This window comes from Dermacentor variabilis, chromosome 3, assembly GCF_050947875.1.
Source record: "Dermacentor variabilis isolate Ectoservices chromosome 3, ASM5094787v1, whole genome shotgun sequence".
Lineage (NCBI taxonomy): Eukaryota > Metazoa > Arthropoda > Arachnida > Ixodida > Ixodidae > Dermacentor > Dermacentor variabilis.
This window is the reverse complement of record NC_134570.1, coordinates 32,944,630-33,016,718: the sequence shown is the minus strand read 5'-3', so window position 1 is coordinate 33,016,718 and position 72,089 is coordinate 32,944,630. Positions and strand designations below refer to the sequence as shown.

General features: G+C 45.6%; 2 protein-coding genes across 2 annotated transcripts in view; both read right to left on the bottom strand.

Moving 5' to 3' along the window:
- Window positions 1-19,663, bottom strand: part of LOC142575372 (uncharacterized) — a 44,430-nt gene extending 24,767 nt beyond the window's left edge. The window contains exon 1 of the mRNA XM_075684703.1: window positions 18,353-19,663. The gene's annotated coding sequence lies outside the window, so the exon portion shown is untranslated. The remainder of the gene's footprint in view (window positions 1-18,352) is intronic.
- A 12,832-nt stretch (window positions 19,664-32,495) lies between these two features.
- On the bottom strand, window positions 32,496-69,207 carry ksr (kinase suppressor of ras). The gene is made up of 19 exons (XM_075684698.1): window positions 68,875-69,207; window positions 66,936-67,076; window positions 64,954-65,098; window positions 63,029-63,392; window positions 62,331-62,479; window positions 60,479-60,533; window positions 58,676-58,756; window positions 57,501-57,598; window positions 53,395-53,649; window positions 48,939-49,069; window positions 48,348-48,449; window positions 46,398-46,483; window positions 46,164-46,251; window positions 45,958-46,046; window positions 45,297-45,393; window positions 42,197-42,330; window positions 41,125-41,262; window positions 38,977-39,106; window positions 32,496-34,196 (listed from the first exon to the last, which is right to left on the bottom strand). Exons 1-19 carry the CDS (start codon window positions 69,031-69,033, stop codon window positions 34,044-34,046), a joined length of 2,595 nt encoding a protein of 864 aa, XP_075540813.1. The 5' UTR covers window positions 69,034-69,207; the 3' UTR covers window positions 32,496-34,043.
- Between the last annotated feature and the right edge of the window lie 2,882 nt (window positions 69,208-72,089).

Sequence of the window (72,089 nt, the reverse complement as noted above, 5' to 3'; positions counted from 1 at the left end):
CGCACGTAACATTCTGGTGGAGGTCGGCAATCCCCGTCCTCACCACGGAACTCCGGAGTGGTCGGTACATCGAGCTTGTCACCATGCCTTCCGGTGACGAGACCGCCTCTGCAACAGCTTCGGCCTGTCCGACTGCTCCAATCATCACGGTTGCCCAACATCGCGACCCTGGTGTGTTCTCTGGCCTAGAGGGAGAGGACGTTGACGAATGGATCAAGCTCTATGAACACGCCTGTGCTAATAACAGGTGGGACCCAACGATCATGCTCGCCAATGTCATCTTTTATCTAGGCGGCACCCCACGCATATGTGGCACCAAACGCATGACAAAGAGATAACCAGTTGGGACATATTCAAAGAGAAGCTCAGGGAGCTGTTCGGCGACCCCATTGGGCGCAAGGCTGCCGCGAGAAAGGCTCTTGCGTCTCGTGTTCAGACATCTAGAGAGCCATACGTTTCGTACATCCTCGACGTCTTGGCTCTATGCCGCAAAGCTGGCGATACTATGTCTGAAGTAGATAAGGTGTCGCATGTGCTAAAAGGCATCGCCGACGATGCTTTCAATTTGCTTGTTTTCGGCCATGTCTCGACTATCGACGCCATCATCAAAGAATGCCGTTGCCTTGAACAAGCTAAGAGCCGCCGTATCACTCATCACATCACGCGGCTACCCAACACTGCTGCTACGTCGACATGTGAGGGTCGACCGCGTCAGACCACGCCCTGTGACGACGTAACCCGTATTGTTCTCCGCGAGCTCGAAGCCGCCTGTTCTCCAGCTTTCTCCGCGAAGCCTCCCGGTCCACCAGAAACAACGATTGCGATGATTCAGGCCGTCGTCAGACATATATACATGATTATTGAGTGATTATTCATTCTAAATATACTGAAAACACAATAAGACCCCCGATTACTGGATACTTTCGTATGATACCCGCGTGATCTCGAAAAAAGTCACCAGTTGTCCTGGTTAACTCCTCCAAACTCCTGGACAACGCTAAGAAGGTCCTTCGTTATCAGAAGAAGCCTGACACATGCATTCAGCAACAGACGCGTGCAAAAAATGTGCAGCAACATCGACGATGATTCTCAATGTAAGCAAGTGGCCGAAGTCTTCTAGTGAGCTATTGACTTTATCAAGTGCATGGTGAGCTTGAATACGCTTTTCTTTCTTTTTTTTTTGTAGAGAGGCTATTTAGGTAGTAACATAGCCGTTAAACAGCACAGCTGTAGCGGAATAGCATAGGTGCGCGAGCAGCTGCGTCTCAAGGAGCAACTCTCCTCCTTTGCATCGGTGCCATTGTATCGGCGGTAAAAGTCCGATTACCATCTACCACGACAAAGAATGGGCAAAAGAGAAAAAGAGAAGAAAATGGCGTTGAGGCAGCCTAGCCCCGGGCACCAACATCAACAACCGTTGGACAAATAAAGTTTATTCCTATCCTAAGAAAGATCATGAGGCTTGAGAGTCGGCAATGTCATCTATTTGAAAACGGGATATGCCAGAGCCCGGTAGTCGAACCCGCCATCGCTGCCTTTTTCATCACTTTTTCGACTCAGCAATTGCCATTTCGGTGTAGCCGAACTAAGGTTCACTATAGTGCATCCACCTCAAACGTAAGCTCCAGCTACATTGTAACAGTGAAACTGCCCAGTGAACCACCGATATCCTATCAAGATCTAAGTACGATCACTTCATCCACGTCTTGTCCTAACATCTTATGGAGGTCTACAAACATGTATTTTGATATATCAAATAGCCGACGCCAAACTGCCGGGAGGAGGGGGGGGATTAAACTTTTATTGTAGAACCAGCACTCTATGATGGCCAGGCCTAAGCCTCCCATGAGGGGACGTCGAGGGCTTGCCTCGCCGCCACCTCACGGGCGCGCTGGGTCGACAAGGCTTGGTCGTCGAGGGCGGAGCTCCGCAGAGCCTCATGCAACCTTGACGAGAGCGTCGGGGTGTTAATGTGTGTGTACTGTGCTGGGCACTCCCACAGCATATGGGGAAGCGTAGCCGGTTTAATGCCACAGCACCGGAAGTTGGGGGTAGTGCAAACGTCTGGGAATATAAGGTGGAGGCGGGCGAGTGAAGGGTACGTGTTTGTAGCAGACGCAGGATAGTAGCCTGCGCCCGGCTGAACTTGGGGTGAGGTGGGGGGGGGAGGTTCGGCGACTGAGGTAAAAGGCCTTATTTAATTAACGAGATCGTTTTAAGTGGTCAGATTGTCCCTAGTGTCCAACTCGTTTTCAGTGACTCCGACGCGGTTGACTAGCCATCGCGCAATGGAGTGGGTGACCTCGTTGAGATTGGGGAGGTGTGGATGGACAGGGCGCGCATGGGCCGGGATCCATGTGAGGGAGATCATGCTGTCTTTAGAGTATGGTGCTTGGCAGGGGATGCGAAGAACTTGGGGAGAAATACGGCCTTTGCTGAAGTTAGTGATGGCTGAGCGAGAGTCACACACGATGGTGTGACAGGTGGGATCAAGAGTGGCCAGGGCGATGGCTACTTCTTCAGCCGTCTCGGCAGTGGGGGTAGTGACGCTGGAGGCGTGGTGTAGGACTCCATCGCGTGTGGCGACGGCCACAAATCGTGTGCCATGTGAATATTGGGCTGCATGAACAAATGTGACGCCAGGTACGTGAGCAAGGGCTTTTATGATAGATCCGGCCCGACCATGGCGCCGGGCTCCGTTATATTCAGGGTGCATGTTTTTAGGGATAGGGTCTGTGTAGATCCAGCTACGGATGCCAGTCGGGATGGGTTGTTTGGGGCCCTGTTGCTGATGGTAGGTGAAGCCAAGCGTGGATAGAACAAAGCGTCCCGTTTCAGTAAGGGTGAGCCGTTCAGGCTGAGAGCGTCGTTGGGCTTCAATGAGTTCGGCAAGGGTGTTGTGAACCCCCAGTTGGTTGAAGAGTTCAGTGCTGGTGTAATGCGGGAGGCCAAGTGCTTGCTTGTAGACCTCTCGTATGAGCCTGTCGAGCTTGTTTTGCTAAGCCCAGTGCCACTTGAGGTACGCAGCAACATAGGTAATATGACATACGACAAAGGACTGCACGAGGCAGAGAAGGCTTTCTTCTTTGAGTCCCCCTCGTCGGTTAGAGATACGTTTAAGAAGGCGTAGGGTGTTTTGAGATTAGGCACAGATCTTGTTGAGAGCGAAGACGTTGGATCCGTTGGTAGAGATGGTGAGACCGAGGACCCGGATACTAGGGACGTGTGGGATAGGAGTGCCATCTTGAAGGAGTAGGGTGATGTCGTCATAGGGTCGGTGATCGATTGGTGTTTGGGAGGGCGACCCCGCTGAATGGGCTAGTAGAGAAGAAGCTCCGATTTAGCCGGCGAACAGCGCAGTCCAGTCCCTTGGAGATAGGCTTCAACCGTGTCAATCGCCGTTTGGAGGGCTGACTCCACTTGACCATCAGTGCCTCGGTACGCCGAGATGGTGATGCCATCGGCGTAGATGGTATGGTTAATATTGTTACGAAGAGTTGCGAAGAAATGGTTTTATTTACAGGCGATGGATGATGATCGTAGCGTGGTCGTAGCGCAGCCTGGCCTCTCAAACTCTTCGTTCTCTCCGTCTTCTCTTCTCTCTTTCGCCTTTCGTATCCGTTACATTTCCCCGCAAGCAGACGAAGCCCATGGGGCGAGTCAGGATGCACAAGCAGGGTAGAAAGGCTTCAGGCGAGCAATATGAGTCAGCTGAGTTCTGCTTGATCGCCGACCATTGCACAGGAGGCGAGCTATTACGTGAGTTCGCTCAGGCTGTCTACGACTACAAATGGGCCTGAATATTGTGACAAGAACTTTTGGCACAATCCACGCTTGCGTTGCGGTGTCCAAAGAAGAACCAAGTCACCTTTTTCCAACGATACTTGTACGTGACGGTCGTCGTATCGCTCTTTCGAACGACTTTGCGAGGCCAGAGTACGAAGACGAGCTATTCGACGGGCTTCTTCGGCGAGACCCAAAGTCTTCGATACAGAGTCCTCACTGCGCAGTACGAAGGGTAAGAAAGTGTCCAGAGGGCTTCGCGGTAACCTTACATACAGGAGATGAAATGGGCTGTAGTTCGTGGTTTCGTGTTTCACCGTGTTGTATGCGTAAGTGATGAATGGAAGCACGTCGTCCCAGTTCTTATGATTGGAGGAGACGTACATGGCAAGCATGTTGGTCAGCGTTCTGTTCGTCCTTTCAACGAGGCCATTGGTCTGTGGATGATACGGTGTGGAATGACGGAACTGTGAAGTGCACAAACGAAGTAACTCTTCAATGGCATCAGCAGTAAACTGGCGACCACGGTCGCTGATGATGACACGTGGTGGGCCATGACGAAGGACCACGGAACACAGCAGGAAGACCGCCACGCAAGCAGCGGTAGAAGACGGTATGGCTGCGGTTTCTGCATTCCGTGTAAGATGGTCTACGCAGACAATTATCAAACGGTTCTTGTTGTTAGATAACGGGAATGGACCCAAAAGGTCAATGCCTACTTGCTCGAACGGCGTACTGGGCGGTGTCAATGGCCGAAGAGGACCCGGGGCTGCGGTGGTCGGTCGCTTGTGACGTTGGCACGTTTCGCAACTAGCGACATAACGCTTGGTGGTTTCGTACATCTTGGGCCAGTAAAAGCGCTCCTGGGTGCGGTGCAGCGTTCGTACGAAGCCGAAATGGCCGGATGTCACGTCGTCATGCATGCATGGCGCGTAGAATGTCGGAGCGAAGACTCTTGGGGACAACAAGCAGAAAAGGCGCTCCATGCCCGGAGTAATTAGTTTTGTACAGCAATTTATCACGGACAGTAAAGCGACCGCTGCCTTTACAAGTACGGGCGGCGACAAAAAGCGGATAAAGGGTAACATCATCCCGTTGTTGTCGCTGAAAGTCTGTCGCGTCAGGGAACGTAGGAGTAACAGCAGCGAGACAGTCGTAAAAATTCTCAGCATCGCAGTCGGTAGTCGCAAGAGGAATCCGAGAGAGGCAGTCTGCGTCAGCGTGACGACGGCCACTCTTGTACGATACCACAAAGTCGTATTCCTGGAGGCGCAGCGCCCAACGTGCGAGGCAACCAGAGGGATCACGCAAACCGACCAGCCAGCATAAAGAATGATGGTCGGTGATAATCTTGAATGGTTTACCGTAAAGATAACATCGAAACTTTTGTACGGCGAAAACGGCTGCCAGGCATTCCTGTTCCGTAACCGTATAATTGCGTTCAGATTTGCTCAGACAACGGCTGGCATATGCGACATGTTCTGCGCCACTGTGACGTTGTACAAGCACCGCTCCTATCCCGATTCCACTAGCATCAGTGTGAACTTCAGTCGGGCAAGATGGATCGAAGTGACGCAAGAGGGGTGCTGACGTTAGTATAAACTTCAGTTGAGAGAATGATGCGTCACACTCTGGTGTCCAATTGAAGGATGCATTTTGTCGCAAAATACTTGTCAACGGGTAAACGATGTCGGCAAACCGGGTAACAAAACGACGAAAATACGAACATAGGCCAATGAATGAGCGGAGTTCTCGTGCTGACTGCGGTCGCTTGAAGGAGCTCACCGCTTCAATCTTACGAGGATCGGGTCTGACGCCACCCTTGTCGACTAAGTGTCCCAGGACCAGTGTTTGACGTTCGCCGAACCGACACTTTATTTTAGAACCAGTCCAGCTTTCTCAATGCAATCGAGAACGAGGCTGAGGCGTTCGTTATGTTCTTCAAATGTGCGACCAAAGATTACAAGATCATCGAGGTAACACATGCATATCTCCCACTTTAGACCACGTAGTACTCTGTCCATGAATCTTTCAAAGGTGGCAGGAGCATTGCAAAGGCCAAAAGGCATAACATTAAATTCGGATAGGCCATCTGGAGTCACGAAAGCGGTCTTTTCCTTGTCGGCAGGGTCCATAGGTATTTGCCAGTATCCCGATCGCAAATCAAGTGTTGAGAAGTAAGAAGCAGCGTGTAAGCAATCAATTAAGTCATTGATTCGCGGTAGTGGATATACATCCTTCTTCGTCACTGCGTTTAGATGTCTGTAGTCCACGCAGAATCTCCAGGAGCCATCTTTTTTTTTGCACCAGGATTACTGGGGCTGCCCATGGACTACACGACTCGACTCTTGAACGACACCTTTGTTCATCATCTCCTTGACTTGCTCTGCAATAACTTTGCGCTCGGACGATGACACTCGGTAGGGCTTCCGGCGGATGGGGTGTGCTGAGCCGGTATCTATTCTGTGACGAGCGTGGGACGGTAAATGAAGGGGTGCATCTCCATGCGTGAAGTCGAATGCAGCCTCATGTCTGGCAAGGACATGTACCAGTGCTTGCCGTTCCGATGTGACGAGAGCCTTGCTGATCATGCCGAGCATTAACTCTTCAGAATGGCGATTATCGCAAGGAAAGCAAGCTGTAGAAACGTACGTAGTTAGTGCCGCTATTGAGCTACATGCGGTTTTATCGAAGAGAGCGATTTTCATACCGCGAGGAAGGACAACCGGCGTGGCGGAACAGTTCAGCGCTCACAATGTGGCGACTCCCTTCGTCATGCACACGACACAGCAGGGCACAAGTATATCTTTTTTAGCACAGTTTATGCGGAGAGGCCTAACTACAAGGTCAACACAATGAGCATCCACAGTAGTTGCAGAAACACGAACGGGCGTCAGGCACCACGATGGTGCAATCACTTCATCGAGAACACTGAGAGTGTCTGCGTCCCTGTCCTCACCACCCGAGCTTTGTTCGGACTGTGCTGATATAAATAACTTGTTGAATGATATTTCGCACAACCACAGTCCACGCAAGCGCCGCACTGTTCAAGAAAATCTATACCAAGAATAACATATCGTGCGAACAACGAGCAAGAACAAGGAATTCCGACACAAACACTTTCCCAGCCAACAAAACACTCACAGCACAAACACCAAGGGGTTGAAGCCACTCGCCGCCTACTCCACGAAAGGTAATACCGTCGTTCCAAGAAAACATAACTTTGTGGCCTAGACGGTTTTTGAAAGCGAGGCTCATCACAGACACAGTCGCCCCACTATCAACTAACGCCATGGTCGGTATTCCGTCAATCGAGACATTCACTTTGTTTTTGAACATCACAACAGGCAGAGGTATTTCTTGCAAAGACCGTCCGGCGACCACACCTCCATTGGCCGCAGATGCTAGTTCCCCGGCGGCGGTGACGAAGAACGGCGCCGAGGGGACGGAGAGCGACGGGGACGGTTACTTGGTGGCGTCAAACTCCGCTCAGAAGCTGGCGAATCGCTGCGTCTGGTCGCGTGTGAGAAGTGGTCCATTGATTGATATGAAGTACGGGTTCTGGGTGGCGAGAACATCGGTGGTGTCCTTCGTGATTGACGGCCGTGGCGACAATACCGAGCTATATGGCCTGTGGAACCGCAGTTGTAGCACACGGGAGGGTCGCGGTTCACAGCATCTTCCTCGAAACGAATGCTAGGCTGCTGCCGGCGGCGAGAAAGTTCGTTGTCATGTGGATAACGTGTCTCTGATGCTCGCTGAAATCCGTTATATCGTTCGTAAGTCGCGTCGTGGTAGAAGGGTCGGTGCTGTTCTTGTCGCGGCCTGACAGAAGTCACAGGGCCTCGGGGGTAAAAACGCGGCTGCTCTCGTTGTGGCCAAGCGTCGTAAGTAGGACCTCTGTCGTAGAGACGTGGCTGCTATCGGAGCGCGAGTTCATAATCCTCAGTGTCCCTCGCCGCAGGATACGGGGAGAAGGATGCCACGTTTGGCTCGAAATCTGGTGGTAGGCGGAAGCTATGAGTGCCTGGATGTGTCACTTGCGCGTGCAGGCTGAGCTCTTCCCGAACTATTTGTCGTATCGTTGATGCTAGATCGAGGGGCTGGTTGCTGTCCACGCTTGCAAATGTGGTCACATTGGCTAGCCTGCCAAACTTCGGCGTGATGCGCCTCGTCTTCAGTTGCTTGAAAGTACGACAGTGCCGAATGATGTCAGCGACGGAAGCCAGGTTGTCCTTTGCGATTAGGAAATTGTAAACAATTCCTTTCAGGATGTGCCCGACTTTGTCTTCCTCAGACATTCCAGAGTCTACCATCCTACACAGTTTTATTACCGCCTCAATGTAGGTCGTGCAGGTTTCGCCTGGCACTTGCGCACGTTGCAGTAGCGTCTGTTCTGCCCTTTTCTTTTTCGTCGCGGAGTCGCCGAATCGCTCTTTGATTTCTGAAACAAATCTTCCCCATGTTGTGAACGTTTCCTCGTGGTTGTCGAACCACAACAACGCCGTATCCGTTAGAAAGAACACGACGTTCGAAAGCCGAGAAGCGCTGTTCCACTTGTTGGCGGCACTCACCCTTTGATAATGGATGAGCCATTCCTCGACATCTTCGTCCGATCTTCCGGCGAAGGGATGCGCATCTCTCAGTTGTAGAACGGAACTTGGCGCAGCTGTTGGAATGGGCCGTTGTTCATCTGCGTCGTGGGACATATTCGACTCCGGTAGATTCGGTGGGAGTCCAGCAAGGCGACGGCTCCGTCGAAGAACTTCTGCTTCAGCCTCCGTTTTCGGGTGTCGATCACCCCGCACCTTCCACCACAACTGTTACGAAGAGTTGCGAAGAAATGGTTTTATTTACAGGCGATGGATGATGATCGTAGCGTGGTCGTAGCGCAGCCCGGCCTCTCAAACTCTTCGTTCTCTTCGTCTTCTCTTCTCTCTTCTTGTCCGCGCCTTTCGTATCCGTTACAATATTTTCGACTCGTTGTAGTTGCTGGGCAAGGCCAATCATGACTAAGTTAAAGAGCATGGGAGAGATAACTGAACCTTGCGGGGTGCCTTTGCTGCCAAGGGGAAGCTGGTCTGATCGTAAATCCCCGATCGAGAGGGTGGCCGTGCGATTGCATATGAAGTCACGGATGTAATTGTAGGCTCGGTCTCCCATGTGGAGGTGGGAGACCTGGTCAGGGATAGCTGCATGGGAAATGCTGTGAAAGGCCAATTGAGTGAGGTCGAGTCCGAGGATGGCTTTCATGTTACGGGAACGGTCGTTTAGCACTTGATGTTTAAGCTGCAACACAGCGTCTTGAGTAGAAAGGTGAGGGCGAAATCCAGTGATGGTGTGGGGATAGAGAGAGTTAATTGTCTTCGAGGTGAGTGTTGATGCGTGCTCAGAAGGCGTGTTCCAGCGCCTTGCCTACGCATGAAGTGAGGGAGATGGGCCTTAGGTTATTGAGGCTAGATGGTTTGCCAGGCTTTGGGATTAGGATAACGTTGGCAGTCTTCCAGGCAGTTGGGAGGGCGCAACTGCGCCAGCAATTGTTGATATAGTCAGTCAGATGGGACACGGACTCGTCATCGAGATTGCGAAGGGTTTTGTTAGTGGCCCCGTCTGGGCCTGGAACAGAACGACAGTTAAGCTTGCGAAGGGCAGTTTTTTTTTCTTTTTCGTTAACTTCATCCGGTTGCGCTGCGATTTCCTTTTTTGATTGTAATATCAATTATACGGACAGTCCAACCGCACTCGCGGCGTTGGGATCATGCCCGGACTTCGGGCGGCGAAGAGGATAAATAAATTGATGGCAGAACCCATACGATGACTATTTAAGTTGATGCGAAGCATTTCTGTATACCACGAGGCGCCGGGCGCGAGCTGAACAAGTCCAGCAAAAGGCGCGGGCTTGGCGTGCCCGCAGATTCCAAAAGAAGGAGACGCGGGAAATGAACAGTGTTAATAGTACATTACCAAATTGCTTGAAATAATAAAGATTGTGCATTTCATTACAGTGCCTTGCCATCTTTCTTAATGGCACTTGACACTTTATAAAAATAAGAAAACTGACATAGAACATACAAAATAAAAAATAAGCCTCGAAAGAACCGCCACATTTACACACAATCAAATTTTTTTTATAACATTCGACGCGCAATGCACAAAAAGGAATAGCACCCATATGCTCGCGCATAAGTCGCGTTCACGTAGTGGAACGTCACTGTCTTTATTTCTGCGTGAGTGGGCAAACAAGTGCTTCGCATTTAAAACAACAACGCGTTCGCACCGAGCAGATAGACTCGCCACCCTAAGGTATACTCTCGGCTTACGACGTCCTTCAACATACAACTTGGGCCTCTTGGTATATGCCATAGTAAAGTGTGCCACAGTAGTCATAGTGAAGCCCACACTCTTGCGCTATTCAGAACATTGACAGTGCAGATATAACTCAGCCTATAGCGCAACGCTCCGGAGGGCAGTTGCAGCGGAACGCTTGTTGCGCGTTCAGCGAATGCTGCAGTTCAGCCTCGGAGGCTGAACTGGCCCTCGCTGTGATAGACTTGCTATTCGGGCGAAACTGCAATGTTTATTATTTCACTATGTTCACATAGTCGTGCTGTTATGTTATCGACGACGCATGTGAGGCCGACGCGTGGCTGGTTAGACTGTCTCCCGAGGCACGCAGTGCGTTTGGTTGCAAGAGCGACAAGCCAAGTGGACGCGCCATCCCGCTCCGTTCATTCAGCTCTGCTGGAGTCATGCAGGACAGCGTTCTTGGTTGTGGAACATGTTTTTAACGCGATAGAATTATGTGCCCCATTAAGCGAAAATCCGTCGGCGTGACCGAAAGGTGGTACCAAAAATGGCCGATGGCGCAGAGTCAAAACACGCAGAAAAATGCTCGGATTGACGTCAAATTTCTCAGGGAGGTTCCTGTAAACAAAGTAAATTAATGGCTTTGAAAAGAAAACTTGATAAATTTAAGTCTGGGTGGGAATAGAGGCCGGGCCTCCCAGGTGCGAGACGAGCACGCTTCCTCGACGCCGCGTCGGCTCCACGGTTCCCGTTGACTAAAGGTGTGCCTATAGTGCGTGCGTCATTGCACACATTTTTGTAGGAAACTCTATGATTGCACACATAGAGTTTCCTACAAAAATGTATGATTGCACACGTCACTTTGCAGCTGTTGCGTTTCGCCTGCGACACGTGGTTTTGCCGGCGCGACTGCGGCGGGGCGGCAGACATTTTGGCCCGATCGTCGTCGCCGCAACACTCATCGCCAGGTGTTTCCAGGCGCGACTGCGGCGATGCGACCGCCTAGGGATCATCATCTCATTCCAGTTATTGGGCCCGAAACAGGCGATGCCAAAGCAGGGATCTCGTTCCAGTCATTATGCCCGAAACAGGCGATGCCAAAGCAGGGACCACCCTCTCATTACAGTCATTGTGTCCGACCGGCAGCGCCACGACAGGGTGCTACGAGATCGTGCTCAACATGGTGCTACGGCAGCGCTACGACAGTGTGCGTCACCATTAGCCCATTGTACATTCACGTGCTCGTCTTTTGAGGGGTTCCTTCTTGCCCTCAACTGCGAGAGTATAAAAACAGCTGCCCCCGGACGCCAAAAGGAGGGCTCCGATTTCTTCTGTTGAGTGAAGTGCTCTCCCGTCTCTCTACTTCGGTCAACCTGACCGCCAACTCTTTGCGATGTTAAAATAAACAAGTTGTTTTGTTGTTACCAGTCGACTCATGCTTTGCCGGGACCTTCGGATGCTTCCAGTTGTACCCCAGGCCGCCAGGCCAACGCTACCCTTGGGGCTTGCGACCCAGGTACAACCACGGGCGTCAGCGCCGAGTTCCCAACAGATCGTACCAGCAGTCCGATCCCAAACATCTGGTTGGCAGCGGTGAGATCGCCTCCGACTTCAAACAACTGTCTGCCTGCGGTGAGATCGCGACAACGGAGGCCAGCAGCGAAGAGATGCAGTTGACTGTATGCTGAGCAGCTCAACGACGATCCGGGAGCAGTGCAACGAGCCCTGTGTGACGACTGGTTGCCTGCAGCGGAACGACTGCGCGGAATTCCTGCCTGCGAGGTTTGGTGAGTGCGGGACTTTCTTCTTCTGAGCTTTGCCAGGCTTTTTGTTAGTGTTAGAAACAGAGCTGGTAATTGTGGTTGTCGTTGCTGCCGGGTTAGTTTGCGGCAAGACAATAGTAAGCAGTAGAGAAAGCAGCATTCAGAGCAGCCATGGATTTGAAGTCGTTGCGCAAACCGAAATTTTTGGAGCTTGCAAGAGAGTTGGGTCTGGATGTCTCAGACAAACTAAGAAAACCTGAACTGCTAAAGGCTATTCTTGAGTTAGAGGCTGAGGATGACGAGCTGTCGGAATGCCTTGAGACTATTGAGGAGAGGTCAAAAAGACAGGAGCGCGAACTTAAAGAGCAAAAAGAAAAAGAAGAGCGTGAACGTAAAGAACAGAAAGAAAAAGAAGAGCGTGAACGTAAAGAACAGAAAGAAAAAGAAGAGCGTGAACGTAAAGAACAGAAAGAGCGAGAGCAACAAGAGAAAAAAGAAGAGCGCGAACACGCTTTGGAAATGAAGCGTCTTGAGGTAGAGATGGAACGCGCTCGTAATGGAAGTCAGGCACACGGTGCAGGAGAACGCGTATTGTTCAAAATGACTGACCTGATGCGGCCGTTTAAGCTTGGAGAGGACATTGGTTTGTTCCTGGTTAACTTTGAGCGAACGTGCGAGAAGCAGGGGTTCTCTCGGGAAACGTGGCCACAGCGCTTGCTCACTTTGTTACCCGGCGAGGCGGCCGACGTAGTCGCTCGCTTGGATAGAGAGGAAGCAGAGGATTTCGACAAAGTAAAATCGAGTCTGCTAAAAAAGTACCGGCTGTCTGCGGAGGCGTTCCGTCGGAAGTTTCGGGAAAATGAGAAAGGCAGAAGTGAGTCATATACAGAGTTTGCGTATAGGCTTATGTCGAACATGGAGGAGTGGCTCAAAGAAGAGAAAGCGTTTGGTGACCACGATAAAGTTCTGCAGTGTTTCGGGCTAGAACAGTTTTATAGTCGGTTACCGGAGAACGTGCGATACTGGGTCTTGGATAGGCCAGACGTGAGTACGGTGGCTAGAGCCGCTGAGCTAGCCGAGGAGTTTGTGACGCGTCGAGCTCGCGGAGCTAAGGACGGTCAAAAGGGTGAATTTGGCTCGAAGTTTGAGAGGCCGAAGTTCACACCCATGAGAGCAAAGGGGAACACGCGTAGTGCGGATGCGAGTGGAAGCAGTGCGACCGAACCTAAGGAGACGGCGGCAGCCGAAGCCGAACGCAGAAAGCGGTTCGAGATGAGGCGAGCGGGCGTTGGTTATACGTGCCAGAAGCCGGGTCACTTTTCGGCGCAGTGTCCGGAAACAACACCAAAAGTTGTGTTTTTTTCAATAGGCAGCACTGACGAGAACATGAAGCTTCTCGAGCCTTACATGCGAGACCTCCTCGTGAACGGGAAAGAGTGCCGAGTGCTTCGCGATTCCGCAGCTACGATGGATGTAGTTCACCCGTCTTACGTAGAACCCCATATGTTCACGGGCGAGTGCGCATGGATCAAGCAAGCCGTGGAAGCTCATAGCGTGTGTCTGCCGGTAGCAAAAGTGCTTATTGAAGGACCTTTCGGAGCGCTTGAGACAGAGGCGGCAGTGTCATCTATGCTGCCACCCCAGTACCCGTACCTATTTTCAAACAGGTCCGATCACCTCCTGCGCGAGAAGGGGCTTTTGTTTGGTGAAGCTAGTGTTCAGGCCTTAACCAGATCGAAGGTTCGGGAGCTCGCTGCAAAGGCGGTAGTTGCGGGGCCGACGTTATCAAACAACGAAAAAGGGTCAGAGGCGCAGCAAGCTGATATTCCGAGCACGCCCGAACTGAATAAACTTGAGTCTGTAACGTTAAAGGCGCCAGATACTGGAGAGGAAAATCCCGATGCGGGAAAGTTAGAAGAGCTATCTACTGATTTGCTCATCGCGCCTACGTCAGACGGACTTGATAGGTTGCTAAAAGTCAGCCGGTCGGCTTTGATAGCCGAGCAAAAAAAGGATGGCAGCCTGGAAAACGTGCGCTGCAATGTCAAAGAAGGTATCGCCAGGAAAACTGCGCGTTTTGTGGAAAGAGGTGGAGTCCTGTACCGGAAGTATCTAGACCGCCGAGGAGTGGAGTTCGATCAGCTGGTCGTGCCTCAATGCTATCGTCAGGATCTGTTGCGCTTGTCACATGGGGGTTCGTGGTCCGGACACCTAGGAGTTAAGAAAACTAAGGACCGTCTCTTGCAAGAGTACTATTGGCCAGGGTGTTTTCGGGACGCAGACCATTTCGTGAGGACATGTGACACTTGTCAGCGGGTGGGCAAACCAGGGGACAAATCAAGGGCGCCGTTGAAATTGGTACCTATCATTACGGAGCCTTTTAGACGGCTCGTTATTGATACTGTGGGACCTCTGCCGGTAACAGCCACGGGGTACAGACACATTTTGACTGTGATCTGCCCAGCGACAAAGTTCCCTGAAGCAGTGCCGCTTAAAGAACTCAGCTCAGTTGAGATAGTTAATGCACTACTGTCCATATTTGCGCGAGTTGGTTTTCCTGCAGAAATTCAATCAGATCAGGGCACAGTGTTTACTAGCGCTTTGACGACAACTTTTCTCGAAAGGTGTGGGGTAAAGCTGTTACACAGCTCAGTGTACCACCCACAGTCGAATTCCGTTGAGAAGCTCCACTCCGTCATGAAGCGCGTGTTGAGAGCCTTGTGTTTTGAACATCAAACTGACTGGGAGCTGTGTCTGCCTGGGGTGATGTTTGCGTTAAGAACCGCGCCGCATGCAGCTACGGGGTTTTCGCCAGCTGAACTGGTGTACGGTCGCTCGCTTCGATCTCCGCTTCGCATGCTTCGAGAATCGTGGGAAGGTAGGGGCGACGACCCAGTCGTGGTGGAGTACGTACTTAAGCTCCTCGAACGCTTAAGAAGGGCACAGGAGTTGTCAGGTGAAGCAATGACAAAGGCCCAGCAGAGGGCCAAGGTTTATTATGATCGGACAGCCAGGGCCCGTCGTTTTGAGGTTGGCGATGAGGTCATGATATTGCGCACATCGCTAAACAACAAACTAGACGTGCAGTGGGAGGGCCCAGCACGAATTGTTCAGAAACTGTCGGACGTTAACTACGTGGTAAGTCTGCCAGGAAAGCGGAAAGCACAGCAAGTTTACCACTGTAATCTGCTCAAACCTTATAGACAAAGGGAAGCAGTGGTGTGCATGATGGTAAACGTTCCTGAAGAGCTTCCAGTCGAGCTTCCGGGACTAGGCTCAGTGACGAACAGGGAAGACACCGGTCAAGTCATTGGTGACCTTATCAGTAAAGCACCGCTGTCGCCTGAGCAGAAAACCGAACTACACCAGCTATTACAAGAGTTTCAAGGTCTGTTCTCTGAGAGGCCTGGTAGGACTTCTGTACTTACTCATGATATTGAACTTACCTCCCCAGAGCCAGTACGATCCAAGGCGTATCGGGTGTCACCCCGCCAGAGCGATATTATGGAGGCTGAGGTAAAGAAAATGCTACAGCTCGGTGTTATTGAGGCAGGTGAGAGTGATTATACCTCCCCTTTGATTTTAGTTGAGGTACCGGGCAAGGAACCTCGTCCTTGCGTCGACTACCGCAGGCTTAATTCCATCACTAAGGATCAAATTTATCCGATCCCTAACATCGAGGAGCGCCTTGAGAAAGTTAGTAGCGCTCAGTTTATTTCCACCCTAGATCTTGTCAGGGGTTATTGGCAGGTTCCACTTACAGAAGAGGCTAGTAGGTATGCGGCGTTCATTTCACCAATGGGAACATTCCGTCCTAAAGTGTTGAGTTTTGGTTTGAAGAACGCGCCATACTGTTTTTCAAGCCTCATGGATAAAGTGTTGCGGGGACAGCAAGAATTCGCTTTACCGTATCTAGACGACGTAGCGATATTCTCCGCATCCTGGTCTGAGCATATGACACACTTGCGGGCAGTGCTAACCCGCCTGCGCGAAGCGGGCTTGACAGTAAAGGCTCCTAAGTGCCAGTTAGCACAGGCCGAGGTTGTCTACCTCGGTCACGTGATTGGTCAGGGTCGTCGCCGCCCCTCTGAAATAAAAGTGGCCGCTGTGCGAGACTTTCCGCAACCGCGCACCAAGACCGATATTCGGTCGTTCTTAGGTGTCGCCGGCTACTATCAGAGGTACATCCCTAGGTACTCTGATATCGCGGCTCCCCTGACGGATGCTCTAAGAAAGACAGAGCCTCAAACAGTCGTCTGGGACGAGACCAAGGAAAGAGCTTTTAGCGCCCTAAAGAGTGCCCTAACAAGCCAGCCTGTGCTACGATCGCCAGACTATACAAAAGGGTTCATTGTTCAGTGCGATGCTAGTGAGCGAGGCATGGGCGTTGTACTGTGCCAACGGGAAAATGGAGAAGTAGAACACCCCGTCCTGTATGCTAGTCGTAAGCTGACCAGTCGTGAGCAGGCGTATAGCGCCACCGAGAAAGAGTGTGCATGTCTCGTGTGGGCCGTTCAGAAATTGTCATGCTATCTAGCCGGCTCGAGGTTTATCATTGAGACGGATCACTGCCCTCTCCAATGGCTGCAGACCATCTCTCCCAAAAATGGCCGCCTCCTGCGCTGGAGCCTCGCTTTACAACAATATTCCTTTGAGGTGCGTTACAAAAAGGGGAGTCTCAACGGTAACGCCGATGGCTTAAGTCGAAGCCCCTAACGTAGGAATCAGCCTCAAAATTGTTTGTTACTGATGTTTTTCTTCCTGAGGCAGGATTTTTTTTAACATATTGCTTTTGTTTAGTGTTTTAAAGTGATGATATGCTTTCTAGTGCAATTTTTCAATTTGTGGACGCGTTCTGAGTGATGCTAGACTACTGTAAGGAACTAGGCAGTGGTATAAAAAGGGGAAAGAGCCTGGCAGGGCTTAGTGAGGGTTGTGCCGTGCTTGCTGACTGAGCGGTTGAGTTTCAGCGTAGTTCTAACGCTTGCCGGGAACGAGAACAAAAATGTGAACTCTCCCGAAGTCACTTTGCAGTGTCCCGTGCGAACCTGAACAAGAGAACGAGGCCTTCTCTGTGCGCTGCGCTCAAGAAACGTCAAGGGACGCCCGACTTCGGTTATGAGCATCATCGAGCGACATCCCTCCGGACAGCGGATGCAGTCCCCTGTCCATCGGGATCTCCTTCCCCCGGCGGGGCGGTCTGTTGCGTTTCGCCTGCGACACGTGGTTTTGCCGGCGCGACTGCGGCGGGGCGGCAGACATTTTGGCCCGATCGTCGTCGCCGCAACACTCATCGCCAGGTGTTTCCAGGCGCGACTGCGGCGATGCGACCGCCTAGGGATCATCATCTCATTCCAGTTATTGGGCCCGAAACAGGCGATGCCAAAGCAGGGATCTCGTTCCAGTCATTATGCCCGAAACAGGCGATGCCAAAGCAGGGACCACCCTCTCATTACAGTCATTGTGTCCGACCGGCAGCGCCACGACAGGGTGCTACGAGATCGTGCTCAACATGGTGCTACGGCAGCGCTACGACAGTGTGCGTCACCATTAGCCCATTGTACATTCACGTGCTCGTCTTTTGAGGGGTTCCTTCTTGCCCTCAACTGCGAGAGTATAAAAACAGCTGCCCCCGGACGCCAAAAGGAGGGCTCCGATTTCTTCTGTTGAGTGAAGTGCTCTCCCGTCTCTCTACTTCGGTCAACCTGACCGCCAACTCTTTGCGATGTTAAAATAAACAAGTTGTTTTGTTGTTACCAGTCGACTCATGCTTTGCCGGGACCTTCGGATGCTTCCAGTTGTACCCCAGGCCGCCAGGCCAACGCTACCCTTGGGGCTTGCGACCCAGGTACAACCACGGGCGTCAGCGCCGAGTTCCCAACAGATCGTACCAGCAGTCCGATCCCAAACACAGCCGACTGGCTGACTAAAGGTGTGGCCTAGTGCGTGATTCATTGGCCACGTGAAAGCGCAGCCTTTGGGGAAGAGATGGCGCCACATCATGAGTGTATAACATGAGCGTGTTCATGGTCTACAAACGGTAGACCTTGGAACATTAGTTCCACACGTAAGCAGTCTTAAGTGCCTCTACCGTACTTTTTTTTCTCTCTCGCTCTTTCGATACGATCCACACTTTGTATTGACCACCCGCGGCGGTAGCCCAAGGTCGCGCGTTTAATCCCTGCCGTGACAGCCGCATTCCGATGGGAACGCAAAACAAGAACGCTCGTGTACTGGGTATTGAGCAAACGTTAAAGTGCCCCACTAAGTCAAAATTGATCCGGGGCCCCGCCCAATAAGGCGTGCCTCATAATCAGATCGTGGTTTTGGCTCGCAAAACCGCAGAATTTAAGTTGGCATTGACCACATGGATGACAGGGAAAGGGGTGGGTTCTTTCTAAGGATTAGGGTTTTTAAGAGAACGCGACCTAAGTTGTTCAGCCGTACATAGCCTCGCTCTCAATGAATCCAGGCTGCCATGGCAAAGGTTGGTTACCTACCTGGGGTTGCCGATCAACCACCTACTCAAGTGGACTCTGGCGGTCAAGTCCCTCGGTGGCGTCACGGACCGAACAAAGTCCAGCGGGTCGTGGGTCGAATCCTCTTGCAGTACCAGGGCTCCTCATCAAAGAGAGCGCTCCGCCTGTACGGGCGGCAGGGACTTTCCGGCTCCCGGTATGCTGTACGCACTGCGACCTGTATCCCTTGCTCCACCACAGCTGCGCCGGCTGGAACGCCAACATCAGTTGCGACACAATCCGGATGTGTCTTAACCTTTGTCGGTACTCCCAGGTGGCCACGACGCCTCGCAGAGTCTGGATGATGGCCCATATTCTTCCATATCACTACCACTCCTGCAGCACGGCCTCACTCACATAGACCGGCTGGCCCATGCTCTGATGAGTCTGCCTTTCTGTACCAGCTACGGAGCCGGCCGGACTCACAAATGGAAAATCTATGCCATCTGTACGAGGAGGTTATCGGCTGTCTGGTACTCGCGGCCATCCAGGGTGACGCCCTGTCCCAAGGGGCACGATACTTGGCTCCCATCGGCACAACCGTGGTGGTTTTCGACTTCACCAGGCACATCTTGCGGCGGGTGCTCACCGGCACCCCACCGCGACCCTCGGGCCCCCGGTGGGAAACCCCCCTTGCTGCTCTCCGAGGGAGGGTTCTGAAGACGAGAGCGATCTGTCCTCCCACCCCTCCGAGTCGGTTGCTGCTAAACTGCTGCCAGAAAGTTTAGCAAGGGCAGAGCAACCTCCCCGGCCTGCTTAGCGTGCGGCGCGTCAGAGATACTGGAGCACGTCCAGTGATCGTGCCTCGCACTCAGTATAGCGTTCGAAGCAGACTTCATCGCTCTGGCGCCTGGTCCTGCCTGCTGCCTAGCTCTTCTGCAGACTTGCTCTTCCTCAGGAGTCAACGCAGCCTAGTTTTCAGGGGCTCTCATAGAGTTCATGACTGCAACCAGGCTATCGTGCTTGCTGAGGCCCACCTTGCTACTCGCGGGTAGGTGCTGCCAACAGCCATCCCTCCTATTATTTACCTTTAATTCCATTCGGGCATTCTGTGGACGGTGTTATCATTGGAAGGACATCGGGCAGCTGTGCTGTTGAAGTCTTCAAAACAAACTGTCGGACCTACTTATGTCACTGGCTATGTGTCACTGCGTATGTGCTGCTCTTCAATGAATCCCTTTCATGCTAACTTGGGTTACTGGGTATGGACCACTGAGCATGTCCCACTCTTCAATGACCTATTTCACGCCAGCTTGAGTCACTTGCTCTATGCCGCTCTTCACTGACGAAAGAATGAGATATTCCTGCGGTATGGTATGGTATGGTAAAACTTTATTCTGGTCCTTCGGTCTCCGGTGCTGGACAGAATCTAACCTGTGTCATACATACACATAAAATCTAGTCTGAATATATATTCACATGTGCGTGCCACGTGCGGATTTCGCGGCAATGCCAGTAGATGGCGTAGCCTAGTGCGACATGTAGGACACTACAGTAATTGAGTTGTAGTTGTTAACGTAGGTAGGACATTAGGCAATATAATAACAAGAGCTTGGTGGTGCAACCCATCACCCCGTATCCAAAGGGGACGTTCATAGCATCCATCCATCCATCCATCTAAGCGGGGCAAGTGTGAGGGAGGAACTTGGCTGCATATGCACCAGATTTTGACCAACGAACTGAACCGGTGCTGGTACGTCTCGACAGCGGCATCCACTTAGTAAGTTGCCTACTGACGATTTTTCAGCTTTTCAATGGCCCACCAAGAATCATCTTTTACAAGTCCCGAAAACACTGAAGGGCGACGCTCCATACGAAGACCCTGATGCTCAGAGTAACGAGAATCTTTCGCACAGGATCTGCATCTGAAATCCAGGGTTTGACGAGAACTCGTCTGGTGGGGGATGATTATGATAAAAGTGGACACTGACCAAAAACTAAAACTTTAAAAGAAAACAAACGAGATTTCTTTCAGCTCTCGCACGGGAGCCTTTTTCACAATCTGTGCATAAGGTTCCCGCGCGGGAGCCAATCGAAACGTCTCGTTCACTTTCTTTTAACGTTTTATTTCATGGTGGGTGCCCAATTTTCTTTACCGCATCTCCGTATGTTACAATACCGGCATTCCCTCAAGCGCACACAACAAACAAGCTTTCAGTGTCGCTGCTGTTGTCTTCCCAACAAAAACAAGGGAAGACCGACGAAATTTTTGAAAAGCAATTGTTAATGAGGAATTGTTCTGTTTACTCGTATCTGTGAAATGTTAATAGAAGGCTGCAGGAAAGTAACGTAGAAGTAATCGATTACTATTGGGTACTATTTGGATTACTTTTGTGGGGTAGTAATAGGTAACTGAAACTAATCACATTCTTTAATGAAGTAGTTGTTATTATAATCAAAGGTAAAATGGATGCCGACCAAAAACATAAAAAGAAAAGAAACCAAGACGTTTCGGCTCATATACGGAGGCCTTGTTCACATGTGAACAAGGCCCCCGTACGAGAGCTGAAACGTCTTGGTTTATTTTTGAACAAGGCCCCCATATGGGAGCCAAAACATCTTGGTTTATTTTCTTTTAATGTTTTTGACCGGCGCCCATTTCACCCTTGACTATGAGCAATCCTGACCAGACGAGTTTTCTTCGAACTCTTGATTTTAGTTGTAATTATAATTGGTTACTTTCTTTTTCTATAACGTGTACAAGTGTGGTTTCATCTCGTGCACCATCGATGTGCAACACCAGTAACCAGTGGCATAGCCAGGAATTTCTTTTCGGTGGGAGGGGGGCACCCACTTGACCGTCTGAGGCCAGGATGGGAGGAGAGTGGACTGGATAGGCAGCATGCTCATACACAGAAATTCTAGAGGGTGGGACATGTGCCCTGTGTGCCCTTTCTTTACCTTTTTATACAACGTGGTATGCTATGCTGAATCATTTTGGCTTTTCTGGTTGCAATTGGAAACGCATCCTCCCCAATTTATGAGAGTTGGAATTCAACTACAGAATTGACTGTCCATGCAGAGTAGACTGATGGCTTGTTCCTTATATACTGGATAGTACATAGAGGATTGTACATATAAGCAGCATGCGCAGGCTTGAAAGTCATGCCACCGTATGTCACAGTTATGGCCGTGTGGTCTTGTATGAATACCAGGAAAGCAACGGCAAAGGGTGATGCTTCTGTCCCTATATCGCGTCAATTACGCCATGTTACCTGCTCTAAGCAATTCAGAAAAGCTGTATAGTCAACTGCATAAGTTTCAGACACTACACTTTCCCCCTCCTCTGCCATCACGGGATCAGATAAAAAGCTGAATACCTTTGCAGCCTTGGAACACAGTCTGGTATTGGATTTATGGCTTGTACTAGGAAAACAGTGTTGCATGGTTTTACTGGCTACTGTCACGAACTACATGCTCAGAAATTCAGCAGTCTCAGATCCTGCGCTCCGTAAACTTTTGCAGTTGACTGCACATGTTCCAAATTGTAGCCATTCAAGATAGTGGAATGTGATGGTGTTCTATGACTCTATGGAGTGGACACTCGCAACCTCCGATAACGCACCGGCGCACTTTCGATTTAGGAGGCCACGGTCCGATTGAGTTTATTGTTTTGCAAACCAGCTGAATATGCGTCGCTTGCGTCTCTGGGAGACGAGCTCATAAAAAAAATGCAACATCTCGCTGTCCATGAGGGCGTGAAATGTGAGCGGTGGGAACCGTAAGCGATGAAAACTGTCTGTACTAAAATGGTCGGAATAACGCAGACGGCACCCTGGTAAACTAAATGCACCCTGCAAGCCTGAAGGCAGGAGGCACTGTTTCAGGGTAAGTATATTCTTTCCTAGTGTGCCATTTTCAGAGGGCGCGAGCCTTCTGTCAGAATTTGTGTAAGGACGTGAGACAGGTGCCCTGGAAAGGTACGTCATGCGAAGATAAGTAAGAAATAAAGCTTTGACTATTTCATCATCCTTGCCTTTATTTTTCACATAAGTATTTATAGAGCTTGCATGTACATCTACTAGGAGAACTCTCTGCAGTAACTACGAGTCGACAGACAGAATTCAATGTATACGCAATGAACAACTCGCTACGACTCGTTTTTAACACAACAAACACTAAGTAGGTTGTGTACACAGACGCCCGCATTGTTACATGCCCCGTGACAGAGGAAAGAAAAGAAATACAACCTACTTATCCCTAAGCGTAAGCCTACACGTGCGCATGCTCAAAAATAAATACGTAATCCGAACCTCTTGAGAATACAATATGTACAAACATCCACAACACTTGTTATTGTGATGCTCGTCTTATATATGTTTCACTTCAATGCACCATTTCACACACGTGCCTCTCATTTTTGTTTTCCTTACACACTTGCACACACGCGCACAAGAAAGGCATCTAAATAATACAGAGTGAAACCAATCATTTACAGTGAACGTGCACAGGCATAAGCACCTTACATGTAGATTCCGTGTTGGAAAATTGTTAGTGTGCCATCCAGGCAACGGGTGTCCACAATAATATATTTCATTTCTTCTTTTGTAATAACAAGTCAGCAGCGGTTCACCAAATAATGGAGCTGTCCACAATGATGAAATGCGAAACGTACTATTGCACTCCAAGTACGACATAAAGGACATCCGATTTATTTTTGTGCGTATTTGACTTTCATTGCAAGAGATCTGTCACCTCGTTAACAGGAACTGCTTATTTTTTTTTTTTTTTTTTCGGGCAACGGGAAGGGGAATAAGAAAATAGTTGTCCGAGGGCTGCTGTCCTTTCGTTTCGCCCCATACGTCAATGTGACATTTCGTGCTGCTTACCATTATATACATTAAGTGCAGCTACGGTTCCCTACATAGTGTGCATGCAAAAAAAATAGTTATTTCCCAAATTCGCCACCTACATTTATGGATTAAGTCAACTGTATAACTGTGTTCGACGTTTGGTTCACTGCAAGAGAAGCAATGTCGAGGAGAATGCTTCCTCTTTAGACGGCAGACACCTACTATGCATCAGAATGTGAGCACATCATGAAAGCTCATGCCTTCAGTCAAAAGTGTCATACTAACTAGCCAACACAAGATCATTGTGCTCCAAGCTGTGATGGGAAAAATAGTGTCCCGACAGCCCATGCTATCAAAACTAACAAGTGCAAAGATGTGCTTCTCACATTCGTGCTCTCGCCATGCCATTACCAGCAGGGAAAATGTTGAACCTTCAATTGTGTGAGCTTGCGGCTCCATGGACAAAGACCTTGCGCTACTTTGGTGGTGCTGTTTTTATGGTTACAATTTAGACCCGGATGGGAGAAAGGGACACAAGCGACTTTCCTTCCTGCCTACAATGTCTTGCTACTTGTCGCCTGCCTGCCTTATGATCTCTGTAATGATACATTTCACACACTTGTTTCACAAATGTATGTCAAGCAATGCTAAACCAAAACTTACAAAGGCTATGGAAAAGGTTGCTGAATATTGTTAAGGCTTCTCAGCTTGCAGTAGCAACAGGTGTACCGTGCACATGTATATTTGGTGGTGACTCAACAAAGCGGCCAAGCTTTCGAACAGATGCCTACCATCACAGCAACCAACAACACTCTTGAAGTCCACAGAAAAGATTGTATTTTCATGTAGGACTTGGCCTGAAACATAACTTGAAACGTGACATGGTGTAAAGCCTGGTACGACACAGCAGAAAGAATGGAATATCTTTTCGAAAGATAAATATTATGACAGAATTGGCCCTAAAGTACCAGAAAGACACAACAGCTGAGTGCTGACAAAGTGACCCTATGCTCCTTTCTACACATGGCAATCATGCACCTATCTTGAGGGAAGTTGGGTGAAGTAATAGTAGTTCTCTACCAAGCGAACATAGCATTTCACCACTGTATTCACAAATGGCTTCATCTTGAACTCATTCCTAGACATCACCAAGTTCATTCTCGTCAGAAGTGACAGCCATTACGCTTAAAGAACACTCCTTGATGGCTGCTACAATAACGAGTTGCTTGCGAAACACTCCTCTGCTTCCCTCCTTTTTGAGCAGACGCTCAATGTGCCTGATCATAAAATTACAGCTCAAGAATTGTGAAGTGTTACCATAGATTAGTGGCTACTTCAGCTGACGTTCGACACTGCACTCCATTAGGTTGAGTAGAGGAGCATTTTAGAATATGAGGAGTTAGCAATCTGGTGACCCGCTGCTGACAAAGAGAAAGGTACTTTCAATAAATCATGTTATAAGAATAATGCAGACATTTTTGCATATCATACCTTTCTTTTTCTATTTTGCAAGAGACTTAGAAACCTACTGCTGCAGGCGCATCACACAGTGGTCCTGCCACACCAATTGGGACACAAGAGAACCGACAGATAATAGACACCATGAAAGCTGCCAGTTAAACACACACACATCTTCACATCTATTCCGAGCCCTTTGTAAGTTATGTAAATCAGAAGAAAAGTCATCGACATCACAGCAAAGCATTCTTTACAACCATAAATGATGCAACATTCATGTCTCAGAAAGTCATTCTAAGTCATTGTTATCTACCACAGAGGATTCCACTGAGAAACTACATGCAGTAGGTAATAGCAGCAATGCTCTGCTTAGCAAATCAAGTGTGGCAATGACAGACTCAATCACACTTTGCCAACCTAACTCAACCAACAGTGGCGCAAACATGTGACTGAAAAACAAATGTCTCTGCTGAGCAGCGATGCCACACACAAGACAACACAAGCAGCACCATTAAAAATATGACAAACGATTATAAAAAGATACCTCTATAGAAAAAGTAGGCAAAGTTGTTTACACAGGCAAGAACTTGAGCACAAAAAGTTTTTTTTTTCTCTGTCAACTACTAGAAACACTTTTTTTCATGTGACACACACTGTAGTCTATTATTATTTACAAATAGGTGCTTTTTTATCTCACATTTGGTACAATAGTAGAGCTCTAGTACTTATGTACAGCAAGTCTGTTTAGCACTGCCTCAACAAGATGCGACCATAAAATGTCGAGGGGAACCTACAGACCCCCACACCAAGTTTTCTGTTAAGAAACTGTGCTGGTCTGCTTCAGTGAGCATGGGCTCTTTGACCTCCCAAAGAAGTAACCTCAGCAAGGTTAATGCTGTGAAGCAAGAAATAACAATAAAATGTAAAATGTGAGCCTCCATCAGCTGCTTTAAACGTTGATGCAAGTTTGACCCTCACAACCAAGCACCAGATATGTACAGCAAGGAACACTAAGAAAGGGAACACCTGACTTACATTCAAGACAATAAGCTGTCCTAGTGTGTTTGCACTCAAATCCAGAAAGTGCAAGGAAGCTGGTTGTTCAACAGGTGGGCTACTTAGCGCACACTAGTAAGCGAGGTCGCAGGCCACACTTCTGCAGCAAGAGTTGCTTAAATTAGGGTTAGTTGTTCCCCTTTATGATGTCCCACCCTGTACTGCTAAAAAAAGAAAAACTCCAGTCATGTTGCTGTCCCCACCCTTTTACGTCCAAGAGCTGGTAATGCACTCCTAGAAGAAACATACTGCTTAACAAAACTTGTGTGCTACAAAGTTGTGCTACACAGTTGTTCGACCAAGCGGTGACAAAGGCTACCTGCACAAACATGACCATCTAATGTTCACATTCATGTTACACAAATGATGAAACCTCTACCTCGCTAAAATATCTGTCATAGTTGCTGATCAAAGGCAACCAAGTAAATAGGTATCACACTGTTGTCCATGCAGTGCACACAGCAACGTGTGACCACTGGTCATGGGCATGGATTTTTTTTGTCATATATTTGTACACAACAAACGAAAGTAGCAAGCTAGCGTTTTCTCACAAGAAGCCACAGAACATGGAAGTACGAAAGATGCACCAAAATAACTGCAGTCACACAAATGGCAGGTTGCAGCATTTCATTGGCTGCTACAAATCCAGTTTGATATATACAGTGGCATAGGTCTCGTTTAGGACAATTTTAAAAGAGGACATTGCACTTACCACTGCTTTGCTTTCACTCAAATTTCTCAACATCGCATTTTCGGGTCTGCATCACTCAATAAAATACTTCGCATCTTTGGTGGCTTACGTTGTCCAGAAAGAACATGCAGATAACTGTTTTCCTAGTCAATGTGGACCAAAAAATTCAACAATGTTGCGAAATGAGTGATAAACGAAAGTGGTAAGCAGCTAAATCTTTTAAAGTTATTAGAGTAAAATGCAGGTCACTTTACTGGGACAAAAGTGCAAGGTCACTTTACTGGGGCAAAAGTGCAATCAGATGGCCATTTATGATTGCAGTTAATTGTACTATGTCACACAACTTAAAAATTACCTTAATTTTGCAACTGTGTTTCCATCGTTCAGAGGTATCTTGTCCCCTGGCCAAAGCTACCACACTGACGTGGCGTATAAAGAGCCCGTTTGTGCACACAAATGGGCCTGTGAACACAGCGATTGTTTCTCATCCAGTAACTTAAAATAGCAGGGGTCACGAATACAGACCTGATCGGAAAGTGAGCATTTAAGTAACATGTTTAGTGCAGGTGCTGTCCGAAGTGTCGGCGTAACAAGCTAAATAAAAGAAGTGTTTCTGCATTTATAGATAGCGCTGAAAATGCAGTGAAAACAGGATAGAAACAAAAAATAATGTTACTACGTTCAAGGAAAGACTGGTGTCTATGCGAAGTACCGCCAAAAAGGCTTGCGTGAAGACCCTGTCCTCATGTCACATGTGTTGCTTTAGATGAAATGTTTCTAAAGCTTATGCAGGAGAGATAAGACAATTGTAGTGTCATAGACTAAGTGAGAACTTGGACATGTACATGAACGAAAAGTGATAAGGTGGGGTGGAAAAGCCTTAAACACCAACAACGAAAAGTCATACAGTATTGGAAACAAACTTCAATGTGGGAACTGGTTTTCTTTCATGCCTTCATTGCACCATCTTTACCAGTACTGGTTCCTTCGTACTTTGCCTAAACAATGTTCTAATTTGGGACATCGTTGTGGGCAGCCAGATTTACCATCTTGAGCCCCGCTTTTCTGAGTGAGAAGCTATTATGCATCGAATTTACATCCTGTCACTTGTGTGCTGGCTTGTAAGTCAACTGACCCTAGCAAAGTGCCTACCAGGTACACTAACTAGAGTTCAAAGTTAAGTTTTGGAACCGATAGTGTGATCACCGAACCGCGGTTGGGACTCAAGTAACTCTCGTGCTGTGAATCTGTGAGGCCTGAGGATAACAGTCATTCCCAGTCTTCAAGCTCTGAAGTTGAGAGTGTGCAATACCTATTTTACAGTTCATTTGACAACTGTGATCAAAATGCTAAGCGGACCAAGTTCATTAGACTAAATGTACACATAACTAATAGACCAGCGCTGGCCCAGCAGATAGAAAGGAATAAGATCTTTGACGTCCATAATCTGCCTGTAGAACTTCTTGTGAGCTAGCTATGTCTAGTAACCAAATACCTAGGTGCTTGCTATGGTAACAAAACGTTCATTTTTGCTCTCTTCCAGTATCTGCCAAATGTATATATATATATATCTTAACCATGCCATAAGTTAGCCACAGCTTTTGATATCTGCAAATCCCTTTCTACAAATTTCCACTGTGACTACACTAGCAGACAAAAGAAAATTAGTTTTTATTATCGCACCAGCTGCTTAAACTAAACAAATGTGTGTGCAACGTGCATTCTAAAAGCAATGCTAATTGTACTTAAGCTCAATGCTATGGGCTTGAACCTTGCAGATACCTCAATTATTGAAGAGTGGTTTTAACCACTATTCACAAGCGCCATACCCTCAATGTGCTAACAGGACGTTTCCTAGCAATGATGGAATGTTAAATGAACAGTGATACAATAAGGCAGCAATGTAGCACAGTACCTGGCAGACAATTGTAAAATACATCACTTCAGTGGCAGATGTCCTATGGGTGCTGAAAGAAACAAATAATTTCAAGTTCCACAGCAGAAAGTTGAATTGCACCACAAGACAAGTCACAGAAAGTCTGTTGATGAACTTTACAACATGTGGTATTTTTGTGTTCGTTTCAGCAAGCTTGAATGCAGATCACCAGCGCACATATTACTGCAGTACATTTAGAAGCCTCAACGTAAGGTGTCAAATGTCATGACCAGCATATTCCTCTTGGAACACATGGAGACAAAAAAAAAATACGGATGATTTTGTAAAAAGAAAAAGTGATCACCTACAATAAAGCAAGCTAGCGTGCTGCTGTTTTGGCCATTTTGAGATGCCCTTCAGCACTTTAGCTTCATCAGTCTTGCTCCCCATGTTCCTCGACTTATACGACCTCAACTCCAAAATGTAAAGGACGAAGCTCTCTCTGGACTGCACTTTAGCACAGTTGCTTGGTCATTCCTTAGCTAAAAAACCCTTATAGTGAGGCCTTCTGTACTAGTCTCAAAGACACTGAGAGTCGAGAAGCATTTGTCAAGCAACTCCTTGTCCCAGTAATCATAAATAACTGTTATTGAAAGCCCCTCCTCAACTGTGCTTTCGTACGGTTAGTTGATTTCCGAGCTAAAATCTCTTGACGAGGTCCTCTTAGCGTCAAACAAAAGACACTAGAGTGGAGAAGCCTATGCCAAGCAACTCCTCATTCCAGCAGCCATGGAGAACTATTACTGAAGCACCATGTCTAGTTTAGTCAAGGGGTATTACCACTAAGCATTAAGTGGAGTAGAGGTGGAGGTTTGAGTCAAGGCTTGTTTGTTTATATGGAGTTAGAGCAACACAGCTTTTGCATTTAAAAGTAACAAAGTTCATTCTCAACTAACAGGAGCAGTTGGCACTTCAAAAAACCATAGCCACCGCAGTAAGGGAGGAACTGCAACCAGGCAGAGTCACAGATACTTCACCTCACTAGATCTTAGATCTTGCCCCCACCAAATTTATGTCAATCAACCATGTGAGAGAACTCTCCACTGCTGCAAATTCATTGCACTGACACAAGCAGACCTCCAAGAATCAAGACAGATTCGCGATACCAGCTTCAGTGAAAACTGTTGCCAAAAACTCTTAACAGGGGAAGCTCGGCATGTACTTTGACATGAAGGTTTGTTGATCCCAAAACCTGACACAACATGCTCCAAGAATAACACACGGCTCCACAGAGGCTGAAGGACTGAAGCAATGCACAAGCATGGAAACTTAGCAGAAAAGACTACAGAGGTGTATCATAATTTACAAACTCAACGACTGCACATTAAGTTTGATCTGCAGAGTACATGTCACATTATGTATCTGCCCACTTCACTGGAAAAAAAAATATTTAAGAATAAAGCATTCCTGAACTGATTACACAATGAGAGCAGCTTCACTTGCACCTTTAAAGGAAGTGGGCTTGAAGATGAAGTAAAAACATGGCGCGAAACCACTATGTCTTCCTACAGCTCAAAGCTGCTTGCATGAAATGAACAATGCCTCACAACTTCCGCGTTCCTGCCCTTCTGGGTTGATGTCAACCTTAAATGCAGTAACAGTTTAATGGTAAAACGTCTGAAAATATGACAGCATCTGGCAGCATGAATGGCTGAGAAGTGCAAAATAGTTCCCTTTAATGAACGCTGCAGCTTCAATTACTGACTGGTGCATCAATACCCTCTACTTTGCTAGCAGCAGTAGTACTGAGAGAATGATAGCTTGAAGCCAAAGCTGTTATCGTGGAAATTAAAAGCACAATGAGCGCAAAGTGTGCCACTGTCACAAAGAAGCATAATTACCATGAACCAGTGTGCGGACGATTCATCAAACACGTCAGAGGCCACACACTCGGCTATGTCTCCAATGTCACGCTGACTCGGTGAAGGGCCACCACCAATGCTTTCTAACATAGGATACAGTCATTTCTGCTTTGCCCTTTGAAACTAAAACCAAGGGTCTAAAGCACCACCACTTCATACATTTTAACATGACTTTCTTTACAGCACCACTACAATATTGACAAAAAAGAAAAACATACCGTCGTCGCACCGAAAAATTGCTTAGCATCTGGTTCTTGTAACAGAGTTGTCAGTGAAAATATTGTTACAAATAAATTTTTAAAGGAAATGCTCAGTTTGTTTCAATCGGCATCTGTACTCCCGACATAAACAAGCGCACCTTAAAACGAAATTTCTTCCCTGTTTTTGACAGAACATCGAAAAAGAAAAGAAACAGGGAACAAGCTTGCAAGTTCCAGGTTTACCAAACACCGTGAAGAATGAAACAAATTAAGAATGTAATAAAATCAAGTCCACTAGAAAAACAGGGGGCCCCAAAGCTTGCCACACACCGGGCAACATGGAATGTGACAAACACTTAAGATTCCTTTTTTAAAAACAGTATGGTGGCTTTTGCTTGACGCATGACTTCCTGGAACATGCGGATGAATACAGGACTGTGATAATGATTATGCGTGTAGCAGACAAAATTTTCATTGTGTAATATGTGCACTCTAGATAACACTCCGCCTGCATTTGCCAATGTGGGTTCAATGCTCAGCACTGCATAGCCGAGGCAGCACAGCTACGAGACAAGGCGAACTTGGAGGGACACTAAAGCCAAGGAATGAGTTAATCTAGTTGGCAACTTAACATTTAGATTAACTTAACTACCAATTCAACAACTAAACTGATTAAGCTAAATGTATGGTGTGTTCTATGCTGACAAGCAACTTAGTTGCTGAGAGGATCACAAGTGATTATCTCAGAAATATAGTTTTACTCGTAGTGCCGACTCGCAACCCTTGTAGGAATTTCCTGAACAAAAAAGCCCAGATACACAGCAAACACACCTACAAAACTCTTTGCGTTGTGCGATGTCGTCATGGCATGTGGTTTGTGCAAATCAGGCATTTTATAGAATTTTTTTTTTCTTAGCTAACAAGATGTATCTATGCACCAAACAAATGCGAGACGCATTCTGGGAAAGCTTATCTAGCACCAGCGGACAAGGACAGAAAAGGAGACGACAACACAGTCCACTAACTTTCAATGTAGTCAGGAAGACTAACCTGACCAATGATCCTGACACCATAGGGTCTCCGCGGTCCCTTCTTGGGGATGCTGGCGCATAGGCCGGGCAAAGTCCTCTGCCACAGGAATTTCGTGCCGCTGCTGACAATCGCTAGGAACTCGCTCCACTTCCTGCCGACACCTTGTAATCTCCCTAGAACTTCAAGAGCCGCCCTCAGCAAACCTTTCACCACCCACGCTTGCCTTTTCCACTCACTCCTCATAACCTTTAGGACTCTGATGTCATTGCCGACTCAAGGGGTAAGGCCACCAAGCCACTGCAGGATTTCAATGGGTAGATGCTTGCCGTGGATGTAGAAGGAAAGTGACCAAGCTTGGCAATTGGCATAGATCAGGAGGGGAGCCACTGAACATGGGATTTAACTATGGACACAGGAAAGAGCCAGATGTACTAGAAATAAATTTTAGCATTGCCGTTTGTTGGGCGTGTTGGTAAACTGACTTAGCATATTTCCTGCCAGCAGACAAGGACAGAACGGGAGACAACACAATGCACCAACCTTCATTGTGTTGTCGTCTCCCTTTCTGTCCTTGTCTGCTGGCAGGAAATATGCTAAGTCAGTTTACCAGCACGCCCAACAAACGGCAATGCTAAAATTTATTTCTAGGACATCGAGGTCTCTTCTGTGTTCATCATTAACATGTTCAGTGGCTCCCCTCCTGATCTATGCAAATTGCCAAGCTCGGCCATTTTCCTTCTACATCCGCTGCAAGCATCTATCCAATGAAGTCTTGTAGTTGTTTGGTAGCCTTACCTTTTCAGTCAGCCATGACATCAGAGTGCTAAATATTATGAGGAGTGCCAAAGGCAAGCATGTGTGGTGAAAGGTTTGCTAAGGGCAGCTCTGGAAGTTCCAGGGAGATTACAAGGTCCCAGCAGGAAGTGGAGCAAGTTCTTAGCCATTATCAGCAGTGGCATGGAATTCATGTGGCAGAGGACCTAGCCCGGCCTATGCGCCAGCATTCCCAAGAAGGGACCGAGGAGACCCTATGGTGTCAGGATCATCGATGAGGTTAGTCTTCCTGACTACATTGAAAGTTAGTGGACTGTGCTGTCGTCTCCTTTTCTGTCCTTGTCCGCTGACACTAAATACGCTTTCGAAGTCAGTTTACTAACACGCCCAACAAACGGGAATAGCGTGACTTAGTTCACAACAACCTCAGTGCAAATAAATGACCACAAAGGCAACACGCAAGAAGTGACGGGACTGCGCACTGTGCCAACAAATGATATCAAAGGAAAGACAAACTGGCAGGACTGCAGATTTGCTGTGTCCTGCTGATCTTGTACAGCTGAACCTTTTCATAATGAAGTCACATCCGAAGTATAGAATGCGTTCACGGTATCTCATATTCATTACATGCTGATATGCTTAAGACTAATTGCACTATATATGTTCAATAATTTGTTATAAGTTGAACCTAGATACAGATAACATGGACTTAACCAATTATAGAACATAACTAAATAAATGAAACCTACTTTGATCAATATCATCAAGTAACAAATATATGCTCATAATGGATATAACGTATAACAAATATATTTTTGTGTCAGATGTGACTTTAATTATAATGTGGTTTGAATGTATCTATGTTCGTTTTATTAAATTTCTACTGTACCTCTCCTCTGTCATCACTTGCTTTCACAGCCAGTGATTACAAACTAACAAATCATCCAGTGTCCTGTTTTCCTAAGATGACTCAGCACTTCCCCCCTATTAGTGTCGTTTTAACAGGCACCTTAAGGGGAAGCTCTACCGTGAGGCAAATTTCAATTTCTCTATTCAAATACCTAAATGTGAAATGCACAAGTGCCCTGATTAGACAACTGCCAGACCAACTTCAATGAGCTTTGTTGCGTTTAGAGAGAAACCTGTATTCTGCCAACTGCAAGAAGAAAAGCCTTTATTTAGGGCCAGGAATATTTTCATAAAAATGTTTTCAAAAAATGTTAAGCATAAAAAATAAAGCAGACAAAAAAAGTCCATAACACTGCTCCAAAAACAGACATTGCAGTCTTGTAAGCCATATCTGTTAAAGCATCTAAAATGAACAGATGTAACTGATTTTACAGTTTATGCGACATTATTGCCATATTTAGGAGAGTTTTGTAAAACTCGCAAATTAGTGGTGTATATTTTAGAGTGGAACGTAATGCATCAATTTTATCCATTTTAGATGTATTAATAAGAACAGTTTACAGAACTGTGATATCACTGTTTATAGCCAAGCTACAGAGTTTTAAACGTTGTGCTTGAGTTACATCCATTTCGGGATTTTCAAAGTTCCTTTTTGGAAAAAAATTGACAGCGTAAATAAAGCTCTGCTTCCCACAGTTGGCAGACTAACTTTCACTATTGAAATGCAACAAAGCTAATTAAAATTGGTGAAGAAAATGCCAAGGAAAACAATTTCTCCCTCCCCATGTACTTAGGAGCTCTGGAGGTAAAGCTTCCTTCTCATCAATAATGAGCAATATTGTGTCTGGGCAGCTTAGCTACACGCCAAACATCACTTTTCTTGAGAGGTCGTCAAATGATAAGGAGGTCATGAAGGTAGAGCACAGTAGAAGGAACGAGGAAGCGCCGGTCATAGCCAGCACCTAAAATGCCGACTCGGCCGAGCGAGACAAGTGAGTCGGGTGTGACGGGCTCCGGGCGAGACGTTTCTTGGGCAGCCTCTGTAGCTGCACCTGCAGCTTGGCAAACGCCGGCCGATCCTGGGGCTTGTACGACCAGCACACCATCAGGAAGTCCTACAGTGCGACAGGCACGAAGAGGGTTGATTTGTAGCAGCTTCCACGTAAAGAACACTTCATTAAGGGTTTTCAAAGGCTTTCAAGGACTACAGGCGGAAAACTGTCTTTAACAATAAACAAATATTTGTTAATGTGATTGGCATTTACACACTTTCTGGCAGCTATCTATCAGTGTGTCTAACCATTTCTCCCACCAACTTGGGACACTGTGTAGTCCATGGTCTAATGACTAGAGCAGTGGGCTGCTGTGCTGAGGGAAATGGGTTCAAAATTAACCATCAGACCAACTTCGATAACTGGGAGTGTGCTGCTCTTCAACAAACCTCTACAATGCAAACTTGGGTCATTTGGTGTGTGCCACTGGGTCGCTGTTCTTCAACAAAAATAATCCTTTAAGATATCGGTGGGCGAAACTGAATGCATGTCATACATATTCACACACATGCCACGCTAGACGGCGCAGCGTGTCCAGTGGGAAGCGTGAGAGTAGATCCGGCTGCACACGCCTCATAGCATTTCAGCTGCAGCAATAGTGCTGCGGTGTGTTGATACATTGCCTCAGTCCTAAATGCATTACTGTCAACATGCAAAGTGAGACGAGCTCTTTTGTAAATATTTTGTTGCACACAAACAAAATAATTATAAAGCGTTACAGAAGAAGAAAGGTACATGAAAAAGGCTTAGCGAGCAAGTCATCACTGAATGGCAAAGGTAGAGTGACTCCCTATCACAATGCTGCTCCCCAGATTGGGTTTGCATCAACTTTGAAGCTGGACATCTAAAAGAAAGGACAATCACAGCCAAAAAGGAAAGTAAAGGATCTTTAAATATATAAGTTCGGGCTTGTTGCTATATTCCGTTTTCAGCCTATTAGTGCGATAGAGAAAGGGACAGTACAAAATAAGCAGACAAAGCACTCAGTTGGTATCTCTTGTCCTGTTCCAGTGGATTTTGTGCTCTAATAGGGTAAAAAAAATTATTTGAAGTATGCCTGATGGAAGTGATGAATTTGGAAGTCTCTGGAAACAGCATTTTTATATTCAAAGGTTTTTAACAGTTCTCTTCTAAGGATTGCTACAAACGACAATGAAGCTACCATTACATTAACATATTGTTTAAACAAAATCACATTCATTCCAACGAGTTTCTCGGCTTTAAGAAAAGATGTTTCTGGGAGATAAAAACTGAGGTGACGCACCAGATTCTGAATCAATTACAGTCAATGAGCGACATTTCGGATATGTCCATTGATTAGGATGTCTTTGCAGAAGCGCCACATACCCCACAGAGTCAATGCATAAGAACACATGAAATTTCGAACGCAAAACCTTCGGTGTCTGATTTTGCTGACTTTTTGCCATCACTGCAGGTTCCAAATGGCATTAATCGAAGCGAACACCACCGCCATTGGGATTATCTCACAGCCTCAAATCCACGCTCTTGCACACCAACACACCGATCTGCTGGCAGCTGTAGCCACCACCGCAACAATGCTGGGGCTACCTGCTTCAACGCTCGCTGCCAAGCTTCCTGCTGTACGGTGCAGTGTTCTTCATTGAAAGATTTTGCCGCTGTCAGCAATAGCACCAACTCCTTCCCTGGAGGGGGGGGGCACTTACCCCCCCTCCCACTGTCAGAAGTGGAGGGGCCAAAGTATGTTGTTTGCCCCCCCACTTTTGAAAGCAGGCACTTTCGGCTGCACTCTGTAAAGTCCAACAAAACTACAGCTGAAGCTAAATTTTCTTATTACAGTGGCCACATAAGCAATGCTTTTTTTTACTATGCATCACCTACTTGGACAGTGAGGACTGTCTTTCGTGCATTTTGTGAGCATATGGCGCGGGATTCGCCATACACGCCCACGTTGCGGAGTATGCCTGGCGCTGTGCAATTCCCGCCCTAACAAATGTCAGATTGTGCAACTTGCACCATGCCAAGTTTTTTGGGAACGTTATATCCGTATTCGAAAACACAATCTGCTTGCTGCATTTATAACCTGCAGGCGAGGAGGAGGTCCAGATAAAGTATTATAATCAACTGCACCCAACGAATGATGTAGCTTACGGCATGAAATCGTTTGATTATCAAATGCTGGCACTATTTAATCTCTGTTCGGAGATAGCCTACATAGCATTGCCTATCACCATAAAAAATCTGATCAAACGTCTTACCAGTATAACTGTCAACGTTTATTGGGTAATCACGACTTATCGCAGATGTGCTCATGAAAATGACCTTGGTCAAACGTGCAGAGCTATTTCAATACCAATAGAACACTGACTTGAATTTTTTCTAAAGGCATGTGTCACTTCTGACTTTGACGATTTCTTATTCAGGCGGTTATAAATACGAGCTACACTATCACTTGTTTCCTGGCAGGAGCAAGAACAGCAGATATTTCGTATTTTGAAGAAATGAGGGCCACTTTTTGCAAACAGTACCGAAAATTTGCACTGTGTAGGTGGCGTGTACACTCTGAAAAGTTATTGATATTTCGTCCCGCGTTTGCTGCGGGATGCGGGTGTGGGACACCAAAACAAAGATGGCGGCCGGCGGAGCAAGCCGAACGCGTTTTTTTTTTGTCGTTAGTACATTACGTGCATTGAAACAGTTTCTTCCCTATCAGTGATGAATAATATCGTTAATATTGGCAAGTTTGTGGTAATAACGTAGCCATGTCCACTTTGAGGGGACAGAAACAGATGGGCGCGCTTAGCTGCCAGTGACAGAAACGCATGGCCGGCGTGCTGCTGAAACTGTGGCATCTGTCTTCACTACTATCCTAATACGGCACGTTTCCGCTAAGGGTGGGCGAATATCTTAGCTGTGTTACAAGCGTCGGCGCAGGAATAGGGTACACTTTTAACGTATCAGTGTAAACGTGGCTACTGTCATTGCCGCGCGCGATTTGTTGCGTGCCCACAAGTGCAGATGAAAAGAATTGAAAGGCGCCTTTTTTGTTTTCGTTGATTACAACCATTATAAAGCCTACCCACAATAAAGGCAAGTTTGGTTGTACCTCTTTTTGTCATGGAAGTGTGGAAAGTGATGAGAGTAATGAAATGAGGCATCTAATTAAGTATGTTTGGTGCGCGCAGACTGCTTGGCTTGTCTATAAGAGTCGTTCGCGTAGCATTCGACAGATGGTAAGCGTGATCAGTATTAGCTAAACTTGGCACACGACATATCGCTGCGACAAGTTCGGGGTGCGATCATTACACGGGAAATTTAAAAAAATCGAATTTTGACAACAAAACTCAGGGGTGCGACCATTACGCGAGTGCGATCATTATGCGAGTAAATACGGTAAATACTGAACCGTCGTTTTTGTTTCCTTATTTTCAGGCGTCATAACACATTCCGACTTAGTTTCAGCTTTGTCCTCGGTGAACAAACAAAACAATTTGTTTATGTCTGGCAAAAATAAAGGGTGCCCTATGGGCAATATCTAGGTAAACTTCAAAGACAGGGGACTAATTATGACATTTGCAGTAAATTGCACATACAAGCGATCAGGAGCTTTATGAATGTGAGAGAACTATGAAGTCAACCGATATCAAATCTAGTGGAAATTGAATGGGGTCGGGAGGGGGGCAGGGAGGGAGGGAGGACACACATGATAAATGTTGTGGCAAAGTAACATATGTGTTGATCAATTACTGGATTTTCAAAAATTTACAATAGATGTTCCCAAGCATTACATGCAGGCAAGCTTTCAAATGGAACAGTCACATAGAACTTTTTAAAGTATGCAATATAACTACAAGAAACAAATATTTATTTCAACTCTTCGAAAGGAACAGGAACTGGAAATCCGGTTGTAAGTTTCCAAGGTCACTCACATCTGCCATATTTTTTTCTTGTGGATATTGCAAATAACTTATGTTGTTTGTACTTCGTTGCCTAAAACCTCGGTAATACTATTATGTAAACTATCGATGCATTTATGCTGTAGGCATAAACACCAAGTACAATTCTTTGTTTAATTATTAAAATTGCTTGCAGCAAACAAGCATTCTTTTATGCGCTCTGCTGCTGCTGCTATTGGGCGGGATCCAGAACCTCTGTCAGGCACTCACTGCCTCTTGTCCCTGCACCATCTTGAGATTTTATGAAATTGCAAGAAATAAATGCAAATTCAAATAATTTTTCAGACCCCCTATGTTTCACCATGTGTGAATGATAAATAGGTCCATGTCTGTTAAATAATACTGACAGAAGCATTGCCGGGCTTTTTTGTAATTTTAGTAATTCGCTATATATATATATATATATATATATATATATATATATATATATATATATATATATATATATATATATATATATATATATATATATAGACAGAGAGAGAGAGAGAGGGAGAATGGTGAGATCTCTTGCGGTTTGCCCCCCACTCGAGAAATGGTACGCCACTGCTGATGGCTTCGAAGCACTTTCCAAAAGCCAGCTTCGCCGCCATACAGCAATGTTACGCATTGAAGCCTACGCGATGTATTGCGGTGAAGCATACTAAAAGTGGAAAGGGGCAACTGTCATGGGACACAATATGTACTTAATTATACACACATGCACCCGCCTTCTCCTGTCACAATATGAGCACTGATATGCTTAATATGCATGCTGGCAGGCCGTTAAAGGTTTTCCGGACATGCCTGTGGCGATTTGAGCTTTTGGGGGCAGTAACAGGCATGCATTCATTTTTTTGGACTGCCCGACTTTTCTTCTGACGCTTTGCAGCCCCTAGGTAGTCCGAAAAATTGTATGTTGACTGCACCTTGATGTCTTGCGAGGCTTGGATATTGGCCAGTGACTGCTTTATGCCCTTCGCCACCTGCCAGATGATGGACTCGGAAGGTTGACCTCGGAAGGGCCATTCCCCACACAACAGCTCGTACCATACCGTCCTGCGCCATCAAACGAGCAAAGGGAGACACCTGTGATAAGGACATACAATAGAACAAGAACTCTACAGCAGCAGTAGCAGCCATCGGCTAAATAGGTAAGAGATTCCTCACAAGTGCAAATGTCTTGGTGATATCCACAACATGAACTAGTAAATGATTTGTCATCAATTTGACATCTCTGGTAAGAAAATTATCTAGAAACTGACCGACTCTGAGTAGAAACCAATGCTGCAGCTCATACGTTGGCCGAGTACGAAGCAGATTCCACATGCATAAAATTATGCATGCCATGAATAGGCATCCACCCATACAGGTGGATTCTGCACATAAATCAAACCCCCTAATTTAAGGCATTCATTTCTTTCATTATAACAAGTGTTAAAAATATGTCGTCTTTACGATAAAGTAATTGCATTTATACATGCAGTTACAATGGTTAGGAGAACTGATCAGGCTTTCTGTGTGTCACTGCTTAACTACAAGTACAGTGTAACCGAATCTAAGTTTAACCATGGTCAGCAGGCCCATGTGTAACTTGGTTCGAGTACAGTAAAACCTCGTTATACCGCACCCACTTAAACAGCAGCTTCGTTTTAAAAGTAGTAAAGTCAAATCCCCAACTCAGCGGCAATTGAACATAACGTGTTTTGTATCCACGTAAACCATACCAGCTCATTGCGTACGTATCTGTGAACATGTAGTGTTTCCCACTTTTCATAGCACAAACACGGCAGTGCGTCGCCCGGCAGAACAACGGCCTCCAAGCGCCCTGTGCATTTGTGCGTGAAGCCACATCAACATTAACATCATTTTGGCGCCGTGGCAGAGAGCCAAGAGAGCATTGTGGCGTCGTGCAAACAAGGACTTGTGTCATGCCGAGGCTCGGATAAAAAAGGCGCCGGGTACTCAGCACAGAAGAAAAATGAGACATTGTTCGTGCTATCGAACGTGACACGAAGAAGTCGGCGCTGGCATGCGACAGGGATCTACTATTGACCACAGTGTGTGGCATTTGGAATGCGAAGCAGTTCCTCGGCAGCACTGCTACGACCGCGAAGAGATGTCGGCTACGAGGTTTAACTTTTCACCATCACTGCCTCTGTTGTTGCTGAAGTGTTGCCTAGTGACAGTGATGAGGACGACATGGAAAGTGACAGCACGAGTGATTCAGGCCCCCGAGTGGTAGAAGCTGCACGTTACGTCAGCCTCATGAATGCAATCATTGCGACAGCAACAGCACCCTGTAATGAAAAAGGTACCCCACAACTCCTACAGTGCTACTGCTTGCGTGCACAGAGAACATTCAACGCCAACGAGGAATCTAACCATGCAAGTGTTTGCCGAGAAGAGGGGGCTGGCTGAAAAGCTGGCTCGCAGGTTAAGTAAGTTTGAGGCCGCTGTCGTTGCTGCCAGGCTGCCACCGCATCAAATGAAAATAACACGTTTGTCGCGCGAAGTGAATAAATATTGCATGTCTTTTTTCCCTTTCATCGCACTCTCTCCGAGTTCCGTTTTTGACAGGTAAGTGGGCGATCTCATGCTATTTCGGTTAAGCAGTACTACCGTTTAGTACATACTTTTTCCGAGCCCCGGCCAACTACGGTTTAATGAGGTTTCACTGTATTATAAAAATTTACAAGGCTGTTGAAATCAAGTTGGATCAAAAGGCTATGCAGACAGCAATTCGAGCACCCAAACCAGTGCCATGCAGTCCCCTGCTCCACTTCCACATGTATTAAAAATTTGATGTGGCAGTAGATAGACACATAGCCTCTTCTATCATGAAATGGCTCAAATGTTTGGTTTACCTATAACAGAACCATTGTGGCATCCATGGACAGATATTTCTGGCTCACCGTTGCTGGCAATTGTGTTATTTTGCTTACCGAAACAAAGTCTCAAGTAGAGGAGCTGCCACAGGTGCTGGACTGCATTTCCAGGTCACTTTGTAGCGCAAAAAATACTAACAACTAAGAGCATATTCCTAGAGCTCTCATAGAGCAAGCAAAACTGCTCACCCAAAGGCATAGATGTCCGAGGCGGTGGCAAAAGGGAGGTCATCAGCGTCATGCTGGTTGCCTGCTCGTAGACAACGTACTACTTCGGGGGCCAGGTAGCAGAGCCAACCCTGGGGAATCGTCAGCCAGTCTCCCTTCCTGCACGCAATCACAGTGCGCATGCACATGACGCTTCATAAATGAACCAGAGCTTACAATTACTTAAAGCAATAAATGTAGCATTGACACGGTGGACACAAGAGATTTAACTGGTCAAATGCTATATATACTGTCACTTTTCTTATGTCCGTCATGTTAAAACTATGGTTAATGCTTTTTTTTTTTCAGTATGGGCCGACTACAATGACTAGCTAACAACCTAACTGACTAGCTCGAGAACAAGCTTTAATGCTGCTACGCGAACGAAGGATTAAAACTGGAGACTATTTACAAAATATATTTACAAGGGATAATGCAGCACTGGCCAGTTCAGCCGACAGCTCGAGAGCCAAAGAGCGTTCTTTCTCCTCTTTTCTCGAGTAATGGCGCCCACGCGCCTCATTCAAACAATCAACTACCACACGCGTGTAGCAATACGACATTAATTATGATTGCGCAAGACGAAAGCTCTAAGTGGGGACCAGTGCTCTATTTTATTGGGATACCCTGCCACACACCACATAGGCTCATATAAGAGCTGCACATATTTTTAGGATTCTTCATAAAACAGTCAAGGTGCTCCTGCACCTTTCTTTAAAGATAACTTTACTCAAGGAGTCAGGCTACAGCTACAACAAACAGAAAAATGTAGTTCTACTTTTTTTAGCTATAAATCTTGCCCCAAAAGGTAACCAGTCATTCTTAACGCGAAAATGAAACCATACACACTTGTACCAGAGCAAACAGAAATCACACTGACATATTTTTGTGGCTACAGCTCAACAGTGATAAGCAGACTTTGCGGCACATGTTGTTGTTGTTATTTTTTTCACAGGAAAATGACTTGCTTTTGCTCTTAAATGTGAAAAAGACTGCAGCTGAAACGCAGGTCAGATCTAAATGTGTTCGAGACTCGCTAACTGCTGCGACTTACCGGTTTCCTTGGCAGAGCTTGGTCACTGAGAAGAGGCCAAAGTCGGTGATTACCACTTTCCCATTTTCATAGAAGATGTTTTTCGTCTTGAGGTCCTTGTGAACTATGCCCCGGGCATGCAAGTAGCCCATCCCCTGTTGAATGAACACTAGGTTAGTCCCACGGACACTAACAGATCTCAAGTTGAACAACTGTTAAAGTGTTTTTCCAATGAAGAGATGACATATCTTTATACCCACAAACCACTCCTGCATATTACTATACACTCCCTAATTACAGCCCTTGAAGAGGTAAAGAAATAATCCGTGCACATAATCCATTTGAGTAACCACATCAACAATGTTCACACATTTATGTAAGCAAGTTAACACTAATGTCAAGAAAGTTCGAAACTCCAGAAGGAATTTTATATGCTGTCCTCACTTTCATTTCTGCCCTCTAAAAGAAAGGTGTGGTGCAAGTCCACGGCAATGTGCAGCACATTGCGATGAACCTGTACATGATGACAAAGTTTGCACACCCACTGGAACCCTAAAAAAAATTAAATTATGGGGTTTAACGTGCCAAAACCACTTTCTGATTATGAGGCACGCCGTAGTAGAGGAGTCCGGAAATTTCGACCACCTGGGGTTCTTTAACGTGCACCTAAATTCAGTACACGGGTGTTTTCGCATTTCGCTCCCATCGAAATGCGGCCGCCGTGGCCGGGATTCGATCCCGCGTCCTCGTGCTCAGCAGCCCAACACCATAGCCACAGAGCAACCATGGCGGGTCACTGGAACCCTCTATTTCGTACACAATACATACAATTTTCGGTGCAGGCTCACACTCCAATAGGACCCAAGCATGAGTGAATGATACACCCTTGTGCACTGACTCCCATAGTCTCTTTTATTGTTATCTTACAGTGCTGCTTCATGTTTTGTTCTTTAGCAAAAAATTCTGCACCACTTCCAACTAATAACAACATCCAGCCATATGTTCACCTAGCTCAATACAGTTAGCGTTAATCTCTAACTGCTACAAAATTTCACTTTGGCTAAATATTCGCGCGTAAATAACGCGACCCCAAATATGTAACACAAGAGGTAACCTTCAGTCTCTCAGAAAAAAGAAAATACATATTATGGTTATACGTATGAGGAAACTGAATGCAACGCAAGGCGCATTCTGAAGCGAGGAATTCCGGAAAAAAATAAAAGAAAGAAAGAAAGCTTGCATTATATTCGTGCAAATGTGGTACTGTACTGTAACCTCGGCAAAATTACACAACTGGTAATTTTCTCATTTGTAACAGCCTTTAAATGAAACCTAAGCAGATGGTGCATGCAAATGGTGGTTAGCTGATATATGAGAAATCCAAGCCCATTTTCAGCACACAGTGGGCACTGACTAATCTGAGAGGTCATGCCAAGGTGCCACTCTGGTACTCAACATAGCGGGTTGTGCATCATTGCTGACAAATAGTTAGTGCATCATTTCATTTTTGTTTTTGTTTCTTCAGTTTTGGTATTGGAAATGTCTATATTCATGAGCTTTTCAAGATGCATCTACTCATATTCTAAATATAAAATTTTGCACTTGCACTGAGGCTCCTCTAAACCTAAGCTAACTGGAACTATGCTTTCCATGCAGTCCAAAATTTTTTTGCAGTTGGCCTTCAGCGGGCTGGCATTCTAGAATTCCAGTGCACCTTTTATCAACAATTAAAAAGGAGCTACGAGACGTGCATTTCATATCCCATTCCTGCAGCTAACAATCAATGCTGTGAAAGCTATGCAACTATAATGCAATCATAAAGATTTGGGGATGTTTGGGCAACTTCAACAGTAACGCATCATGCATAGCTGTACACTGTACATTTCCTACTGCATAGTTGCCGATCGATAATTCAGACTGCACGGGGATTGCAACACAGTCTGAATATAATTGGGAGTCTGAAATACTGGATTCACCCGAAAATAAGCGACTTTATTATTCCACAAGTGGCCAGAAAGGTGTGCCGTATTTTCGGACTGTTACGTTCGGGGATACATCTTCAATTTCGCGTGGCTAGCGCAAGACACAGTGTGCCTATTGTGGTATGAATGACAGCTATGAATCACGGCATTCTTGGTACAGTGCCAAGCGCGCAATTTTTATCGCAGTGCGGAAACGCTGCCGTCTGGTTACATGTCCGGTGCCAGTCATGCGAAATATCACATAATAAAACTACTGTTGGAAGGGGTCGTCCAAAATACGGCCCAAGTTTGTCAACGCGTTGCTTGCAGGCACATAGGCTTGCCTTCGGCCTAGGCAGTTAGTGGCAGCGATTTTCTAGCAATGCCTTTTACGCTATTCCTTTTCTTGTTGCACTTCGCCAGTAGTCAGGGGGCAACTTTCTGCATGCATTATCAATGAGATCAGCTGGCCATGAACTGCGGATGATAAGAGTGGCACAGAATCGAGTGGAAGCCATTGCTACAAATAGGCAAAAGAGAGTCAGTGCAGGCATCGATTCTTCAACAGCGACTATATTAGATTGACTAGGCTTTGCTAGTTTTGGTGGCAAGGAGGCCTCGACAACATCTTGGCCAATGACCGCGCTGGTAATGTGTGTAAGCAAGAATATCGCTATTTCCGTTTGACTCAGTGGCTGAATTAACACAAGATCGTGCAGTCGGAGTCCAAATTAAAGCACAGCGTACTGTAAGGTCTCTTAATTTTCAGTCGTCCTTATACATTAAGTCTACGAGGCTAGTGGCGGTGTTGCAGAGCTGTCCAAATAATCAAGCATGTATGAATTATCAGTGGCCCAATTATAGGTCGGCAACTGTATTTCATATTGTGCAACGTGTGATCACCCCTCTATAATGCCTTGTTGGCACTGAGGCTACAGTGATAGATAAATAAATAAATAAATAAATAAATAAATAAATAAATAAATAAATAAATAAGTGTTCAGCAGAAAATGCAAGCCATGTAGACGTAGTGACAAAAGGTTAATTTGCACAAAGATAACATGCATTCATAATGAAAAAGTGACTAGCATCACTAGAGATGGAAAGCTACCTTGTCTCAGACCAGCTTTACACAGTCCCAAAACAAAACACACACTAACCTGGCAAATCTGCAGGGCTATGCCACTAATCCTGTTGAGGTTGAACTTATCCTTTCGTAGATGAATATGTCTGTACAATGTCATGCCTTTACATAAACTGGAACAAAATGGGCATCAAGAACACACAATTAAGAAACCAGGCTGGGAACCCATTCATCACAGTTCAAGGCTAAAAAAAAAGAAAAACCGAGGAATGTTTTGAGAACAGCCTAAGGTGGAACTGGAGGACCGGAAAACACAAGTGCACCTTTCGACCTCAAGTGCCATCCTCGAGTCGAGATCAAACCATGATCTTCACCCCTGTCATTTTACAAGGATAGCTTTTGTGGACTGCTCAGGTCACCATAGTCATGTGACAGAGTGTAACCAATATCAATTGCATGCATGCTGTGTCACCAAGCCATTATATTTCACTTTGGTTTAGACAAAATTTTACAAAGCAAGTTCCACCTTCAATTTTCAGGCTATATTCCTTCAATGCACTGCTGCCAGAAAAAATGTAAGCTGTTTTGAAAGAATAAACTTTGTTTTCAGTGATTTTCAATGTAAGTCAACTGCAACAAACATGTACTCTACATTTTATACCCGATGATAAATAAATAAATAAAAGAATAAAAGAGAAACAAACAAGCAAAAAGAAAACAGAAGTCAATGCACTCACCTCGTGATGATAGCAAGCTTTGGTGGCTTCATGCAGGCACCCATAAAGAGGACTAAGTTTTCGTGCCTCGTCTTGCGGAAGGTTGCAACCTAGTGAAAAAAATAAATTTGGTAAAAAAAAAAGTTCTTGTTACCTATCCGCCTTCCAATGAGGGGGAGAGGAAGGTGAAGGGGGTGTAGAAAAAGAAAAATGAGAAGAAATCGTACCTCTTGCTTAAATGTTTCCAGCGTTTTCCTGTCATCTATGTGATCCATATTGAGCATTTTCACAGCAACACTTCCGTGCCAACTGCCCCTAAAAGTAGAGGACAAAAATGAGTCCACAGAAGTATGCAAAGTGTACAGGAGCTGGTGGGGGCTTTAACATATGCTGCCGCCAATTCTGAGAATGCGTGATTCTGAGCAGTTGGGACCTAGAAAAACTATACTGCGTTCTCTTACTTGTAGACGCTCCCGAAGCGGCCTTCACCAATCTTTTCCTTGATTTGGACGTCGTCAAAAGGAATGTCCCACTCCCGCAAAGAAAGCTGGAAAAGCAAAGTACAGAAAGTTCATCGGGTGGCATAAAGCGACTGAAAGTGCACTTCAGGAACGTTTTTCCCAAGGACATTAAAGGGCAACACTGCATAAGTTTGTACTGGTAAAGTATGCTCTAAAAATCCATTTTCATTTATTCGGTGGAAAAGATTGGTCATGTACTACTACTAAAGAAAGGAAGGCCAACCAAAATCTTTTTCGATTTCGTGCCACACCCCCAATAATTTCTGCATACCAGGGATACCTGGCGTAAAATGAAGTACAACAACTTCCGCCTGCTTCGTAATCTCAAGGAGGCCACGTAATCTCAAGTGCCACACACGCACTGAAACTAGAGGCAGCCCGAAGTGTTCGCTCTTTGAGGCTGATGCTCTTCATCACACTAGTGTTGCGACAGCAAGTGTTAGTGGTCTTCGAGTGAGATCTGTTCCTGTCTGCATGACACCATGCCTGTTAACTTAATGCGTAAGTGACTGTTTACTGCAATTTACATGGCCGATAAAAGTACGAACATTACTTTGTGTAGTTTTCTAATGATTTGCTATCCCTATCTATGCTTCACGTCTTGTGCCAAACTGCAACTCCCTTTTTATCCCAGCTCCTATTAACACGATAGCATTAGGGAACCCATGTCGCAAAAAATCCGGTGTCGGCGTTGGATGTCGTTTTGGCAAAAAGATTTTTGAACCACACATACCCAGGCCCTCCATGTGATGCAAGAAATTTATTGAATTGAATTCCTCGAGCTAAAATACATGGAAAAATTGTAAAATACAACTAACATACAACCTTCAGACATGACAGCTCTCGGATTGCAATTTGACTAAACGAGAAAACATAATTCTGTTACGTGAAAACCAAAAAAGAAAAACTGTTTTCTAGCGTTTCTACAATTCACAGACCGGCCACGGCATCCGCAATTTGCGTGCGCTGGTGTACTGGTGGGTGTCTTGGGGGCCATGAAGCAGCACGCCCGATTCCTTGCAATACCTCCAGCTGGCGCTAGCCTACACCACATCGCGGCCTCTTTCTACCACAAAGCCCACCTTCGTGCATAGCGTTCGCAGCCAACGTTTCCCGGTAAACATTACGGTTACATACGCTCCAGTTGCTGGGAAGTATGAGAAGCACTAGGTGATCTTTGATTGTTTTATCGCGTTCCACTCTTAAAGGCAAAGTTTAAGCGTCCACCAAATTTTTAAGCCAAATGGGAAAGGAGAGCATGCACTGCTCTGCTCGCTCCATATGGCCTCAGCTGCCCACAAGTCTTTCCTCACCATTTTTACGATAGCTAGCAACACACTGAACCTTTGCCTTTGGCTTGAGTTTGTCAGAAAAGTGGTCCATGGGAGCAAGAAATTTTGTTCAATATAACTGTTGTGCAGTTTTTCGAGTTCAAATTTGCAGGCGTTTTCCCTATTCAACTACACAGGAACAAGCCAAGACCAACAGGGCAGTTCAAGTTATCCGTCCATGCAAATGAAGAGATACTGAATTATTAGGATTTTACTATAATGTATTGGAGTAGTTTCAGAATTGCTCATTTTGATATTATGAGTAATGCATGTGCTCATTTGGCACTGAGATGAGAATGTGAATAAATATCACATGTACTACAGCCACAGCTAATCCAACACAAACAAAATTCGTTATAGCATGCAGCCAATGCAAGCAATTGCTTACAGTGTTGACCCCATTTCTTATTTAGCTGTGTGTAGTAAATCCTGAGTAAGTCCACGTACATTTGATTAGGGAATGGAGTGCCAGGCATACAAAGGTCACAATGACTGTGCCCTAAATACAGGGTAACTGCTAATCAACGCTGCTGTCAAGCAAACAAGGTCAGACACATACACTATTCTGCCGCGGCCAGAGCCTGTCAGTCGGATCCAAATCCGAGACTTGACTGTCCTGCGAGTCCACTCTAGTTGAGGCCAGTGTCTTCTCAGAATCCGTCTGGGAGAACAAGACCGAATGTGACACGCAATAGCAACTTATTGGGAAGCGTGTGGTGCGTATGCTTGGCCAGCTGGAGCCAACTAAATATTGAATTCACAGAGTGAACATCAATTAGCAAAAGCAACCTGCTCAAATACTTTATTTAACTGAATCAAAGCAGGGTTTGATCCTAGGCTGATATGATGTTAGACAAGATGGTCTCTTCCAGCTTACAATGGCTACAGCAGTGTATCACATTCAGCTACAGGGCAATGCAGCTTTTATTTTTAAGCACAATGCAATTACATGAGTCTCTATTGTCAAATATCAGCCAGCCCATGAGTTTTGTGTTGCTTATTCTAATGAAGAAGAAAAGACGGACAAAAAACAATAGTCATTAAATATAAAATACAGTAACATGCATGCCATTACTTCAACCCATGTTATTTGTCACTGCTTCAAGGTAGAGAGAGGCCTTAGGTGAATGAGAGAGCTCTAACAACTCACGCTTATGCTTCCAGATCCCGATGTACCAGACACTGTCCTGTCACTGTCTGTGGACTTAATTGTTTCCACCACGTCAGACTGGACAAGCGATGATACTGGAGCCGATGATTCCTTTTCAGAAGACAAGATCTCTGCAAAGATTAAACGATGTAGCAAAAGTGATCACAAATAAGGAAAAGTGATCACAAGTAAGGAACTTCTGAGCTCCTGTCCCATATCTGTTAATTTTACGTTAAGGACCCAAGAACGAGCACCCTTAAAACTGCGCTTGAAACAAATGTGCATCAACAGGGCATAGAGATGTCACTAAACAAAGCACACATTTAAATTCTTGTAAAAGAGTTTTCACTCTGTGATAAATAACAAGCTGCTACAAGAAGCTCAATGTTTAAATAAAAAGTTAATTTATTTATATATAAAACATTATTGCAGGAGGATAACATATTTACTTGCGTAAGGCCCACTCTTTCCTTTCTGGATATGGGCCTTGCATGAGGGCTCACCTTACATAAATAAATATGGTATATGTATTACAGTAAACATAAAAACAAAACCCATGTGCATGTAGAATAGCACAGTCGCATGATAATGCACTAGTTAAAGATTGTTAGTTAGTACGAGGGCAAATCAAAGTCTTTGCCCCTATTTATTTTTGGCAAAACTATGGCTGTAAATGCGAAGTCAACATATCCATTCCCATCGGTGGACCTTTCTTGGACCGGCCCAGCCCTATCTGCTGGTAGCTCCACGACATGGCACTGCTGTCAGCTGCTGAAGATGGTGGTCGTGCTTCACACGTCCACGGCCTACGAGCAACGAAGTGCGATTTGTTTTCTATGGAGCAAAGGACAAACCCCTATTGAAATCCACAGGAAAATGCAGCTCACGTATGGGGAAAGGTGTCTCGCTTTGAGAACTGTGAGGTGGTGGTGTTGCAAATTTGCAAAAGGCCGTGAAGACTTGCATGACAATGAGCGTTCGGGAAGACTGCGTGCGCCGCTGACCGACGACATTTCCCACATGGATGCAATGGTAAAGGCGTATCGGTATGTGCACCCCAAGGACGTTTCCCGGGAGCTTGGCATTTTGTATGGGAACATTTATGACATCATTCACAGGTCCCTAAGGTACCGGAAGGTTTCGTGTCGATGGGTGCCTAAGCAGTTGGGCAAGATGATGAAAGGCAAGCAAATGATTGCTTCACTGAGTCATCTGCAATGGTAGTCTCTGTTGGGGAAGTGATGCTAACGGTCTTCTGGCATCACCAAGGACCACTCCTGCTGGATTTCATGCACCAAGGTGCAACAATCAATGCCGGCAGTTATTGTTTCAGAGTGTCACGTCTGCTGGCTGCCATCAGGCGAAAACGCTGAGGGATTCTCAATGCGGACAACAAGGTTATCCTCCACGACAATGCGAGGCCACATGTGGCAACCAGAACATTCGACAAGCTCCGGTCATTTCACTGGGAGAGTATGGACCACCCACCATACAGGCCGAATGTCGCCCCTAGTGATTTCCATGTTTTTTTTTTTTTCAGTTTCAGTTCATTATTCTTTAAATACAATGAATTGGTGAGATACAATATACAGACGAGGGTCCCAAAGTCAAAGACTGCAATGGGACCCTACGTCTGCTGAGGAAGTTCTGGCTGGACAGCGATTCACATGCAATGATGAAGCCAAGACAGTAGTCCGACGGTGGTGCCCCACAGTCAGCCGGACAAATTCTACCACAGAGGAATCTCAAATTTAGTGCTGCAATGTGACAAATGTCTGAACTGGTGCGGGGACTATGTGGAAAAGTAGTGTAAGGTACGTAGAACAGTACGTATATTTGTAATTACCTGTATGTACCTTATTTTGGCTAATAAAAAAATAGGGCCAAGGACTTTCTCATTTGTTTTCGTAATTACAGAACTGTATGTTAGACTAGAAATTTCCTGATGTTTTGTAGCAATAAAGATAGGTATGATGACTTTGTTCAGAAGACAATAAACAAGAGCATTGTGCTGGTTTCCTCTGGCCGCGCTTACATGTGGCAGCTGCAGTGAACACAGGAACGGAGCAAGCCAGTGTATCACGACTCATCCATTCCTGGGCACCAAAATTCAAACTGTTTTGCAAAAACAAGGACAGTCGCTGACTGATTATTCAAACCTGCTAAGTAATTACGAAATCCCTGTAGTGCGGCCACCTAGTCCTTAGAACCGATGTACAACACTCAAACCTCGTTATAACGAAGTTGAAGGGGAAGCAGAAATTACTTTGTTATATCCATCACTACGTTGTACTGACTATTGTCCTTAACTGCACTATATGCCTAATGGTGTGCACAACTTTCAACATGCAAAGAAGACTACAGTTCCGCGGCCTGCCAAACCACTAGGCACTCACATATGTGATGAAATTTTAATAAAACAGTAAAAGACTGTCAAGCATGTGACATGACTTTTTAGCACTCGATGTGACAGCCTTTACGACAGCAACCTTCTGTTCCAACGCGATGGTCTTTTGCTTCCGCTTTCCACTTAGCTTGCTCATGATGTTGTGAAAATGGCTATACAACGACGTGGTCGAAGGGAACAGTTAGCATGCTGCAATGCGAATCCATCGTGTTCGAACAGCCCGTGGCCCAACATGGCGCACCGACTAAGCAGCTGGGATATTCTCAGGCGACCTCCATGACTTTAGGAGGCTGCTTCACTTTCATGTGATTTCATGAACCCATAAAGTATATGGCAGACAGAGCTGGGCACAGCAACAGAAACGCAGTCGCATATGTGGACGCATTCGGCCCATGAAAATGAAACTATCTGACCCACCACTCTCTCGTGGCCTCGCAGCAGCTGTGGATATGCTGTGTGAGCACGCTGGCTCGGCTTGGCCAGCTCGTGTCAGTTCCATGCAATCTCGGAGGTCACACCTAGCTGCATCAGCACAGCGTGGCACGTGGGAGTGACAGAGAGGAATGGGGGCCCTGGCTATGAGATTGCTGGGTGCAAGCATCATTATCTATACGTGGCACAGCACAACTAGGTGCGGCCTCCAAAACTGCAATTTCAAAGGGTGCAGCCAGCTTTGCCAGCTATGTGCCCACAGCACAAGAGGCACAATAAGATAAGAAACAAGTGTTGCTCGTGCACGGATAAGAGAAAGACCAGTGTTGCTCGACAGTGTATTCGATGCGGGAAATTGGAACTGCCACACTGAACGAGTATGGAACCTGGCGGAAAGCGATATGGTCGGTGCGCAACGGTCAATATTTTTGCTTTCAGAGACGAATCTAGTTCATTATATCCATTGGCAGGACAATTTTACTTTGTTAAAACGAGGTTTTACACACATGGATCTTTATAGAGATTTCAAGACAAATTGCATTTACTTCATTTATCCATTTGCTACATCCTGTCTGTGTATAACAGTGATTGAGATTTCGGTTGCTCTAAAGCTCTGGGCCCAATTTTTCAGACAACGTCAGCGCGGGTATTGTTGCAAAGATGATGGCCGTGAATGAAATGCATTCAGACTGCCTATGTACCCTCGCTTTCATTTACCAGACAGTTTGGCTTTTTAAGTGCTGTACAGCAACTTCAAATTTATCTGTGTCGACTCTGCACCAAACCATAACTTTCTTAAGCACTAACATCCAGCGCTCACTAGGCATAACGGACTGGTAACTATGCTCAAGATGCATTGCTGGCCAGCATAGTGGCAAGCAGTTGCAGGAAACCTGCCACTAATGCTTGTAAATCATCACTATTCAGGCCCAAGGTCATGTATGTGAAGGAGGCTGACAACCATAGAAGCAGTGTTCCAAGTCTGCCGACAATTGCTAGTGCAGGCGTTCCCACCAAATTCGTCAGTGCCCTTCACTGGACTGAATGAACTAGGCTCGCATGTAGGTACAAAACTATAAAGCAAACTTGCACAACACAGCCTAAGCTGTCAACCTTGTGCCACTGGTTCCGTGCAGCATCGTAGCAACACGAGAAGCACACTGGGCCAAGCGACGGGCAAACATGAAGTGCCTCCAAGTTCTCAACCATGACAACATATGAATGTTGATAATACTTCACTGATGCACAGCACTGAGAGAAACTCTGCAAATGAATTATCCATACTGCTTGTGTTGTAAACACGAACAAATTTTTCTTTGAAGGTCATTTTATGGACTGTTTGATGGTTCGTCTTTGCAGCCTCCTGATTTCCGAAAAGCCAGTTGGTGGTGACTACTGTAGTAAATCATTCAGCGCACGATGACCCTTACCAATATAATTTTCTGTGGTTTAGAACTTCATACTATGGCAATTGCGAAAAAAAAAAAAGGCAAGTTGGTAACATCACGTAAGTAATGCCCAACAAAGGCGAGACACTTTTGCTGGATGTCATGTCAAGCAATAGCGAGTGATTAAGAATATCACCGCAGTGAGGAAGGACTAGTATCTGGTGCATACCAGGAAAATGGAACTGCTGTGGGCGGGAGGCCGAGGAAGGCGTGTTCTGCCGCGAGGCTGCCATGAGGAAGGCCGGCGACGAGGGCGTCGATGAGTTACAGGACGAGGAAGACGATTCGGGGCCCCCTGCACCATGAAACGGGGGCAGGCAGATGGCAGGCCGCCCCCCTCGGCTCCCCTCGGAGCGCAAACTGCTGCCTCCATGCAAGGGACTGTTGCCCAGGTGTGCCGCTGCATGGTTTGGGGACTGCATGCCTGCAAGGCAGAGAATAACAGGCACGACAGAACCCTAAGTGGTGAAATGAGTGCCGTGTAATGTAAAATCTGTTTATTATGAACTCAATAGTTCTGTGAAAAGTGGTCCCGTATCAGTAGCTCATTATGTACAGACTCGCCCTTCAAGACGAGCAAAAATAACCACACTAAAGCTGGCATCGGCAGTTACAATTTGACACAACATTGGTCCGAAAATAGTACTTTGAGTCTCTTCATTTCTATTTCTGGCACTTTTCCACATATAGCTGCAAGTTTCTGTTAAAAATGTAATCTAAAAAACTAAATGCAGCGCTGCAGCTCCTGAAAGATGGTGCCCTGCCGGTTCCAATCACCTGCCACTTCGAAACTTTGCGTACAGGCATGCCGTTTTTTTTCTTCAAAAAATTTAATTATGGGGTTTTACATGCCAAAACCGCGATCTGATTATGATCTGAGTAGTGGGGAACTCCGGATTAATTTAGACCACCTGGGGTTCTATAATGTGAACATTTTCTTTTTTCTTCAAGAACTTTTCATATATTTTACTATCTGTGAGACACCAGTGGATTCTGCGTACAGAATTCCAGTTGGCTGGAGGCAGAAACTAGTGTAGCATGCCGGTATTTTGCAAAGGTTTCTCCATTACAGCTGCAGCATCAGCCACAGGCGTGGGGAGCCGTGAAGTTACGTTTTCTATGTCGCTTTGGCAGAAAAAGTACAAATTTAGAAATGTAGAATGCCATTGCGAATGTTTCTCAGCAACACTGAAAATGAAGCATTGACAAACCATGACGAACAGCCAGCATGGTAACCGCAGACTCTTTGCAACTTTGCGTAACAGTGGCACATTGTGACGCGTGAATATCGGCAGCAATGATAAACTAGGAACGATTGAGCGGCTGTTGGCCCAAATTGTCCAAATAGCCATAGTGGCCTTCAAAATTGCATGCGGTGCCGCATGGAGAACTGCACAAAAACTAGACTGCCGCCATCATGACCTCCGAGACAGCACCGGCACATGTGCGAGTGCTATCTTGGAGGCCACAGCTATCTCGCAGACCAAGGTTGCCATACGCTGTACTGCCTCACCCTGAAGGGTGCTGTGTACAAGTCTTGAACACATGGTTACCATAGCATAGTTGAAAGCAAGAGACTTTCCTTATGCCTTCTCAAATCCATGCGCAGCGTTCACTCATCTCGGCAGTTGTATCTTCGTTATGATTGCAGTGGAGCGGGGGCATGCCACTGTTCACACAGGTCAGTTGCACTTCTAGCTTAGGAACTTCACATGTGCCCTTCTTTTACCGCGACCAGGTTAGATGTGCTTTTTGCAACAGAATGTTGCTATTGAAAATGTTTATTTTTGCACAGTTTCGATAGGCAGGGTCAGAAAATCATAAATGTAGTAAAATGCAGTCGTTATAACCAATAAATTGTTTTATCTGGGATTATTATAAGTGGGTTCGATTGCATTTTCAAGTGTATGACTTGCACCAAAGACTGAATAAGTCTGCTGTAAACTACCAGTGGAGCATCCACCCTTTGAATATCTTCGTACATATAAATGACACTATGTTTTCAAGCAAGTGCAACAGCAGTGATGTTTCTGTAGCAGATGACAGCCGAAGCATTTCACCGCCAATTAGGTAATTGACAAAAAGAAAGGTTTAAAAGTGGCATTAATGTATCTCCTTCTTGTCTTGGGGACTTTGTAAGTGCAATCTAGCCGGCTGAAATGAAGTGTTGTTCTGTGCCGAAATCATAAACAATTTGAGCCGTGTAGCCATGGTCACATTCTCTTCCAGTGATTGCTTCCACTGAAAAAAAGCAATGAGCATTGTAGCAATATATACACAGTACTGAAAGTGTTAAGGACTAGTCATACGAAAGAAGACCATTTCTGGAGCTTCACTTTACACCTACAACGGTGCCCGGATGCTTTACAAGATTTCAGATTTGATGGGTGAGGTTACTTGCACAGGCTCAATTTCCATGTCGCCCCCTACCAACTTTAACCACATTCAGAGGTTCGCAAGTTATATATCGTAAGAATCCACCTATAATATAAGTTTTTTTCCCAAAATTTTACCATGTGAAACTTCTGCCTCATATTATATGCAGATCCCAAAGTTTTCAGCCCAAAATTTGCAGTTCCAGTTTCGTTGTTGCTCAGTGTTATCATCACCAAGAATTGTAGCAGAGGATGCGTCATCTTGTGGTGGTGTCAGTGGGCTGCTGCTTTTTTCAACCGGTGCCATTTTGACCATGCCAAGAATCTGCATGTTCACCTAAAGTCAATCTCGCACGATGTCGAGACCGCAAAAGCAGTAGCCAGCTGCCTTTAAAATGAGTTCTTTTAGCTGCTGAGACCATCGGGAATTCCACTGCAGGGCGGCACTTCAGGGTCACAGAGGGCAGCATTCACGGCTGGAGGAAGCAAAAGGAGGCAATTTTTTCGTGCAGAGGCCTGCGAAGTTTCCGGGGGCCAAAGAATGGAGTATTTCCCGAGATTGAACAGGGGCTGACTGCCATTGTGTGATGCCAACAGGCTGCTCACCTGGGTGCAAACATTGAGCTACTACAAGTGAAGGCAAGAGAAACTGCCCAGGAGAAAGGCATTCCAAAGAATTACTTCAAGGCCAACAAAAACTGGGTGTCGCGTTATATGCACCGCGCTGGATTTTCTTTACGTCGGTGGATGTCATTATTGCAGAAACTTCCTGCAAGCTATGACGAACAGCTTGTGGCTTTTCAGTGGCATGTCATATAGCTGCGGAAGAATGTTGACTTTCAGCTGAGCCAGATTGCAACGCTGAACAGACGCCTGTGTACCTTGACATGCCAGCGGCGCTCACAGTGCAGGAGAAAGGCTCCAAACAAGTTTGCATAAGGTCGACTGGCAATGTGAAGACGTAGGTCGCCGCAATGTTATCCTGCAACAGGGATGGTCGCAAGCTTGCACCCTAAGTAGTGTCCAAGTGAAATATGCTGCCGAAAAACGAGAAATTTTTTAAAAATTTTGTTGCACGATGCCAGGACAAAGGGCAGGCTGATGAAGCACTGGTGCTTGATTGGATCAAGTCTGCCTGGTGTTGGCGGCCTGCAGCAATGCTGGCACTCCCACTACTATTTGTGTTGGAGGCTTTCGCTGTCGCCTGCCAGATTCCATAAAGAAACTACTGCACGAATCTCGTACCAAACTCATCGTCATGCCTGGAGGGATGACATGCCAGTTGCAATTGCTGGACGCTTGCATCTTTTAAAGACTAGATCAAGTGCTGCTACCAAGAGTGGATGAGGTCAGGAGACCCGGAAGTAATGGCTACCAGATACCTGAAACGGGCCTCTCCACCAGTGCTTTGTAGCTGGATCGCAGATGCATGGGCCAGCATCCTCGAGGAGCTTGTCAGTCGCTCTTTTAAGAAATGTGGTACCTTGAACATGCTTGATAGTACTGAAGACGACTTTCTGTGGGAAGATATCTCTGACAAGGAGCTTTCGGGAGAAAGCGCCAGTGAAACAATAGATGACTCAATGTTTACTACAACGCTAATAAGTGCTTTCTGTGAGCTTTCCTCACTCACATTATATGCAGATGAAAACTTTTTTTTTTTCGTTTTTGCTATCCCCAAATTACACCTCGTATGATATGCGGGTCTGTATAATACGTAGGTTCTTACGGCACTTAGACACGAGTTACATGTGCTAAAAATGCCGCAGTAATAGCGCCGCACACTGCTGTGCAACCTTAGGGATAGGAAATGCCCTTGACAGGCTGACTCATCTTGGCGGGCTAGCTGTTGGGTCATGCCATTAAAGACACGACAAGAAAGAAGAGTCTCTTTCCTCACCTCCTTTCTGAATGTGCTCTGCAAAGACATCCACCAGTTCGTTTGGCAATCCGCACGAGGGAGGCACTTTCTCCATACAGTCACGATGGCATCGGAACCTGAGCACAACAGGATGAAGTGACAGTGATCAGTCTCTACTGACCAGAGGACAGCAGGCACGATTGATTGGACGAGTGGCGTAACAGTTCCATCAGATGATACCCATCCCAGTCTGACAGCCTGTTAAAGTGACCAACAGAACAGTCAATAAAATAGATTTAGAATAGGGATCTTGAAAGGCATTGCATGTGCAAGACGTAAAGCACGAGCACAAAACCTCACCCTAAATCTTCATGCACCACTTCCCGCACCTGCAAAGCTTTATTGGGTTCTATCTTAACTTTTTCGTTAAGATGGAACCACACCAACTCGCTCAGCTCTGTTTTTATTTATTGCGGACCTCTGGAATCAAGTTCCGTAACTCTCTAATGTAACTGTTACCCAACCTTTGAACTCAAAGCAGCTATGAACCACAATGTGCGTGCTGAATGTTGCATTATGCCCCGTTAAACCTGTTGAAAAGGACGCACTAGCTCTCTTTTCATAACGAATTAATAATATTTTTGGCAGCATTCCCAACCTGACCACAAGCAAGCATATGAAAACATTCCAGCATCCTGCACACTTTTTGATAATTAATAATGATATTTTGGGCAGCACTTCTAAAGTGAACAAAAGCAAGCATATGAAAACATTTCAGCATACTGAACACTTTTAGATTCTCAGAATTCTTGCAAGTTATGAGCATGAAAATATGAGGCCTTCCAAACAACCTAGGTGCTTCTGCATACTTTAATCTAAAATTAGAAGAAAATAAAAGCCTGATTCTTACAAGGCAACATGCTGGCAACTGCCTATTGCTGACTCTCTTGTACACAGGGATGTGGACCTTGCTATACATACTGCAACCATCACATGGTCAATTCTCAATTGCTCTTGAGTTGATGGCCATCAAAGTAATCAAATTTAAACATACTATCACCAAAGAATAATAATAATAATAATAATAATAATAATAATAATAATAATAATAATAATAATAATAATAATAATAATAATAATAATAATAATAATTTTTATTGGACAGCATGTTTGTTTTTCTTGAGCACCAATGCAGCATCTCTAAGTTCACTCACTTGCATTCCTTGCACTTGTAACCAAAGAACATGGCCTTGTCACACTGCTGGCAGGTGGTGACTTTGACACTAGATGTAAACCTGTACAAATGAGGCAAGTAAGTCACCACACGGTCACATGAAGCCATGCGTATGACAGCGCAAACGAGGGTTGTCAAAGCAGCCAAGAGTAGCTAAGCTGCAATGAGAGCTGTAATTAAAACCATTTAAGTGAATTCTCGGAAAAAGCTTGAAAGGCCAATTACAGCGAAATTCTACTCAGGACGAATTGCTTATAAATTATAAGTGAGTATAGTCACCGCCCGATTATTTAGACACTGATAATTCGGACATGCTTCATTACTCTGTGGCACAGCAAGAGGCCCCATAAACTTAACGTAAGGATGACCAAAATTTCTGACACTGTATAGTGCAATGTGCGATAATTCGGACTCCAACTGCGCTGTCATGTGCTAGTTTGCCCACTGACTCATGCAGAAACAGTGACATTTACGTTTTGATACATTGCGAGCCACATCACCAGAACCTCCTCGAAACTGAAACTAGCAAAGCCTAGTCAATTTGGCACTCACCAACTGCACTCAAACCGTTGGACTAGCCAAGCCAAGCCACTAAGTTGTAAGGCTGCATTTGCAATTTGCACAATTTGTTGTGCCAGTTCCGTTCTGCTTTTATTTACCACCGTTCACAATCGGCGAATCACATTGATAACGAGGGTACATCGTCATTATGACCACTGACAAAGTGCGAAAAGTGCGAAATGAAATGGTAGGAGTATCAACATCATTATAAAATTGCGGTCACAGATTATTACGGCCAAACGCAAGCATATGTGTAGCAATGCGTTGCCAAACTTGGGCCATATTTTGGGATGACCACTTTGAGATATTTTACTGATATATCATGTGACTAGCCCTGGACTCATCAGCGGGCAGCGCGTTTCTGCACAGTGATAACATAGCGTACTTGGCACTATGCCAAGCATGCAGTCGTCTGCAAATTGATGCATCTTGCGCTAGTTGCACATAATTTAAGGTATTCACGAAATTGACATTCCGAGAACATGGCACACTTTTCTTGGCAACTTGTGGAATAAATTCACTAATCTTCTGGTGAATCTGGTTTTTCAGACTCCCAATTATTCGGTGATTTGGTGGTCCCCTTTGAGTTTGAATCATTGGTCGACGACTGTATTACTATACACCACAAAATGCAATCATGGTGAGGCTGCAGAGCTGGTAATTGTCTTTTATTTTCCTTCAAATTATCAACCATTAAATAGCACTCTAAAAGACAATGTGGGGTTCCCTGATGGTTATCAGATATGAAGTAATCACAGAACATGGCCTCCAAGATTTTCAGCACACTGGACGCATTGCCCAATCTCTGAGGTCATACACAAATATTATCCATACCATGTTTTGCATAATTTCTAGCGAATGTTAACAATGGCTTCTTACGTGGTCCAAAAGTTTGTTGCACCTAGCCTTTAACCATTTACCTAACATCTGATTTGTACCATTTTTCCCAAGGACAACCTGAGGTTGTCTATACTTTAACAATGATTGTTCATTAACAAAGACAGCATGTATTTATTTGCAAATGCATCAGGAATCATATCCTCAGTTGATAACTATTACAGACACTGCAAGTTTTACATCCACTGCCTCTTTAAAGCAACAGGCAAGAGCAGTCTAGTAAAAGCAAGAGTGGTTTGCAAGTTGCATGTTCTTGTTCTTGCTTTACAGACATGTAATTCATAGCCTTTGTACTTATCAAATGCTCAATACTGAAACTACGCACCTGTGGTGAATAGCATGGGCCATTCCATGCATTCGTGGAGACCTGGGAACAACAGCTGCAAAGGGAAAAATGAATGTAAGCTTTCAAATTTATATAACAGAAGGGCACTGTAGGTTCTTAAAGGGGCCCTGAAACACTTTTTGAACATAGTATGTGGCTGATATGTTAAAGATGCTCCTGTGACATGTGAGTCAAATACTATTGCATTGCATGCAGCAGGGAAATTACAATCTCGTGTCAGAAACAGCAAAGAATCGCTTGCTCTCACTTCCACAATGTTGTCACGCAGCATCATTGCAAGCAGTAGACCCACAATTACTAATGGCTAATTTCGCGAACCTGAGAACATTCTGAGTAGTAGAATTATTGCTAATTTCAGCTAAATAAATGAAAAATATACACGTCCGCTATCTCAAAAAGACAGAAAGACCATTTCCTCTTTGCACTGCCGGTCTAAACGCAACAATTTAGTGTTGCTGCGTCTGCTGCGCATGAGTTTCGAGATGAAAAGTGTAGCATAGATACTGTGGCTGCCACGGGGTGCCATCATGAGCCATCTCGCATTCAACCTTTGAGTGAGGCCAGCGGGGCATTACTCCCTTGCCACTTCCCCTATGTAGCTTTTAGTGCACTATTAAAAATGAAAGGGGACAGAAAGCTGCTGATCAGTCCGACACCTAGTCTAACTTTGCTTGTGCTTGAAGAATTTGAAAAAAGTTTTGTGGCGGGAGATTCACAAGGCAACATAATTTAACAGGGGTGGCACTCTATGATTAGTTAGAAAAGTGTTTCAGGGCCCCTGCAACACCTTTTATAGAAGAAATGCATTCTACAGTAGAATACACTATTTCAGAAATACTTTGCAGCAAAAGGAGTTATGGGCAATCAAGATCCCCTTTCTGGTGCTACCGCTCTTTCTTTAGTGTCTTGCACTGTGAAGGTTGCGACGGAGAGTGGTGGTCCACACAACGCTCCGCCTGTTTTCAGCAACAGGAGTCATTTTCAGGAAGAGCAACACATGCACGGAGGCCTGTACTTTGGTGCACTTTTCTTGCAACTTGTGTCCGCAACCAACTGCTACTGTAGAAGCCAATCATTATCGACCTGAATAAACAAAGTAAATCTCAGCTGTTAAACAAATAGAGTGGACTTGACTAGATTCCCATTCTTTCTCTGAAAAAGAGTAACACTACTGAGCCTGTTATTGTCATCAGCCTTAATAGATATAGTAGGTAAAGCCAGTGCCATGACAAATTTCCCAACCAGGAATCTCTAATCAACCCTGCACTGGGTTCACCCACTCCATCCTGTACCTAAAGAGTTCCTAATCTTGTCACCCTTAACTACATTCCCATTTCCTAGCCACCCGTTCTGTTGCAGTAACTGATAAGTGGTTAGTATCTGTTCTACACCATGCATGACGTGCCCAGTTGCCCTTCTTCCTTCATCTAAAAGAGGATAAACAGGTACCCATGTTTTCTACTTAACCCACACTTCCATCTTCATTTCTCTTATTGTTATGCCTATAATTTTTTATTCCAACTATTGCTGTGTCGTTCCTAGCTTTCTCTCATGTTTCTTTGTTAACCTCCAAGTTTTGGCTGTGTGCGTTTGAGCTGGCTTAAATGCCCTGATCATATAATTTTCACTTCATGGATAATGGCAAGGCACTGTTCATGACTAAGGGCCACCTGCTAAGTGTGCTTTAACCCATTTTTCTTTTTAGATAGCAGATTTTCTTTACATAATCTGGATCACTCAGTTCCAGACCAAACACTTGGTTTACAATGAAATGATGCACTGTACGAATGTCCACCCATTTATGCAACCAACACAAAGCAATAGGACTTACGTTGAGTGGCAGGCTCATCCACAAAGCACGAATCTCCCTGTTGGTCTGGGGATACAAATGGTGGCGATCGACTTGGCGAAAGTGGTGAGCAGTTGGCCAATTCCAGTCCAGGCTCTGTGGCGAGGCGTCTCCGTAATCCACCATCATTCCTGCGATTCAAGGCCACCTTCTCAGCATCTGCTGCATTGTACCCCTGATTGTTACAGACTCACAGTGCCTATGCACTACAACGATTGATTATCAATAAGTATCATTTCTCTTTGCAAAGTGTACTAGTCATCAGCTCCCACATGGACTAATGCTTGCATGAGGCAACAGAGGCCAAAAGGCCTATTACTTGAAGGTACAGTTATAATATATAGATATTTAACAAAGTCTACAGGACTCGAGAACTGCTTCAATGAATGTGAGACTGCTGTATTTTTATTGAACTATTGTTAAGTCCCAAAGCACTCAAGGTACATGTCTGCTCCTGGTAGCAGCCATCTGGCTGCCATTGTATAATGTAGTCTCTTGCAAGAGCTATGAAATGCCGTAATCGAAGGCGTCACAATCTTTTTGACTGGGTTCTACACTGAGCACAAGCAATTTCACACTCTGTCCTCATCAAAATACAACCACAATGGCAGGGAGTCAAACCCACTACCTCGTGGTCGGGTAACACCATGGCGGGTAATTAAAGGCAAGGTAAAACTCACGGCAGTGTGGGGGGCTGCCGCAACGCTACACTGTTGTTGTCTGATCCCAGGTCGAGTCTGTTCTCGAGGTGTGCCTCATGAGAACGGCTCTTGGTCAGGGGTGGCAGGGCATCGGGCAGGGCTACAAGGCTCCCACTGGGACTGCCGCCAGCACCTGCTCTCCTTCGAGACGCAGGGGGCGTTGTTGGAGGCCGTAGGGCACCTCCAAAAGGGGCCAAGTGCGTGCCACCAAAAGAGGAGCATAGCTCCTCAGAGGGCACTGATGTGTGTGTGCGTCGGGGCAGCTGAGACACACCAGCCCGATCCCACGAGTCCCAGTGCAGGTCGGTGTCGGCACTTGGTGCCACGCCTTGAAGTTGCCGTTCTATGTAACAGGAGGGAGGGCATTGTCACCAGCGTAAGCCTACCAAACTCCACTGCAGGAAGAAAATGTCTCAGCACAATGATCTGTTCAACTCAACTACGTACCTTTTCCTTTGACACACACTGTTATTCTAAGAGCCACACAAGGAACCACACATTTGAACATTCTGCTTTCAGAAGCAATGCAGACTTGAGTTGTATGTTAAGAAAGCCACATTGAGACATGCAAAATCGGTTTGATTTAGTATGTGATTTATGTGATTTATTTGATTATTTATGTCGTATTCAATATACTTGCTTTTAGAGTATATCACCTTAACTATCCATTACACATGTCTCATTGCTGTCTCATTTGTTTAAAAACCAGCACATATGCGTATGCGTGCACTGCTGTCCGTTCCCTATATGTATGTGTACCGCTTCATAGAATAAAAAACAATTGTTGGAAGTTAGCGCTGTGTCCGCGTCGTACTTCTGTCTCTTGTCCCTTTTCGTGCGCTAGAAACGTAAAAGTTATGGAATACCAACATGCCCAAACTTACGCTCTTTCATATTGTGATTAGCAAATGTAAGGTACTTCATGCACTTTTAAGGAGACTGACTATCTATGTTTCTAACCATTTTCCCTCCAACATGGCTCACAGGGTAGCCCATTGACAAATGGGTTGCACATCAGGCTGCTGTGCTGAGAGAGCAGGGTTTGAAACCAACCATTGGACCAACTTGGGTTACTGGGTGTACACCCGCTGTGTACCCATGTGCCGTTGGTGTCAACGAACCCCTTTGACATCAACATGGGTCACTGGGGATGCGGCACTTGGCTATGTGGCACTAGGTATGTACAGCTCTTCAATTAACCTCTTTGATGCCAATTTGGGAGCGCTGGGTGTGTGTCACTCAGTCTGTGCTGCTCTTCGAAGACCATAAAGTTCGTAATGTGCCGCCAGATAGCGCAGTGTATGCAGTAAGAAGCACGAGGGAGTGGAGCCCGGATGAAACATGTTTCGCCATTGGTAATACGATGTGTCGCTACACTGCTTCCATGCTAATCGCATTAACATTGACATTCATCATGATATCCATTCTGCTGGATTCTTAAATAATGTTGAAACAAAGGAGATTTAAGTTCACAAGGAAATAATGGAAGTCAACAGTAGCAACGAAAGAACACAGCTTGCGTGACCAAGAACAGCCAGAGAAAGGAAAGTTGATCAAGTACCACCTATTAAAATATGTGGCTCTAACAAAGAATGTTTTCAAGTACGCTTTGGAAAGCAGACGACTATGAACAATTATTATGCTGTTCTTCAGAGTCAAAGCTTCTTTAAAAGCTCGAAAATAGATTTAGGTGCACATATGTGATAACACTGAAGCCTTGTAGAATGAAGCACAAGTAGAATTTGTGCACCTGTTCACATGGTGAAATATGCCTTCCTCTCACATGATATTACTTCCTATAATGCAAACCAACCATAGCTGAAGCAGCAATCTAACCCTACAGTTTTAATTACCATGAATTGACATTATCACATATGAGTACTAGCAGGAAGTGTTCTACTCACCAGTATAGGTCTTGAGGTTGCGCATGGCAATGAGGAATCGCCGTTTCTCTTCTTCCCGGGCACTGACATCATTAAGGTAGCCTTTGATCTCTTGTTCAGGCTTCTCAAGCATGTCATCGAATGTTGTGAACTTGTTGGACAGCCCCTTCATGACACATAATGAGAATGAAGCTTATAACAAACACACACTTTCAAGTAGTCAGCTAAAACACTACACATGTCCCCGATCTCAAGCTGAGCATGCATAAGGGGCATGAGCTTTACATTCTTCATGCTGCCCTTCTTTCCATTTCTTTCCCATTATTCCAACACTAAATCGAAAGTAGACAACCAGAGTGAATTCTGGCTAAACTACCAGCCTTTCTCGTCATCCTTTTTCTCTCTCCTTGCATAAAATGAAATGATGGCAAGTTGGAAAAAAGCTATAAGGCATCTCTGCATTTCCAAATTCATCAATATGAGTAATACTACGCGTTGACAGTAATTTCTTCTGTTGTAGGTAGTGTGTCCCCATTGCATCGTACAGCCTAGGACTAAGTGCAGATCACAATGGAAGCAAGACAGCACAAGATAACCCTTGGTCATGAACTTTTCAAGCAATATTGTTGTCCCACATGCAGTAGTATTCCCATCTACATATTTCCTTGAGTTTCCTTGAGCCGAGAATATCCTGCTGAGTGAATAGGTGGCATCCAGGCAGACAAGTGTTTTGTGAACCACTTTTTCCACACCTTACCAGATGCTCTAAACGTACAGTTTGCATTGTAGGACGCCAGCTTTAACACATGATGTCATAGCAATGTTTACACATTCATAGCTCAGAGACTTGTGGTCTTAAGAGAAAGGTTTAGTTCGAGCCCAACTCTGACGCTGCCTATTCAAATAAGTGTAAAACGCAGTAACGTTTCTGTGAGATAACCACTGGACCAATTTTAATGAAATTTGTTGCATTTGAGAGAGAAGGTTAAATTCTAGTCACTATTGGAAGCAGAATTTCGATATGGAACCTAAATTTTGTGAAAAGAAGTTTCAAAAATTCGGAAGCTCAAGAAAAATAGACGCACGAAGATCAAAAGTTAATAGCTCTGCATAAAGAACAGATATTGCAGTTCTGTAAACGGCATCCATTAGATCATTCAAAGTGAACAAATTTGACATGTCAATTTATATCTTATGGGAATTTGTTACATTGTGTACAAGGGTTCTGCAAAAGCTGTATTTCCATATCCCTGAATGTTTTAGATTTACCTGCAACATATCAATTTTGTCTGCTTTAGATGTACTATTAGATGCAATTCACAGGATTGTGATTGATATCATCTTTCCTTGCTGAGTTAGAGGGTTGTAAACTTGATAGTTTCATTTTTTGAAAATTTGCAATGTATGCCAATTTTTAATAAAGGATCGAACTGAATCAAAAATTCCAAACCAACAGTCACTAGGTTTTAAGTTTTTCTTTTAAATGCAACAAACCTCGTCAAATTTGGTGCAGTGGTTGCCAAGGAAGACAAATTCTCCTTTTACATGTATTTAGATAGGAGCACCTGACCTAAACCTTCCTCTTAAGAGGGGCAGAAAACATGGCTGCTGTTCATCAAGACAAACATGAATAAAAAAGAAAAGAAACAAAAGATACAGCTGCTACAAACTGTGTTCTTGTATACGCACTATAAAAAAGTTTGGTTGTCTATCAGAATAAAGAAAGGAAAGCAAGTTTTTATTATTTAAGGCATGAGAAGAAAGCAACAATGATCGCAAGGCCATAAATTCCGATTCTCATGAAGTATTAAATATTGCTGTTGTTAAAATGCAAGCATACTAATGAGCTTGCAGAGATTTAAGACAATAAATTGATGGTGATGCCGCTGACTAGTAAACGAAGTTTCGACAAGGTTCTAGGATACATTCATGATGACTATCCCTGGCAATACAACAATGCTGCATGATTCAATATGGCGTCTGTTCGTTTGAAAAATACATACTTGAATAGAGTTGGGCGTAAGACCAACAACCTTGAGCCACAGAACCAGTTTTGGGTAGTTCTTGAGTTCCGAAGCATTTTCGCATTCACTGCACTTCTGTTTTGCCAGTACTTGGCGGCTGAATAGCTTGATGAGTTTTGTCTGGAAAACAGAGATGGCAGAATCAGGAACTGCAAAAATTGCCATCAAACAGGTGCTTGACTTGAGGTTTCTGATTTGTAATTAAAGTCCAAACCTTTTTGCGACACCAGAAAAGGTGTTGGCAGGCGTCGGACAGGCCTGGACAATTTATTGTTACACTTGTTTCTACAAACCAGTTTCAGTTTTGGTATGAAAGAAGCCCATTCATCACAACACAGGCTCACAGCATTCTTGCGAGTGCCACGACTTCCAGCCATTAGCGCAGTCAAAAGAAATACATGCTCAACGTCTGCAAATTTAGATGTGTCATGACGTCACAATAATATCAATGAAAGCAGGTCTGGCATTTCTAGACTAACTTTAGTATCAAATTAAAATATCTTATAATTGTTTCATAGCCTCCACATTTGCTCAGTTTCTACAACTTGGAATGTATGTGTCAGTACACTTTTTAAAAAGATGGTGAAGCACGACTTTGGCCTTGCAAATGATGCACCATATAGATAATTTCTTTGAACATGAACTGTGATGTGCAACAAGTGCATGCTCTCACTTCAATATGCAATGCATTGCACTGCTCACTTGGCACTCCAGCAGTCATGCCCCACCTGCACGTGATCTAAATAACAGTGCTTTATTTCTTAAGATGAAGTACTTGTAAAAAATCCAACGGGAAGGCTTGACAGTCACCAAGATTTCATGGCAGCCATACAGCATTCAAGACAATACCGTTGTATACAACTACTTCATTTTATAAGGTCTTGTGATTTATTAAAAGTAGTGAAACAGTTTTTGGTGGTTCACTAAATTACAATAAACTCGCGAAAGGCACTATTGTTTGACATAATGGAAAAAGAGTTGCTAGCATTCTGCATCGACACAAGTGACAGCACAATATGACTATGTTACAGAAGTACTCTGTTGACTTTATCAGCGTGTCCATGGCACTTTGCCACTGCAATACACACGCGACAATACCTACGTCGGCTTATCACCCGATAAATACACTGTTCCAGAGTGCCTTCCAGGCGCTTGCAATAAGTTAAATTCTGCAGCGCATCTCCCAAAAGCCCGAATAAATATCTAGTAATTTACGCATGTGAATACAGTACAGTCAAATAACGTGCTTTGGAGTAAAGCGCCAAGCTACAGGCTCTTCGCCCGTACACCTTTTCCGCTACTTGTGTTCGTGCTGAACATGGTGTTTTTGTTCTTTGAATAAGGCGTTCATGGTTCAGAAATACCAGAATTGCTAGGTAGCCATAGCATGTTAGCGTTGGCAGTGATGCACGCTTGGTACGCAGACAAATGATCGCGCTGATTCTCCCAATGACGAATGTTTGGAATGACAATGTCTTGTGATGGTATCGAAAGCCACACCACGAACAGCACACACTGATGTGGTGAAGCCGAACATGACTAATCTTGAGCAGAGCCGGTAAAAACAGCACATACAGACAAGACGAGCGAAAACACGCCCGGCGTACTGATGGCAACAAAAAAGAAACAAAACAGGTGACACACTTATCCCACAGCGAGAAAACAATGCGTCCCAGATTCTACGGCGTTTAAAAAAAAATGAGAAGTTGCCACTCTAAGTCGCAGATTAAGCCGCACGAGAAAACTGCATCGAACTTCATTGCAGGGGCGTTCAGCGAGCGTGTTTTCCGGCTTTTTTGCTGGCTGTCTCACAGTCAATGGAAACTTGGGTGTCCACAGAGCAGCCGGCTATCTTTCCGGCCGACGCCTGGGAATCCGGAAAGAGAAAGAAAAAGAAAAGCACAACAGTTGTACTTACTTCGAGAGCTCGTATTTCATGTTGCGTTAATTCTGCGCTGGTCTCACACCGTGTTCGAAGACCTTCGAGATGCTCGGAATTAATATCAATCATCGCTTGTGCTGTGGCGCAGACTTCAATGGCACTTTTTACTTTGTTCTCTGCCTCGGCGTCGGCCATGGCGACCTGGCTGCTACTTGTAAGTGGTTTGCGCTACTGGACGACCACACATCATGACAGCATGTTGGGCCCGGTGGTAAGACAGCTTTGTAACCATCACTTAGTTCTCCCATCGTCACCCACTCCACTATACCATGCCCGCCATTACCAAAGCACTGTGGCTGGCGAGAATGCACGAGATACGGCGTTGCTGAGGTTTGACTCGCGAATGACGTCATCGAAACCGAAACTGAATTGTCGACTTGGACAACAGACTCTGCAAGCGGCTTTTCGAAGAATCATTGCACATTCACTCTAGCGTGTAAGCGCTACTTCTTCGGAGAAAGCGTTTTTCAGTGTATGTTGCAATGGTATTTGTAACGCCGCGCTATAAAATCACAGCTGATCCTTTCACTGCGAAAAAAGTCATTCCTACGCTATATTCCGAGACACCTTACACTCTTAAAACGGTTGCACCCTTTGGGGTGTATATTTGTCCACAACAATAATCGTCATCTTCCTTGCTTGCGCTTCCTTTCTTGAAACTCGGCGCTCGCTACTTTCCTGTCGAGAATGCTGAGTCACACTGATAACGCGCATGCCGTTCGTGACTGGGAAGTACCGGACTCGCAGCGTTAAAGAAAGGAAACGCGGGCAAGACAGATGACGATTATTGTTCACTCTTAGAAAAATTCACACCCTTTAGGGCTTATCTTGTCCCACAACAATAATCGTCATCTGTCTTGCCCGCGTTTCCTTTCTTTAACGCTGCGAACCCAGTACTTCCCAGTCACGAACGGCATGCGCCTTATCAGTGTGACGCAGCATTCTCGACAGGAAAGTAGCGAGCGCCGAGTTTTCGATAAAGGAAACGCAAGCAAGGCAGATGACGATTATAGTTGTGGGACAAATATACACCCCAAAGGGTGCAACCGTTTTAAGAGTGTTGTGGGACAAGATAAGCCCCAAAGGGTGTACATTTTTCTAAGAGTGTATACAGCCGTACACTCTTTAAGCAAAATTACACCCTTTTGCCACAACGATAGTCGTCATCTGTCTTGTCCGCATTTCCTGTCTTTAACGCGGCGAGCCCGGTACTTCCCAATAACGAACGGCATGCGCGTTATCAGCATGACATAGCATTCCCGACAGGAATGTAGCGGGCGTGGCGTTTTCAAGAGAAGAAATGCTGGCAAGACAGATGACGATTATCGTTGTGGGCAAATATACACCCCAAAGGGTGTAAACATCTTAAAACGGTTGCACCTTTCGGGGTGTATATTTGTCCCACAACAATAATCGTCATCTGCTTTGCTTGCGTTTCCTTTCTTGAGAACTCGGCGCTCGCTGCTTTCCTATCGAGAAAAATCTGTCACGCTGATAACACGCAAGCCGTTCGTGACTGGAAAGTGCCGCGCTCGCAGCGTTAAAGAACGGAAACGCGCGCAAGACAGATGATAATTATCGTTGTGGGACAAGATAAGCCCCAAAGGGTGTAAATATTTCTAAGAGTGTAGAGTGTGCGTGGCAGAGATACACCCCAAAGGGTGTAGCTTACTCTTGAGGCATTTACTCCCTTTGGGGCTTATCTTGTCCCACAACGATAATCGTCATCTGTCTTGCCCGCTTTTCCTTTCTTTAACGCTGCGAGCCCAGTACAGGCGCCCAAATCTTTAACTGGCGTGCGCGAGCGGCGACTTTTCCGTGCGTCAGCGCCGTATGACGGGGCGAGGCTGGAAACAGCTTAGCAGACGATGGGCCCTGCTGAGCGCGCTTTGTCCGCATGCGCTTAGCCTCAGACTCTTTCCAGCCGCGCCCCGTCATACGGCGCTGACGCACGGAAAAGTCGCCGCTCGCGCGCGCCAGTTAAAGATTTGGGCGCCTGTACTTCCCAGTCACGAACGGCATGCGCGTTATCAGTGCGACGCAGCATTCTCGACAGGAAAGTAGCGAGCGCCGAGTTTTCAAGAAAGGAAACGCAGGCAAGGCAGATGACGATTATTATTATGGGACAAATATACACCCCAAATGGTGCAAACAGTTTTTAGAGTGTAAGCAAAATTACACCCTTTCGCCACACAACGATAATCGTCATCGGTCTTGTACGCATTTTCTTTCTTTAACGCGGCGAGCCAGGTACTGTCCAGTAACGAACGGCATGCGCGTTATCAGCATGACATAGCATTCCCGACAGGAAAGTAGCGGGCGCGGCGTTTTCACGAAAGGAAACGCAAGCAGGGCAGATGACGATTATCGTTCACTCTAAGAAACGTTTGCACCCTTTGAGTCATATCTTGCCACACAACGATAATCATCATCTGTCTTGTCCGCATATCCTTTCTTTAACGCGGCGAGCGTGGTATTTTCCAGTAACGAACGGCATGCGCGTTATCAGCACGACATAGCCTTCCCGACAGGAAAGTAACGAGCGCAGCGTTTTCAAGAAAAGAAATGCGGGCAAGGCAGATGACGATTATCGTTCTGTGGCAAATATGCACCCCAAAGGGTGCAAACTTTTTTAGCACTCTACACTCTTAGAAAAATTTACACCCTTTGGGGCTTATCTTGTTACCCAACAATAATCGTCATCTGTCTTGCCTGCGTATCCTTTCTTTAACGCTGCGAGCCCGGTACTTCCCAGTCACGAACGGCATGCGCGTTATCAGTGTGACGCAGCATTCTCGACAGGAAGGTAGCGAGCGCCGAGTTTTCAAGAAAGGAAACACAAGCAAGGCAGCCGATGATTATTGTTGTGGGACAAATATACACCCCAAAGGGTGCAACCGTTTTAAGAGTGTAAGAAAAGTTTAGACCATTTGAGTCGTATCTTGCCACACGACAATAAACGTCATCTGTCTTGTCTGCATATTCTTTACTTCACGCTGCGAGCCCGGTACTTCCCAGTAACGAATGGCATGCGCGTTATCAGCTTGCCATAGCGTTGCAGACAGGAAAGTAAGCGGGCGCGGCGTTTTCAAGAAAGGAAACGCAAGCAAGGCAGATGACGATTATCGTTGTGTGGCAGATAGACACCCCAAAGGATCTAAACTTATTTTAGAGTGTAGACTACGGTAGCC

What these genes read in the sequence shown, in the direction of transcription:
- ksr (XM_075684698.1), bottom strand. Translation starts at nt 69,033, where the DNA reads ATGGCCGACGCCGAGGCAGAGAACAAAGTAAAAAGTGCCATTGAAGTC. An exon ending in GGATGAGCCTGCCACTCAAC is followed by an intron (nt 60,534 to 62,330) that starts GTAAGTCCTATT and finishes TTCCCTTTGCAG; the next exon opens with CTGTTGTTCCCAGGTCTCCA. An exon ending in AAGCTTGCTATCATCACGAG is followed by an intron (nt 45,394 to 45,957) that starts GTGAGTGCATTG and finishes ATTTTGTTCCAG; the next exon opens with TTTATGTAAAGGCATGACAT.